The sequence below is a fragment of the Cyprinodon tularosa genome, unplaced genomic scaffold (genome assembly GCF_016077235.1).
Source record: "Cyprinodon tularosa strain WSP-4 unplaced genomic scaffold, ASM1607723v1 ctg122, whole genome shotgun sequence".
NCBI lineage: Eukaryota > Metazoa > Chordata > Actinopteri > Cyprinodontiformes > Cyprinodontidae > Cyprinodon > Cyprinodon tularosa.
In genome coordinates this window covers 1,618,765-1,690,853 of record NW_024038026.1, presented here as the reverse complement: position 1 = coordinate 1,690,853, position 72,089 = coordinate 1,618,765, and the positions used below count along the sequence as shown (strand labels likewise).

Genomic DNA, 72,089 nt, shown 5'->3' with positions numbered 1-72,089 from the left:
CTCAATGCGACCCTGACAGATGAAGCAGGAGAGGATGGATAGTATGCAAAGCTGCACTCTTCTTCATAAACACTGAGCCTTTACACAGTTGCAGTGCATCCTACAGTAAGCCCAGGAGAATTATTTAGATAACAACACTCTTCTAAAGCATTGTTTTGATTTTTATTATATACTCAGATTAGTGTGAGTTCCTTGTATTACACAGCTAGTCACTGCGCACAAGAAGAGAATATTTAAGTTGGATCATAATCATAATCCCAATGTGCTGACTGCACAGAAGACATTTTAGTGGTGAACTTTGTTGCTTAAAACATTTTGTAACTACTTTTTTACTCATTAAGGAGAATAAAGTCAAGCCACTCTCTGGACCACAAGGTAAAGAGGCAGAGCAGCTTAACCCGGAAATTGCAGAGCTTCCAGTGTGTTAAGTATCCATAGGGTTGAGTGTCCAGAGCATTGATTGTCTGACTTCATAATGCACACGTGTCCAAGGTGCTGGACATATTTTTGACACTCTGAAACCTTCTATTGACAGTAAGACTTTTCAGATAATCTTACAAAAACTATGTGACTATTAAAAAGCCAGAAAAGTGACTTATTCAGTTTTTGAAGCAATTGTATGAAACTTTTACTGACACAGACTGTTCCTGAATGTTTTAATAAGAACAGTACAGTGATATTTTTTTATTGCAATAAACCATGCCACAAAAAAATGTTTTTAGGAATTACATTGTGTGGGCTAGGACAAAAAATACTTAGTAGTTATATTAGAGGTTGTTCTGTACGTTTTCAAATTAATTTGTAGTTTTACAACATTTTTCTATTTTTTTATTTTGGTGGTTTGGTTGCCACAGAAGGACAATAAAGCTGTGATCCCTGTCATATTATTAGATGTCCTATTTAATAGTATGCTTGGAAAATGCTTTTGATTTTAAGAACTATTTTGATCTTAACCTCTTACACCCTAAGGGGGTATAAATAAATGTCTGCCTGACAAAAACACACAAAAGTAAATCACTTATAGCCTCACAGCTATTAGATTTAAGAAGAAACTTTTGGTACCTCTGTAAAGGTAAGATGTCAGAATGGTTTTCTGGTGTCAGCACCATTGTAGCTTTGACCCTGCCTGAAATATTAGGGACAAAATACAAAATATTTTGCACTTTTTGAACCTCGCCAAAATTTTCTTTGAAATAAACATTGCAAAACACTACCAAAATATTATTTATAGCACAAAAATGTAGTACAGACTTTTAAATCTAAATGTTGTGTAAAAATATACAAAATTTGGACTCAGTCAGATGAATCATATTGATTTTAGAATGGTATTAGTGAGAAATTTCTTAGGCGGAGAGGCCATTTTGGCACATTTATCCAAAAATGTCACCAAACTGTGCCAAATGTGTTTTTTACATCAATACTGGGGGTTTGTTAAAAATTAATAGCTTATTTCCATCTAATGACACTTTCTACATATAATATAACCATTGGTCATGACATTTACCCCATTTATATGCAAAATGTACCATTGTGCACAGTATAATATGTATAATAATGATGAACTGAAAGCTCTTTCTTTGACTCCAAATAGAAAACTTTTATTGAAACAAGGTAAAACAGTCAAAAATACTTTCTGAAGTACCACCACCACCACCACCACCAAAAAAAAAAAAAAAAGTTCAAAAATAAAAAAAAACTACACAACTACACTACCACAAACTACAAGTTTTTGTGGTAGTCCTCAAAGCAATTTCTGTCTGGCTGAAGACAGAGGGCAACGTTACATTTGGGACAGTACAGTTGTGTTTTTCTCTTACTGCCATTCTGCTTGCACCACACACAAATCCTTCGCTTTTCCTCTGCTGTTCCCCCAAAGTATCTGGGAACTGACCCAGGGCATTTGAATGCACCGGGTTGAGCCGAAAATGATGTGCTTGGTTGAGGACAAGCTGTTTCTCCTTTGGACTCCAGTATGAGCTCCTCCATGAGTTTCTCTCTGAATTGCCGTTGGGAAATGGCCTTTTCCTCTCTTTTTTCTGCAAGCATTTTGAACATAATGAAACTATTTACAACAGAAATGTCAACAAAATGGTAAAAAAGAGTCTTATACCACTTCATTGTCTTGTTTCTGACTGAGTAGTATTGGATCAGGGCATCAGAGAGATCAACTCCTCCCATAAATTTATTGTAGTCTTTCACAGAGTCAGGAACGGGAATGTCTTTCACTACCCAGTGCCCTGCCTCTTTGACTCTCCTCTTTACAGTTGCTCCACTGAAAGATTTGTGAAAGGTGCTGCAGACCGTCACCTCCTTGGTGTCCTTCCACTTGATAAATAGGAGTCTGTCTTTTCTGATCCACTGCATCTCTCCCCTCTGTGCAGATCTTGGAAGGTTGTTCAGTGTTGTTTTGGGGAATCCCACACGATTTTGCCGGATGGTGCCACATGCAGCAGTGCTGTTGGAAGCCAGTTTTTGAAATAGGTAAGGACTACTGTAGAAATTGTCCACATATAAATGGTAGCCCTTTCCTAAAAGTCCAAAATCCATGAGGTCCATTACTGATGTGGTGCTGAGACCTTCTTCCCGAACAACGGCAGACTTCCCCTGGTAAATGAAAAAATTCCAAGTATAACCAGTGCTGGAATCAGCCAAAACAAACAGTTTGTACCCAAACCTGGTAGGCTTGTCCCTCATAAAGTCAATTCGTGCTTTACTGGCCACCATCCCTTCATCAATGCATATTTCTCGCATTGGTTGAAAATGAGTCTTGCAGGCAACTCTGATGTCGTCATAAAGTGGTTTCAGTTTGAATAGCCGATCATAGTGAGGAGTTCCCTTTTTTTGCTCGTTTTCTTCATCTTTTTTGATGTTGGACAGGTAAAGGGACCAAAGGATGGACTCAAATCTGTCACGGGTCATGCAGCTACGTGGAAATGGAAAATTATATGGCCATTTTGTTTGCCAGAAGTCTGGCTTTGAAGGTACTTGTACCAGTCCGCTGAATATAATTATGGCTAAATATTTGTAAAAATCGTCCACTCTCAAAGGTGGCCATTTGAATTTTTTTCCAGCTGCAAGTAAACGCTGTGCATTTTCATTTGTTTTTTTGATTATTTCCCGAATGGTGTAGGCACTAAAGAAAAGCTTGAACAAGCTCAGGGGTGACCAACTTTTTGTAGAGTCAATCTGAGGTCCTGGGTCTTTCTTTGGAGTAAATAATGGACATCCGGGCTCCGCATCAAGTTCCTCTCTAGTGTGCCAACAATCCTCACCTTGTTGTTGGTGCGCTGAGGAGCTGACTTTCTGTTGTTTCCTTGCCTTTTTGTGTGTGGTTGTTGTTCTTTTTGGGGTTGGAGCTCTTCCACGCCCTGAAGACCTCAAAGAAACTGGTGGAACATAGTTATCAGCCTCTCCTGCACGATCTCCACTGTGGAAACAGAATTAAATATATTGAAGACTAAATTTGACAAAAAATGACATACTGAAAATGAAGCTTCATCACATAGTCTTATAAAATAAAGAAAAGACACCTATGTTGCACTGTGACAACACATTTCTTATTTTTTTTGGGCATAATGGACATCTTACCTCAAAGAAGATGAAGAATCATGAGAGGTGGGGGGAGGTTCAGCTCCATCTGAGCTTGATGGTTCAGCTTCCACTTGACTATAAATAAAAATAAAGTATTTGAAGAATTAGAGGTTTATTACAAAGTAATGAACCAAAGTAAACATGAAATCCTTACTAGTAAAATAAAACATATTTTAATCAAACATAAATAAACAAATAACCACATGGTTTTACTTCCTGCCGTTATTACAAGCATATAATCACAGACATAAATAAATAAATGAATAAATAAATAAATAAATAAATAAATAAATAAATAGAACCAAAACATCAAATATTTTGTGTGAAATTGCGGGGGAAAACATACACATCACCGAGATCAAGTCTGTCAGCTGTGTCCGGCTCTTCCACTTCCTCCTCGTCCGAATCCCACCAGCTATCAGAAGAGTCTTCCAGCTCAACTTCGCTCAGAAATATTTCCTCCAGCGCCTCCACATCTGACATCTTCCTCCGCTGATCGGGTGTTTTCCAGGCAGTTGCGTCATCGCCTGAGGACCTTTATATCTCATCAGCTGTTTTTTTAAATAGCTCTAAAATCTTAACATTTTGGGCAAAACCTTTTTGCAGAATAGTTTTTGAAAGATTAAAGCCTCTTTTAGCGGATAAAAAATAAAAATTAAAGGCACGTGGAGCCTTTGTTTACAGAGCGAGCCGAGGTCACGTGGCAGCTGGACCCCCCGCTGGGTCCATCAGGTTCTAGGGGTTGAGAACGCCCTCTAGGCCCCCTGCACAAAGAACACTTCAGAATAATTCACGGTATTTGTGAGAATAAATGTTATATGCTTCCCAGCATGAAAAAATTATTGAATAAGAATTATTTTTTTAGCAGGACAAGGACCCTAAAGATAAAATCTAAAGACACCACCATCATTTAAATATTTAGAACAAAGTACCTAATATCTCTATCTCAAATTACAAAAGCCTAAAATTATCACACACATTTTTGGCAAAACTAATTTTACTTCTACCTACCCATGATGATTACGTTACGATGGTAAGCTACAAAGTACAAAAGAACCCACTAAAGTTCTAGGGAGAATGAGTACATTTGTAATGATAAATGGTTGTATTTTTACTTAATTTCTTTGGCCATGCAAAACTCTTACTGTCGTTTACTAAGCATTACATTTTTTATTTTTTTTTTCCACCCTGTGTACCTTTAGGATGTCAATACGTATGTCATTTGAAAGTGATTTTTTTTTACAATCTAGCAACAAATCTTAAATTGCTTCTATACTACTTAGCGATTACAATGAAAAAGTCCAAGCTGCATCATTACAATTTATTAGAATAAAAGGCCTACTTCAATTAAGTCATAGGAATATTGGGGCTGAGCAGAGGAGTTGTTTAGCTATATCATCATCTCTCTTTTGACTAGACAAAATGACATACTCAGTTCTTTTACAATATGTTGCCTGCCATTAAAAACATGCAAACTCAAAATAAAAAACTAAAATAGCACAAAATAGAGAAAGAAGCTCTAGTTTTTTTTTTTTTTTTTTTTTTTTTTTTTTTTTTTTTTTTTTTTTTTTTTTTTTTTTTTTTTATGGTCTGAGCAGACTTAAACTCTTACATAATTCCCAAAGGAGCCAAGGGTCAAAGCTCTAGCTTTTAGCTCAGCAGTACATCTTAAAAAAAATTTAACTCAATATTTAAATTAAACATATAGCTGAATTAGATATACAAACAATATACACAGTGTGTTGGATAACAGCACATATTTGTTTTCTTCTTCAGGATTTTCCTTTACACCTGAAATTCCCTACAGTGGGACAGTATAGTATTTTTCTATCACATTCCAAAATAGTTATCATCTTTGCAAAAATATATTCATCAAATCAATGTATGGCATCAGTTGCAAGATGTTGTGCAGCATTTATGGCAAACAAGGCAAAAATTATCTTAGTGGTGAATCCAACATTTTTAAGGCCTAATCTTTATCAAAAGCCCTGACATCACTGTAGATGGTGTCTTCCTTTCTTCTTGCCTGTATTCTGCCGGCTCTGTTAGCTTTCCTTTGGGTAAAAACTGCTGTAGAATAAACTAAAGTGTCATCATTCAGCTGGGGATAAAAAAATAATTATCAGGTAATCTTAATACATCAAAATAAAAAATGAACAACAGTTCAGCTGAAAATACTTTAACCCCTTTTTCTGAATTTCTCACCTGTAGAGCTTGCTGTTGTCCAAAAACTTCATTCGCATCTCTTTCTGCACACACACACCCTACAAATACAGTAATATAACAGACTTAAAATGGTTTTCCTTTTATTTATAATACTTAAATCAATTAATGAAATGCTTATGAAACATAAAATTAATGAGTTTCCTCTCATACCTTTGCAAAACCTAAAGCATTTTGTCCTGATTGAACAAAGTAGTGCTGTAACAATCACCATCAAAGCTAAAGTGACACAACACAGCAGGAGAAGAGAATTTTTCCTCTGCAAATCAAGAATGCGAATATCTGAAACATGAAGATAAAGAGTCATTATTAATCCAATAAAATTTGGAGTATAATTGCTACTGTATTCAGGAACGTGATGAAATCACCTTCAAACTCCATTTTTGTCCCATTTCCAAAAACGACCCTACCACATGCAGCCACAGCACAATAATACGTTCCAGCATCCAAGAAGCTGATGTTGTCTTTGACGAAACTAAAGACACAACTCTGCCCGGACTGAGTATCAGGATTATGTTCACATTTACCCTCAAACTCCTTATGAGCATAAATTAAACTTGGACGTGTCTCTGCTGAGGAGAATCGTAACCAGAACACCCTGCTCTCCTCTGGACATGTTTTTGTTTCAGAGAAAAATGAACACTGCAGATTTACAGAATCCCCTTCATGAGCTGTATCAGATAGAGAGTCTTGAATAACTGTCAGATAATCAGGCTTTGGTCCTGGAGAAGAAAAATAAAACATTTAGATCATGAAAACAATTTCATTAATGTTTGATATTGTAACATATTTACATAAGAAAAAAGCTACCATTTTTAAAAAAAACTTTAAAAAATCTACAATGCTTACCTTTTATTCTTAAAAAAGTACCACTCAAGAAAAAAAAATTACGTTGCGTTGACTTTAAACAGAAATAAAATGCTGAATCATTCAGCTTTGTCTGTCCGATATGTAGAACAAAACGGCCATGGTCCTGTTTTGTTGCGATGCGAGCATTTGTATCCAAAAGATTATTATTAAAGGTAAACGTTTTGCCTAAGATTTCAGGCATATTTCCAGGGACAAGTTTTATCCAATAGAGGAATCCAATCTTCTCAGATGCATCTCGTTTGCAAGACAGAGTCACATTTTCTCCAACCTCAACAGTTGTTATGACAAAGTTTTCAGCATCTGCATATCAAGAAAACATTTACATAAATTATGATAAAAATGACAAATGCATTTAAATCCATATTTTACCATATTATCAAGATACCAAATTTCCAGATCTCTAAACATACTTACAACAAACTTGGAGCATCAACAGAATATGTAATATTGTGCACATTTTAAGGGTTCTCTTCCACTCAGTACTGAAATTGATTTGCCTTATTTCAATGACACATTCTTAATTCGTTTATATCAAATGGGAGGGAACAATTTCTGACAGTTGTGATTGGCTTATTCAAATATTGCTCTCTGACCTTCTTACCCCAGTGGAAAGAGGGTTACCAAAACTTTCCAGCTTAATCACGAGACAAGAGCAGGTGTTTAGGTTTGGCCCCCTGTGTTAGCCTGAAAAGGGGTTAACTGGATAATGAAACATGGTGGAGTAACAATTGTATTTTAAATAAATCTGTGCACAGAAACATAATATGGATGTAGAAATAAATCTACACTTAGAGGGCTTTGGCATTGAGAGTAATACTTTTGTTGACAATCTACAAACCTGGTTCTGTTTTGTAATAAGCTGAAAAAGTCATAACAGTAGATATTTGCTTCTGCATATGTTTTACTCAGATCTAGTGGTGTCTTAATGACCCAATTTTCTAATTTTGTGAATGTGCAGCAAAGTAGTTTGCAGGCTGTCAGGAAGCAGGAGGATTGAATATATGTTCCCAAGGGCAGTACAATAGATTTTGTTTTTTATATATTTCTGCATTTTTGATGACAACTGAATATTGTTTTTTATGAATCCTTGCACATATTAATGAGATACACACTGTGCTCTTTCTAAATGACCTTATGATGTTAGTTTATAATATAATATTATTTATTAATGCACCTTATCTGGTAAAAACTCTGCATCTACAGGTATTTCAAAATTAGTTTAGATCGCAGCTGAAATAGTCCTCATTCTGTCTCAGTCATTGACCACCAGACCACCAGGCAGGACACTTTACTACTGTAGCCCTGTCTGTTGTCTGTGATCAGAGGGCCAGGTAAAGTCAATTATATGGCAGACTTGTTTTTATCAGTCTGCCATAAAGAAGCTGAGGCCACAGTGCAGCTTAACACTATCAGTGTGTGAATGGATGTATAACTGAATGCAGTGTTTGATTCTCCAATCTGACTGAAGAGATATTAAAAAGAAGTGCCACTAACTTAATAACACAATTCTGTGTGGTACTAATGTGGTTTCCCTGCTTTGAAATAAGTTTTTAATACATGTAGGAGGAATTAACACATTTTGCCATATTCAGCTATGTAGACTGCCTTTTTAACTAAATAACTAATAACTAATGCTTTGTTGATCCTGCAGGGAAATATGGGCTGTTTCTCAAAATGTGTACTTTTTCATTCAGATGTGCTCGTGAAATATCATCACCTGCTCATGAAATATCATCAGCCTCAGCACCAGCACTGTTCCAGTTAAAAAGAACACAAGACCGGTCTCACCCCTCCCCTTTTACCAAGCATACATCAGAGCAGACAAGTGCGCTCTCTAGACTGACAGCTGTCCCAGCATACACCGCGGCAGCAGCAGCTTCTAATGGATCGAGCACTCACAGAGCTTTTGTTGCTCTTGTTCAACAAAAGTAAATTTTAAGATTGTTTGAGGCAAGAAAATTATACTTTTAAGCTTAAATATATGTCTCATTTACTGATTTAGTGCATAATAAAAAAAAAAAGTTCCTATATTTAGAGGGCTGTGGCAACCAGTGCAGCTCTGAGAGGCTATCTGCAGCCAGGGCTAACATTAGTTGTCTGCAGCGGCCCTCTCTCTGAACAGCTGTGCTCTGATGAGGAGTTTTTTTTTTTTTCTGTTTAATTTGGCAGAACGTTCATTTTATTTGTGTTTCTCACTTTGTTATTTATTACCCCCTCACTAAATGAAAAAGGTCAATATTTATCATCCACTCGAGACTATAAATAACAGGAGGTGAAATGCAGCTCCAGACTAGCTTTGAATGTAGTGATGTCACAAGTACGCTTCTGTTCCTATTGACCCAGGTTTATGTTGTGTGATCCTGTCCTTGAGTACATACTACTCTATGTTCTTGTTAAGAACTTGGCGAGAACATGAGTCCATAGTCCCCTGCAGGCTGTGGAAAAAAGCCTAGATGCTGACTGAGGCCTTTGTGAGAATAGAAGGTGAGAGCTTCCTCTGCAATTTGTGTTTGTATCAGTGATTTGTTAAACATGACTAGAATAAATTTAATCATGTTTCCTCCTTTGTGTATGCTATCTGAGAAACAATACCCCCATCAGATTTGGACCGGGTAATAAATGGGTTCTACAACTCTGCTGTCAGGTTGTGTGGTGGTTTTGAAGAACCAAATGCAGAGAGGAGTAGGCACTGATGAGTTTGGATGATTTAATAAAATTCCAAGGGGAATTAAAGGAAAAATACAAAAAACAAAAAATACAGAGAACCAAACAAAAACCAATAAACATCAGGGAAAATACTTGAGGGAAGCAAGAGACTAGAAAGCACTGAAACAACATCTACAACAGAAGAAACCAGCCCTGAGTGAAGGCTCTGCTGCTCTTTTAAGCCCAGCACTCTGATGAGAAAGATTATTTTCACCTGTGTAGACTACCCAGGTTCTCCACAAAGATCCTCTCTGGAAGAGATGCACAACTTGCAGTAACCCACCATCAGGAACCCTGACAACTGCCACAATATCAAATACCAATTAGTTATGATTATCATTTTAAAAAGAGGTAAGAATAAGGTTTTCACTCTATTTAGTCATTATAAATAACAATCTATAATTCTTTTTCTTTTATCCACAGTTATAGTTCTCGTTTTTCTTGCTTAATTCTGAGGTACTAATGATAAAAATAAACATAACATGTAGAAATAATGTATAGATACATTTGAAACCTAACCTAAATGTCGAAACTCAAACTAAATACAGACTACATCATGCTCATATGCAATTATACCCTGTACTCTTGATACCCAATTAGTTATGGAACAGCCCCCCTGATAACACAGAAACAGTCAATTTCTTAATTCACATGAACGCAAGTACAGACTAATGTTCTCGCAAAGAATGTTCTTGACAATTGCAGAGCAAGGACTTGTGGAGAAAAGGAGCACTCAGTACAAAGAAGAAGCGTACACATGTCATCACATCTAATTCATCAAGGCATTATAAGAGCCTAAATTTCACCTCCTTGTATTAATATACAATAAGCAGAAAATAAATACATGTTTTGACAAATAAAAAAAAGAAATAAATGAAAAAAAAAAATCGGTGGCAGTACTTCACATATGAATATGCTGTGAGAGGTCTGCTTTTCAATGCCGGAATACAAACCATTATTCAAGCACTCAAAGCAGGAGGAACAGACAGTGAGATCTGGTCAGATGCCAGGATCTCCTCTCTCCAAGGCATGCTTTGAGTGCAGAGACTGGGAATGTTTTTATGATGGTATGATAATATACTTTAAATTAACCTTTGTGACACTGTTTCATCAAACATCACATTTTAAATTGACTTAGCAGTCCCATCTAAAAAAAAGTGGTTACTTTCCCAAATAATAAACCTTTGCTGACTAAAGAACTTAAATCCGAGATTAATAAAAACAATGTATTAAGGTAATCCAATGGAGAAAAAAAAAAGGCAGTTGGAGGTTAAAATGGAAATAAGGAAAGCAAAAATGACATAAAAGAATAAAATTTAAATTCTGGATTGTTGAGTTGGATCTCAGCGTAGCTGGGAAAGGTATAAAATCCATGGCATTAATGAATCAGTTTTCTGTGAAACCACGCAGGCCATTTACTTGGATTGTGTGTAAAATATTGACTTAGCAAGGTGTTACAGCCTCATATTTTAATCGAGTGACTTGCCTCTTACTTTAATCTTCTTGATCAGATTTTATTATCATTTCTAAACTCCCTGACAGACAGACCCCATTAGGTTTTTGTCTGGACCTCAATGTGTTCAAAATTAAGGAAATAACCATGAATTTTAGGAAAAACCGTTCTAACCCAGAAGCCAGGGGGATTTATGAAAAAAACTGTTGAACTAATAGAGATTTATAAATACTTGGGAACTTTGACTGCAACATGGAGTCAAACACAGAGTCCATATTTAAGCAGAGATAACACAGAATACTGCAGAAGTTTCATTCTTTTAATTTATCTCAGAGAATTTTATGTAATTTTTATGTTTTCTTTTATTTGTTGGTTCTATGGATTGTCTTTTAAAGACAAAAATAGCCCCCAAAACATTGCTAGAATCTGCTCCAGGATCCTTGAAGAGACCTGGGCTCTCTCTGGAAAACATGGATGGATGGATGGATGGATGGATGGATGGATGGATGGATGGATGGATGGATGGATGGATGGATGGATGGATGGATGGATGGATGGATGGATGGATGGATGGATGGATGGATGGATGGATACGTTCTCCGTCTTGTGTTCTTGCTGGGGCTGATAATCTTTCACAAGCCTAAGAATGCACAAGTAATTTTATTGAGAAATGGCAACTATGTAAGATTCAGAAATTGTCACTGGAACTTGGGCAATATTAAATGTATATGCTCAACACTAAATAAACATTAAACACTAACTAGCATCTATTGAAAGAGAAAAAACATTAGAATTACACTGTGCTGAGGAGCATAGCCCTGCTGGCGTGATTTGGTATTGCTATTCAGAAGTACTAAGTGAATTCTATAACTTTTTATTTTGGTATTCTTGTTGTTATTTTATGATTAATACTTTTTATATAACTGCTATTTATGTGACAGGTCTGTCTTGTCTGTAAACCTAGTGACTAAGCCTAACAATCAGTGTGCAATAGTACGTTTTGAAATCTTTGTGGTTTAGTGACCATAGACGCCTGCTCCGAGACACAACCTTATACAACAATTAGGGTAGTGATAAGACCGCTACAACACCACAAGAAACAGCTCATGGTAATCTAATTGTCTGTGGTATCAACTAATGATAGTCCCTGCAACACAAAGATAAGTTTACATAAGAATAAATCAGGCTGTATTTACTTCCTGTTGGGGTTTTTTGCCACCAGTATTTTCTTGCCTACTTCTTATAGTTGATTTTATGGAACAAAGGTTATTTGAAACTAATATTTCCAGTAATACATTCCTTTCCAATCAGATAATTGTAACTGTAAGAAAAAATGTATAATCGAAAGATCCGTCCTCATCATAAAGACAAACTATTTTTGTAGAATTTTCTCACTCTCCTGTCAGCGTCGCCGGCAAACACTTTTGCTTCACTATCTAACAAACTCCTATATGACATGGCAGCATAGGGGAGTGTTGGCCTTGTGGTTAGAGAACTTAACTTTTGCTCTGAGAAGATTGCAAGTACCGAGCTGAATCCAAACAGCCTCCACTCTGGGTTCCTGTGCAAAACCCTTAACCTGTGATTGCTCCCCGGTTTCCACACAATGACAGCCCACTGCTCCCCAAGAGGATGGGTCATTTGCAGAGGGTGAATTTCCCAATTGTGGGACGATAAAGGGATTTACATTTACAGCAACTGGAATCTTGTGTGTCTCTATGTGTGTGGTTTGGGTGGGGTTAGATTTCAACGACTTGTTTGTATATAGGAAAAAGCTCACATATTATAACCTTTTTTTAATACAATTTCTACAACTTACAAAAAGGGGCAACACAGAAAACATTAGTAATTACCTTTAACCTACTGAGAACCTCACCATCATCACACCAAAATGATATTTTCCTGATTAGACTGCGTAACTTTAATCCTCTAGCATCTAAAGGCTTAGGTTGTACAAAATGTTTTAGGTTTAAATTTTATATGTCTGATAACAGCAAAGTCCACTTTAATTGTTCAAGTGAAGGGTGCAGGACATATCACAGAGCTTATACATCTGCCCACATTAAAGTAGTCAGTCACTGTGAAACTCTGAATGCTTGGTGCAACGTGTCTTTGTGTCTGCATCTGGAAACCACCTTTTTACCACTTCTCAATACCTTTGTCACTGGTTCTTTATAAAGTTCTTAGAACAAGAGGGAAATTAAATGCATTTGCGCAAGACACAAAGTTTATAAAATCTATTAACTATTATTGACAAAATCTTTGAGATAAAGCTTTGGCTTAAATGTTACAGTCTTGAGACAGAAAACAAAAACGAGGTGTTTTATGTTTCATTCTCTTCTTCTCACCTTGTACATCCTGTTGAGGTTGTGAGGCAGCTCTGTTTTGAGTAAACAACTTCTGTGGTTGGTCAAAGGCCTGGAAATGCCTCACCACAGTCTGTTTGTCACTGCAAATGCGGCATGTAGCTTTGACATGCAAAATGCAAATACAAAGGGCGTCAATCGGTTGTAAATAAATTTAAGAAACCTAACCTTCAACTTTAAGGTACACAATGCTCTTACTATATTTTATGAGAAAAATAAGCAGTCTTTGCACTAAAATTAATTCTTATAAATCCTAGTAATAAAATACTACCTTTTAAATGAAATGCACTTTCTAAATGTTCAGCCCACAATAGAAAGAGGTCGAAGCAACTTTTAAGATAACAATGAAGTGTTTGAGTCGAGATATGATGAGACTTTCACCTAATATTACCATCTAGTATCAAAATTGTAATCATTCTGAATATTACTCTACATTTTTGTATGGTTTGGATGGTAAATATTTGTTTGTCCTACATAATATATCTTTTATTCATATTTTTCAAGCAAAAAAAAAACCCAACAAGACCTATAACTTGGCAATGTTAAGTATGTTAAGAAGCTTGCTGATGTTTGTTTTTCAGTATTTTGTGTTGCATACTGGTTATACCTAGGAGGCACATTTAATTAGGTTGTCCTCCATGCATGGTCTTACTCATTTTCACCTCAGTCACCAGATACTTACATAAGTATGTATCAGCAAGTAGAGAGTATCTGAAGCAGGTCGGCGATGGGTTATGGGAATTAATATCAAGAATGAAAGGAGTAAGCCTTGTGAGTCCCATCAAGTCATACCTTATTTGAGTGGGGTGGATGTGGTTTGTTACTCCTAGCAAACACAGAAAGTTTCTTGTTACCACTCTCACAATGCCAAATTGAATGTGCCTCTGCCTTGATTGTAATTTGTTGTTGCTGTGTAATATGAGTTATGTTGTGCAACTGCCCTGCCCACTGTATTACCAACTAGCTGGCCATTATTCATAAATATATATGACATTTTCTTGATTAATACTGGTTGAATGTGTCCTATGGGTCTTAAACTTGACACGTCTAAAAAGACCCAACATTTATTAAACCTTTTTTTTTTTTTTTTGTTTAGTTTGCCTGCACAGGAAGAGAGGCACCTATGCAACCATAGTCATCTTCATTAGTTGCATATTACCTGCATTTTCTGTCATAATGAAATTAAACCAATCAGAAAGTTAGTTCTACAGTCACAAGGCAGTTTGTGTACTTGAGAGGGTACTTTACTTCCTAATATAAAAACCTATGCCTCAAACTAAACCACTACACAAATTCTTTGACTGTTGTTGGATCCTTTGCATAGATGATACAATTTTTATTGTAAAAGGGAACTTCACAGAAGTGGATACAGTGAAAATGACTTTCAAGAGGAACATCATTGCAAGAAAATTATGCCTCTATTTTATATATGGAAAACTTCAAATTTTTTTGTTTTTTTTCAGTACAGAGGCTGTTACCTATGTTTAGATCAGTATGTTAAAAATATACCTGCAACATCAAGATTGAAAAATCTGATTCTTCAGTTTCTATTTGAAATATGTAAAAAATGTAACACACATACTCTGCCAGCACCCAGCAATACTTCTGACATTCCTGACATGTCAGATGTATTGGGATCTCATGGTTTGCACATGAGGCTTCAGGTCTGATGTCCAGGTGACATGATGTCAATTCATTTCAGTTTGGTTTATTTATATAGCTCCAATTCACAACACACGTCATCTCAAGGCACGTTACAGAGACGATAAAACAAGATGATAGAGTCATGTTCACGCCCTTAAAGGTAGGGCACATTAAGGCAAATGCACACACAGAAGTCCCTACTTCCTCTGCACAGGAGGCTATATATAATACGATGACAGTTACTGATCTGATCAATGATAGGTTGGCTCCAGTAACTGAGCTGCTGGAGCTAGAAATTGAGAGGGGGAGTATCTACCTGTGTTAGCTTGGAAAGGCTGATGACTAGCATGCCTTGGTTTGTCACCAAGTTTAATATAGATTTATGAAGATGAAGTTGGTTTACAATAGCAGCTATTCAATCTAGGAAACGCGTAAAGGTCATCATTAGGTTGAGCCAAACGTATTCGAAATGTGCAGGGTCATCTTTCGGCAAACCATTTCACTTTTCTGTCACCAGTTCATTGCAGTTCCCCCAGCAGTCCGACCTTTCTCTTTTTCTCATCATCTCCTTCTTCCCCATCGCCTGGCTTGCCACAGGTTTGCCTGCTTGTCTAAAAGTAGCTAACAGCATCAGCCCTGACTGACAGCTCATTGGCTACTTTGTATCACATGTAGCCTGGACCTGGGCTTTCTGGAGGGCTTTACCATTCAAACAGGAGAAGCGGCAGAAGTGAAATTAAGCACTGCCATCTGACAACATGCAGTAATTTATAAATGTTTTAAATCAGGTTGGGTCCGGATTAGCCAGCAGGCGGGTCCGGATCCGGACTGTGGTCCGCTAATCCTAAACTAACAGGGGAATGGATTAAACACAATTTTGTTGTTGTTAAACCTATTTTCATTTCCTAAATTTTTAAATATAATTCCAATATATCCATATAATGCTAGAACTTTTATAGCTCAATACGAACGCTGCTATAATTGTTAATATTATTCTATAGTATTGACACTTAAAGATACGGATATAAAGAAAACTGAAAATATGCTATATACTGTTTCTTTGTTGATTATGGTTCTCTACAATGAAATACAGCCTAGTTAAAAGGAATAATAAAAAACACCCCCCTTACAAAAAACAAAGAAGGGTAATCTCTCCTCACAGATCATAGTTTTAATGCACGGAGGGGGGACATACTGTACAGTTTGTTGTTGTTACCAACTGGGATTAAAGAAACTTCCGACAGCGAGGTAAAAAGGTATTGTCTGCCCCTTTACTGAACTTTTACAAGTGAGAAAGGGTTTCCACATATCGTAAACTAGATTCAAAGACTGTACTTTTACTGTAGAATTATATAATCTATACTTGAAAAGTCTAAGTACCTAAGTTTTTAACTGGCAGGTTCGGAAGCAAAAAAAGCATTAAAATAGTACTTTACACTGATGAAATGAAGGTTTGGCAAATTACAAATTGAATTTCTCCAAGTAGTCGAAGTATTATGACCCAGGTGGTAAGTATAAGTATTGTAATTTATTAACTAGAGCACAAAAATGGTGAAATAGCCCTATGGAGACATCTGGGGAAACCAAACACGAGGAGCCAGAGAGAGACGAGGTAGGTGGACAACAGCATGGGAAGACAGCAAAGACAAGGAACCGACAAGGAGTGACAGAAGAGGGAGAGCATAAATAGCTGACTGAGATAAAGGCAGGGTTAACGAGATGACAAGGAGCAGGTCTGAGAGGAGACAACGAGGGAGCCAAGGGGAAGGAACACACACAAGAGGGCAACAAAGGAAAACAACAGAAAAACCTGAGAACATAAATCTAGAAACTACGACAAAACAGGAAATAAACCAATAAAACTAGAAAACAAGGAGCAATGTAAAGCACAACAGAACCAAGATCATGACAGGGGTTAGGGTGGAAGAGACAAGAGTTAAACACAAAAATAACAAATAATATACTTGAAGAACACAGCAATAGTTCAGAAACACATGGTATGTAAACAGAGTGAGGTACTGGCGTATAAAACTGTGCACTGTGCTCAGTGCAAATTGTAGATCAATCTATAACACACAGAGACACTTATGTCTGAAGTGTTTTCGCTTCAAGATCCAGAAATACAGACAAACCATTGGTTACAAGTCAAGCGTTTTCTCAGCTGGCTCTCTTTACACACATGATTTTTGCTACACTTCTGCCGTGTGAAATCTGCAAATGCGTAGAGAGGATTTGTATGTGTAATATCTGGATTTGCTGCCCTTAGCGCAGGTTCACAGGCAGCCTTTTCTTTCTTTTTTTTTTCTGACTATTTTACCGTTTTATGAATGGAGGGAAATGTTGTGTGTAGACTGCTATTATGATAAAAAGAGCATGTGAGCATGCTGTGCACAGAAACAACCATTCGCTTGTGGGAGCATGTATAAATGAGGAGCAGAGTGCACCACTTTTAAAGATTTTTACAAAGTGTTTTTGTAATGTTTTTTGTTGTTGGTTTTTATATGAATAAACTGGTGTGATAATTTAGTATAGATTTTTTTGGTTGTAGGTATATGTCTATTTTGAATTTATAGCCCCCCCCCCCCCCCCCCCCCCCTAAGAAAACTCCACCAGCCGCCACTGATTAGAAAAGCTCAGCAAATGGTTGTCTTTAAATCCATTCAAAAATTAATTGCATGAGTCTAACGTAGCTATCGTGCATCTTAAAATATGCACAGCTAGTAGAAATATGTACTAACAGCTTTACCACTGTTCCAATATTGGCTCTTAACAGTGTTAACCTAGAGAGGCTGCATATGCTGTAAATTATACTGTACAAATGTTCTTTTTTATTTTTGACACCTTCCACTTGGTAATTAAACATCTCCTCTATGACAATGATAAAAAAAATCCTGGGAAGTCACTGAAGTGTTTTAACAAAAAAGTAAAAAAAAAAAAAAAAGGTTCATGGTGTCTTAACAGTTTTGCGAGGAACTGTAGGCGGATTTTCATTTACCTTTCAACCAATCACCTTGTCTTCTTGTTGCAAAGCCTGATCATCTTGAGACCAAATGTTCCATTGGGTAGAAAGACTCAAGTAGTATGGAACAAGACTTGTTCACCACCAAGATAAGAGCACTGGTGGGCTCGATTCTTTTCATTACTTGGTGTAAGTACACTCTATTTCTACTGAGACAATTACTTGCAGAAATATAACATATTTGTTTAGGTTTTTGTTTTCTACTGTTAGATAATATGTTTCCTTATTTTTTAGATCTTCATAAGACTGAAGGGTTTCCTCGTTTGATCTCTACAACTGAGCGTAAACCTGGTGATAATGTCACCTTCTCTTGTCAGTCGTCGAAGGACCACAGGTTCACTCAGTGGTATAAACTTCTCCTGGAATGATGGTCCAAACAATGGCTTCAGCAGTTTATGATAGAGTCAATCCGACTGAGCCTTTTGATAACACACGTTTTCATTTTCTCAGAAAAAATGATAAGTTATCTCTAACCATCTCTGCAATTACCAAAGAAGATGAAGCCACATACTTTTGTCAAAGTGGAACCGAATTTGTACAAACGTTTATTAAAGGATTCCTCTTGGTTGTAAATGGTAAGACAAAAACTGTAAATGTTATTGTCCTTAAGAACAATCGTTCATTAAGCTATTTTTTTTCTTAAATACAGTAATAAAATGGATTGGTTTATCATAAAATATTTATTTTTCTTGCACAGACTGTAATCAACAGGAAACTGTTTATGTGGAACAAAATCCAGACAATGCATCGGCAAAACCCGGAGACACCTTGATTCTCCAGTGCTCTCTTTTTTCCATGGGTAATGAAACAAGACCCCAGTGTCCAAAAAATAACTTTGTTCACTGGTTCAAAGCTGAATCAGGAAGCTCTCATCCAAGTATCCTTTACACTGCAAGTAACAGCACTGATTATGCAGAGAAGAGAAGTTGTGTCTATCACCTCTCAAAAACACTTAAAGACTCTTTGGATTTTGGAACTTACTACTGTGCTGTGGCTCTCTGTGGAGAAATACTGTTAGGTGGTGGAAGTACACTGGAAAAAAGTATGTATTCACAGTCTACCCTTAAATCTTTACTCATTTTAAAGCACACAGAATGGTTTTCATTCACAGAAATTACTTTGTCAGCATCAACTACTATATATATATATATATATATATATATATATATATATATATATATATATATATATATATATATATATATATATATATATATATATATATATATATATATATATATATATATATATATACTTACTTATAAAGGATGCTGATTTGATCCGAATTTTTTTTAACAGAGCCAGACTTGCCTGTGCTTTTACTTGGAGGACTGTTGCTTTGCTGTGTTACAGTGATGGTCTGCCTTATCATCTACATACTTTGGAGGAGAGTTTCTGAAAAGTCAACAGGTTGGCAATTTGTTTTTTTTGTAAATACCAAAGCTAGTGAATAACACATAATTATGGAACCCAGATCTCAACAGAGAGCCTTAAAGATTTCTGTCATATAAATAGTAATATTTATTCACTGAACTAGTAGGCAGGCATTTTTTTAAATAAAAAAAACATAGTTTTTTTGGGAAGGGGTAAAGAAAGGCTATAACTTTTAACTACAAGCCACACACAAACTGTAATTTTCAAGTTTAGCCCCTTTTAAGGCCATATGTAATACTACTCTTTCATAAAATTCAACAGTTTCCCTCCCATTTTTGGAATGCAGACCACCAGCATAAAGTCATGAATTTACTTTTACAGATAAGGCCACATTCTGTTCAGGTGTGTAACATCTTTTTTGCTGGATAACAACAGTTACTAGCTATGTTAGGTACCTGTTGGATAAGTTCAAACTGCTTTAAAGCCATGCTGTGGGTTACATGACTTATTCAGCAGTGGTTCTGACCCTCTCAGATTAAAAGCCAAGTTTTTGAGTATGGTAGTCTGCGCGGAGCATCAATACATCCTGCATCAGTAAGGATGTATATTGACCCGAAAAATAATTTTATACATTTTTAAAAATCTAGCACTTAGGTCAAAATGTACACAATCTCGCTTCAAATATTCAAATTCAATTCGATATTGAAGAATGACATCAAACTCCTTTTATTTACATTTTCATCAAGTGATTAACACTAATAAACCAGTGAGATTGTTGAAACCAAGCTATATATAAATAATTTTTAATAAATGATCAGAGATGGGAAGTAACGAAGTACAAATACTTTGTTACTGTACTCAAGTAGATTTTTCTGATATTTTTACTTTACTTTACTACTTATTTTTATGGCGACTTTTTACTTCTACTCCTTACATTTTTAAAAATTGGCTCGTTACTTTAGTTTTGAATCATTTCAATGGAGTTACCGTTGTTATTATTTTTCACGTCATCAATACCAAATTCAATCTAATTGGATGGGAATCTACGTTGCATTTGACGCACCACTACAAGATGAATCGACAGATTCAGCGGTATTTATTCGCAGCAAATCATTGCAGCTTGGTGGCGGTGGCGTTAGCATAGTAGTATGGACGACGAGATGATTGAAAATGAACACAACGGAGATCTAGTCCTATTGGCAGACATCCATTTAAAATGTAGGCAACGACATGAAAAAAGTGGTTTCTACTTTTACTTTTATACTTTAAGTAAATTTACAAGCCTGTACTTTGTTACTTTTATTTGAGTAAGGAAGTTTAATCAGTACTTCCACTTTTACCAGAGTGTTTTTTAACACAAGTATCTGTACTTTTACTCAAGTACGGAAAGTGAGTACTTTTGCCATCTCTGTAAATGATATATACATCATGTCAGAAAACTATTTATTTATATAAACATGCTCCTTGAGAATCAAAGATAGACGACAGTAAGATAGACCTTATGTAGAGGTTAAATGCTCCAACTTTAGTCCAGTTCAGTTTAAATATCCAAATATTGTTTAAAAATTATCCTCTCATGTTGCCTAACATGATCTCTCTCTTGTGTGCAGTATATTTATGTATATCCCTGTCTGTTTATTTGAACAGCTGTTTGTTGTATATATTAGTTTTGTTTTAAGTTTTCAGAAACAAGAAATATTTATTGTATATCCTTTTCATCAACAGGGAAAAATGCCTCACCTAATGCCAGTAATGGCGGCTCAACTCCGGATAATTCAAAAGACTTGGTAAATATGATTTAAAAATAAATTTAACATGGTTTCTCTTTGTATCCCTAAGCAATTTTTTTAATATTTAAATGCTTTTTAGTGTCTTATTTCCAAGAATTCAATTGTCAACTTAAAATGTGATGAGCTGCTCACTACACTCAAATGCAAGAGGTTGGACAGTTTATTATAAATGTGGATGCTTCAATGAGTTTTTGATGATTTATGTTCTCCAGGAAAGATGTAAGAATGTGATTTTTATATCTGAGAGTAAAATCTATTGATTGTTGATTAGCCACACAACACATTACCTGACAAATTGAGCCAGTAAATATCTTCCTAAAATCTAAGAGTAAAAGTGGATGTAAAAAAGTCAGTTCAAAAATTAATATTAATGTCAAGGAGATTCATCATGAAAATGCTCAGTGGACAAGCACTTTGAAATATTGCTGTACCTTCAAAAAGTTACTTAACTGATTTCGACTATGCAGCCCTTATCAGTCATTAATAATTATAATGTTTTCTTTATAGGATAAAGAAGATGCAAACTATGCAGCAGTACTGGAATTCTCTGCAACAAACAAGAGACAGAGGAAGACAAAGAAAGAGTACACAGAATGTGTGTATTCTATTGTTAGAGCAGATTCTTGAAAAGAGCAGCAGCTCTAGTTACATTCTCAGTGTTTTAATGATACAGAAATTTCAGGGCCAGGAGATGTTCAGAAGTTCTACTCTTCCTGGTTAATGTTAAATTCTACACGAATTATGGTACAGTTCTTTACTGTTTTAATTGTGTTTATCTACATTAGCTGAAGGTGACCTTTCTGCAAAAATTGTAAAGCTTTTAATCACTTTTTAATCATTTGTTCTATGTTAAAGAACAAAACAGTTGAAAAAAATCTTAAATAAGGAGTTCAGGCCTCTGAGGAAAAAAAAAAGTAATTGGAGGACTGTTGCTTTGACTGTTGTTTTTAAAGTTAATAAATGCCTTGATATGCCAACATCTTTTATGTATTAATTTCTGTATTTTTTTTTTTTTCAATTATTATTTGAAGCTAAAAATCCAACTTCCTCATCATCCTATTAAGGGGTTGTCATATGAGGGAAGCTTGATAGATTTATCAAATTTATGATTGTTGCGCAGGGAATAAAAAAAAAAAAGACATAATCACAGTGATATATTTAATTTAATCTTTCTAAATCTAACTTGACATTATCAATAATGATGTGCAAATAAAAGTTTCATTATCCAGTACACTACAAATGCTGCTTGTAGTGCAGTCAACTATGCTTAGAAAAACAAGGTACTATTTTAAAATAGTGCTTGAATGGACGATCCAAACTGAAAGAATGAAAAAAAATATATATATATATATATATATATATATATATATATGTCACTTTATATTCTTTATACTTTTTCCTCATCTCTCTCTTTTACCTGATGCTTTTCCACTCTCCTTTTTTCGCTGAGGGAGCAGCACTGTTGTAAAATGTAAAAAGTACAAAAAAAGAGGAGGAAGAAATGCAAAGGGTAAAAGAATGAGAGGAGACAAGGAAATGTTAAATAACTAAGGCATGTATATGGAAAAGGAGACCTTGATGAAAAACACTGGTATAAGGGAAAGGAAAAACCAAATATATTCATTAAATATATTTCTGCTTTTATTTTTTATTATGTCAATTTCAGTCCTCCAAATTAATGAAGATAAAGAGAAAAAAATGAAAACTCAGGCACAACGGGAAAATGTGTATCTTTACTTTTGCTAGGTTGTTAAAATATCTGGTGTTTAATTAGGTTATATGTTAATAATAAATAATTATATATAATAGCTACGTTTGGGAGTAATCTGCCAATTGCCAGATTATAGCATGAATATACCGAAAGTATTTTTGTTATTATCAAAACAGTTACTCAGTTAACATGCAATGTATATAATGGTCTTTACCACAGGTAAAGAAACAGCATGTTATCTCAGCACCATCTTGAGATGTAAAGTAGACATGTGCCTGTATATTAAAAGGATATTTTATCTGTTGGTAAATGGTCAATTCCTAATAAACATTTACATAATACGTGAAAACTTGAAGTACACACATTAGAACAATGGTGAAAAACAAATGCAAAAAGATTACCCAACACCGAATGAAAACTGCCTCTTTGCTCAGGAAACAAAATAAATAGATTCAAGGAGCACCTTTTTGAGGATGTAAAACCCACAAAACCTTTCTGAGATTTGGGTAATGTAACTCTGACACCATCTATCTTAAAAAGAACAAGATGAGGTGGTCAGTTCTTACACAAAAGACCAAAGCACACAAATCCCTCTATTAAGTAAGAATAAACACACACGCACACAAAAAAAAAAAAAAAATATATATATATATATATATATATATATATATATATATAGTGTTTATAGCAGCAATACGATTTTCGAAAAAATGGACCTGAGAAAAGTGTAAAACAATAACATAATAGTGGAGATTTAAAAAAATACACAGATAAAATACTGTACTGTAATGTAAACTATAAAACTTCTTACTGACCCACCGTTGGCAGTCTCTCTCGGATCTTGAGGGTCCTGCACAGTATCTTTGCTGCTGTTAGAGCTGCACTTTTCTGGACCAAGATGTCCTATGTATTTCCAGGGATCTGCTGTAGCCACTCCTCCAGTTTGGGGGTCACTGTCCTGAGTGCCCTAACGATCACGGGTACCAATGATGACTTGACCCTCCAGGTCTTCTCTAGCTCTTCTCTGAATCCCTGGTATTTCTCTAGTTTCTCATGTCCATTTTCCTGATGTTGCAGTCAATTGGTATTACTACAGTATGTCTACCAAAACGGCTTTTCTCTGGTCTTTGTATACCACCACAATGTCCAGTTGTTTCGTCATTTGGTCCGTCAGTATCTAGACATCCCACAGGATCTTGCCTCGGTCATTCTATACTACCTTTGGAGGAGTTTTCCACTTAGACCTTGGGGTTTTCAGCCCATAGTCTGCACAGATGTTGCTGTACTATATGCCAGCGACTTGGTTATGGCGCTCCTTGTAAGTGTCCCCTGCAAGCATCTTACACCTTGCAGTTATGTGCTAGATTGTCTCTGGGGCCTCTTTGCACAGTCTACACCTGGGGTCTTGTCTGGTGTTGTAGATCTGGGCCTCTATAGCTCTGGTGCTCATGGCCTGCTCCTATGCAGCCATGATGCCTCTGGGCTTTCCTTCAATGGCTCTGTCTAGCCTTTAGTAGTATTTCCTGATATCTGCCACTTCAGTTTTGTTTCGGTGGTACCTGCCATGTAAGGGCTTGTCCTCCAATGACGGAACCGCCAGCACCTCATCTTCTGTTCCCTGTTGTCGGAGATATTCACTGAGTACGTCATCTGGTGAAGCCTTGTCCTTAATGTACTTATAGATCTTGGATGTTTCATCCTAGAAAGAGGCTCTCACACTCACTAGTCCTCTGCCTCCTTCCTTATGGCTAGCATATACACTGCAAAAACTTTCTGAAAATTTGTAAAAATGTCTTTAAACAAGTGTATTTACCTTAAATTTGAGTAGGAAAATAAGATGATCTGCCAATGGTATGAGCATTTTTACCCTTAAAATAAGATAAATTTGATATTATGCACTTGAAGTAAGAGACTATAGTCTTTTTTTCTTATTTTAAATGTAAATTGTCTTATTCCACTGGCAAAGAGTCTTAATTACCTGCTCAATTCAAGAAGAAATGCACTTGTTTTAAGAAAAATGTACTTACTTAGATTTACATTTTTTGCAGTGCAGCCCCAGGGTACTGGATTTGGGTTGGAACCCTCCAAGCATGGTTTGGAGCCCTCATGTCTTAACATCTGTGGTGTGTGTCTCATCCTTTGGCCAGCTTATTATTCCTGCAGGGTTTATGAATACTGGTAGAGCATAGCTATTTATTGCTAAGGACTTCTTCTTGCCATTAAGCTGCCTTCTTAGAACCTGACTTACTCGTTGGAGGTATCTGGCTTTAGCTGCTTTCCTTGTCATCTCATTGAGGTTTTCTTCTGGGATTTTGAGAAACGTGTAACTCTCCTCAATGTCTGCTGTTGGTACTTCTGGGAGAGAGACCCTTTGTGTGTGGATTAACTTCCCTCTCTTAGTCACCATCTGACCACACTTCTCTAGTCTGAATGACATCCCGATTTCTGTGCTATGGTGGTATGGATCAGTGAGTCGATGTCTCGCTCCTTATTAGCATACAGCTCAGTGATAAGGTGCAACCAGCCGGTTAACCCATCTGGCTTAATTATCTCTCATGTACTCCCTTGTGGCTGGCCTAAAGGAGTACACGGCACAAGCAATTTGGCAGTTTCCAATGCTTCAGGCATGGGCATATGAGAAGTGCTTGAAGTCGTAGCCTTAAATGGAATTCATGGGCCAACAATTATGTGTCATTTCAGAAGGTTAATGATTCTAAAAAGGAGGACAACCACAGACATGAGAAATCAATAAAACCCGTTTTTATTTGGAAAAATGTGAATGGACTGGAGTTGGAAGTCAGCGGACTGGATCGCCCCTGTTCTGCAGAAAAAACGAGGATTCAAGTCAAAATCAAATAGGAGCCAATCAGTAAAGGTGAGAAGCAGGTGACTTACACAGTATTTGTTTGTTTGTTTTACATCAGGAAAGGTGACACACAGGGTTTTCAGAAAGAAGCAGGCGCTGTAAGTTCACACAGATCATTCCTTGCTTGGTTCGAACAATGTTGGAGGGTTGACAGGCAGGTGTGGCTCAGGCACGAGAGCAGAGAATGCCTGGCAACTGAGGATTTCCTTGTTCCAGGAGTCTTTGGCTTGGAGATTCTTGAATCTGGACCTTGACTACTAGGAGAGAGAGAAAGATAAACAGAGTAAGAAATATGCTCAGAAAATAACTGGTAAATTCAGCTAGGAATGAGTCAGGTACCACACTGGGAGCTATAAAGAACTGACGCTCTCCTCCTTGTTGCTCCTTATGAAGACCCCATAATTAGTGGAAATGAAGAACACCTGCCCGCCACACCCTGCAGAGAGTAAGAGAGAAGGACCCATGCTAACAGAACCTGCACTTAAAACCATAAGTATGACATTATGTAGATATTATTATATGAATTATCAGATTAATGAGATTCATTTGCGCAGCTATCTGGTGTTCGGAACATTTGCTTAATCTAATGTGGCATAATCACATTAGCCCATGGTAGGATGATTAAGATAAAGTTACAAAAGTATGAAAATGTTGAATGAGGCCCATTGTTTCTAGAGTATGTGTACAAGAAAATTTCTCAGTGAAAAAAAAAAAGCGTTAAAATATCAAAATTTTTTTGAATTCTTTTTCTGCATTTTGTAGTATTTCTCCCATAGAGCATTAAAAGTACATTTAATGCAGAGGTTGTAATTAGTATAAATCTCTAGATTTTTTGAGGAGTTTTAAATAAGTTGTATATTAACAATAACTTTAAAATTATCTAAATGTTGTGCACATTCTGCAGTTTCTGAGACCATTTTATTTTAGGGTTCTGCAAAACTGGTTCCCAGCAATCAATCCGATCTATATCTTGTGAGATGATGAGATAGGCATGGTCGAGTGCTTGCCCAGTAAACATTTCATTAACCTGAAGACTAGTGTTAAGACTTTTAACTTGAGGTGGCATAGAAAGTGCTGCATGTATGAGACTTTCTGGTATTACAAAACCAAAGCAATCTCTGTGTCCACACTCTGTTTCCACAATGTTTGGTTGTTTCAAGCATGAGTTAGTCTCTGTCAAAGCCTTGTAATGTCACTCATACTATTTATGGTATAAAATATCTAGTTTGTAAAATTTTGCAATGCACCATTGCTTTTTGAAGATATTGAGGTTCATTTGGAGTCCTCAGGCCATGACATCATTTGCATTGTAGTAGTCTGCCAGCAAGGTTAAAGGCTAAAGAAGACAGTCAGCATATGTTTAATCTAAAAAAGAAAAAAAATATCCAGTTCAAATTGGAGTTTTTGACCACTGGTTGACATTAATTTAATGGAAACTAGAAACAGGGTGATTCATATAATAGACTGATGACCTAAGTAGTGCTTGGTTTTTGGAGCAAAAATCTTACCTTATATTAATACTGTACTAATCTCCAGTGGCTATTAGAGAGAGATTTTTAACACTCTTATTGAAATCTAGCTGTTAGAAGTAATAATGTTGTAACTCAAGTATTATAATTATAATATCATCTGATAATGCTGTAAAAAATCTCAGATCTACAGATTAAAGTAATAAAAAATGTAAGCAGACACAGGGAAAGAAAAAAAACAAAAAAACATTTAAACTTCTCAATAAGTTTACACCACTACCGATTATGACTCACATCTGACGGATTAGACATAGAAAAAAGAAATTCAAATTACAGATGTAGAATCTGTGTTTTTTTCAGTCAGCATTTTTTTTTTTCGAAAACTAGAGCACTATCTTGAGAGGAAATCTACTGCACAAGCAAAGTTAAGCTCCATTTTCAATCATAATGCTCCGTGGACAGTTTTCCTTGGTTCTTCTAAGTGCAATGTGTAAGTGCATATATTTCTTCTTATTCAGTTTTTTTTTTTTCAAAACCAGGAATGTTTAAAATTCCACTGTTTGATTGTTCTCTGAGGATATTTTGTCAGTTGATTCAAAATTTCTTTATTTTCTTTCTCCTTTAGTGGTGATTCCAACTCTTGTGTTATCTCAGACAATTCCTGTAACTGAGGTCAAACAAGGTGAAAATGTGACTCTGACTTGTAATGTCACCGGGCAAGAGAGCGGACTGTTTTACTGGTACAAGATGAAGTGTGGATATTTGATCCAAACGGTTGTCACAGGGTATTTTGAAAGTGTAAACCTTAAAGAACCATTTAAGGTCTTTAGTTTCAAATTCGAGGTCATAAAAGTGGGTAATGTGTATTCGCTCATCATACGAAACATCCAAAAGGAGGACGAAGCAATATACTTCTGTCAGGCAGGAGCAGCATACAAGATGTCATTAATTAATGCCATGAAACTGGAAGTGAGTTCGTCTCATGTGAATCAAACTCAGAAAACTTTGTTTGGCATCAAAACTACGGCCGAAACAAGTACGTATTTACATTTGTGTTAAACCATTTATTTGGAGAAACACATATTTGCATTTGTTTTCATCTAATCAATGATATAACATTATTAGACAAAGCTAAATAACATTTTTAATAATGTCTTGGAAGGAGGACAGAAGAAATATGACAATTTTTAATGTTTAGAAATTAATCTAATATGACCAAATAAAATGTTAATTCTACTTAATTTAAATAAAAGTAAGCATTAAGTTGGCAATGATCTAGGCTGAAATCTGTTATTGTAGGAAGAATAATGTCTTTTGCTAATTGACCTTATTTTTTTTACTTTCAGAAAGCAACTTGGATTCAGTTGTCATCGGACTTGGTGTGCTTTGTGCTCTATGTGTGATTGTCATCGCTATCCTTGTGTTTTTGAGAGACTGATGATAAAAATGATCTGCAATATTGTGACATTTCATTAATGTCAAATAAATTCACTTATGCACCAGATCCCTACAGAACACCTTGGATATTTCTACAACTTAATGCTCTGTTATATATGCAGTTTTTCCTCAAGTGGTAAATAAAAATGGTTTAAAACATTTTTAACTTGTCGCCTCAGTGAAACACTGCAGTTCAACCCTGAAAAAAATATTTGTAGCTCTCATCCTCGTTATTTTCATGAACACAAATTATTAAGTTTTTATTAATTATAAAATATTTACAAATATCACCAATAAGTCAATGAGAATAACTTATTCTTTTTGCTAGGTGGCACTGATGGATGGAAGGTGATTCGATCCAATTCAGTTTATTTATACAGTGCCAATTCAAAACACATAACATTTCAGGATACTTTACAGAGACAAGATTTGTATCTTACCGATTCCCAAAAGTATTTGATCACCCATCTAAATTATTAGAATCACCACTTAGGCATGCATATTCCTATTTTCAATAATCTGTGAAAGAACTGGTTGCTTTCAAAAGCTCAGGGAGTTCAAGCGTGGGACTGTGATTGGGTGCCACCTGTGCAACAATAATTAAAAATAATGACATAGGTTGAAGTGCACTATATTGTTTGTAAAATTTTGCATTGCACCATTGCTTTTTGAAGATACTGAGGTTAATTTGGAGTCCTCAGGCCATGACATAATTTGCATTGGAGTACTTTGCCAGCAAGGTTAAAGTAGACATGATAACAGTCAGCATATGTTTCATCTAAAAAGGAATATATTGTAAAGTTCCAATTTGAGTTTTTGACTCTTTGGTTGACATTATTTTAATAGAAACTAGGAACAGGACAGTGCATATAATAGATTCATGACCTAAGACAGTAATGCTTGGTTTTTGGAGCTAAAATCTTACCCTATATATTCATAATGTATTAATCTCCAATGGCTATGAAAGAGAGATTTTTAACACTCTTATTGAAATCTAGCTGTTACAGGTAAAATTGTTGTAACTCAAGTATTATAATTACAATATCATCTGATAATGCTGTAAAAGATCTCAGATCTACAGATTAATGTAATAAAAAATGTAAGCAGACACAGGGAAAGAAATAATAAAAAACTCGCATCTGACTGATTAGACATAGAAAAAAGAAATTCAAAATACAGATGTAGAATCTGTGTTGTTTTCAGTCAGCATTTTTTTTTTTTTGAAAACTAGAGCACTATCTTGAGAGGAAATCTACTGCGCAAGCAAAGTTAAGCTCCATTTTCAATCATAATGCTCTGTGGACAGTTTTCCTTGGTTCTTCTAAGTGCAATGTGTAAGTGCATATATTTTTTCTTATTCAGTTTTTAATATTTTTTATTGATCTGTGTGCCAAGCCTAAACAAAAAAAGGCTGTTTTTTTTCTTTTTCCAAGCCAAAAATGTTTGAATTCCACTGTTTGATTGTTCTCTGAGGATATCTTGTCAGTTGATTCAAAATTTCTCTATTTTTTTTCTCCTTTAGTGGTGATTCCAACTCTTGTGTTTTCTCAGACAATTCCTGTAACTGAAGTCAAAGTTGGTGAAAATGTGACTCTGACTTGTAATGTCACCGGGAAAGAGAGCGGACTGTTTTACTGGTACAAGATGAAGTGTGGATATTCGATCCAAACGGTTGTAACAGGGTATTTTGAAAGTGTAAACCTTAAAGAACCATTTAAGGTCTTTAGTTTCAAATTCAAGGTCATAAAAGTGGGTAATGTGTATTCGCTCATCATACGAAACATCCAAAAGGAGGACGAAGCAATATACTTCTGTCAGGCAGGAATAGCATACAAGATGCCGTTCTTTAATGTCATAAAACTGGAAGTGAGTCAGTCTGATGTGAAACAAACTCAGAAAACTCTGTTTGGCGTCAAAACTACGACCGAAACAAGTATGTATTTACATTTATGTTAAAGCATTTATCTGAAGAACACATATTTGCACTTGTTTTCATCTAATCAATGATATAACATTATTAGACAAAGCTAAATAACTTTTTTAATAATGTCTTGGAAGGAGGACAGACGAAAAATGATAGAATTTTCAATGTTTCGAAGTTAATCTAACATGACTAAATTAAATTGAAATACTTCTTAATTTAAATAAAAGTAAGCATTAAGTTGGCAATGATGTAAATTGAAATATGTTATTGTAGGAAGAATAATGTCTTTTGCTAATTGAACTTTTTTACTTTCAGAAAACAACTTGGATTCAGTTGTCATCGGACTTGGTGTGCTTTGTGCTCTATGTGTGATTGTCATCGCTATCCTTGTGTTTTTGAGAGACTGATGATAAACATGATCTGCAATATTGTGACATTTCATTAATGTCAAATAAATTCACTTATGCACCAGATCCCTACAGACCACCTTGGATATTTCTACGACTTAATGCTCTGTTATATATGCAGTTTTTCCTCAAGTTGTAAATAAAAATTGTTTAAAACATATTTAACTTGTCACCTCAGTGAAACACTGCAGTTCAGCTCAGATAAAAATATTTGGGGCTCTCATCCTCGTTATTTTATTTTATGAACACAAATTATTACGTTTTGATTAATTATAAAATATTTACAAATATCACCAATAAGTCAATGAGAATAACCTATTCTCTGTGCTAGGTGGCACTGAGGATACTTTACAGAGACAAGATTGGTATGTTACCTATTTCCAAAAGTATATGATCACCCATCTAAATTATTGGAATTACCAGTTAGGCATGCAGATTCTTTTTTTCGTTTATCCATGAAAGAACTGGTTGCTCTTAAGACTTAAGGGAATTCAGGCGTGGCACTGTGATTGGATGCCACATGTGAGACAAATCTGAAATATGAGTCATGAAATTTTCTTGCTCCTAAATATTCCACAGTCAACTATCAGTTTTATCATAAGAAAATTGAAGTCCATGACAGCAACTTACTCATGAAGTGGTAGACCACATTAACTGAAAGGGATCAGCGGATACAGTGCAGAGACGTTCTTTGGAGAGTCAAAAAATGCTAGTCCATCTAGAAATCTGATGGACAAGTCTGAGTTTGGCGGTTGCCTGGACTACGGTATTTATCTGTATTGTGTAAAGTTGATTATGGTGTGGGGTTGTTTTTTTTTCAAGAGTTTGCTTTGCCCCTTAGTTCCTATTAGAGGAACATTAAATGCATAAAACATACTAAAACCTTTTGGACAATTCCATTTTCCAAACATTGGGCCCTTCCAATTCCAACATGACTGTAAACCAGTGAATAAAGTAAGGTCCATACATTAATGGCAAACTCTGGTGTGGATGAATTTGAATAGCCAGCACAAGGTCCTGATCTCGACCTGATAGAACCCTTTTGGGATGAATTAGAGAAGACACTGAGAGACAGGTGTCATAGAGTCTATTGTTAAAATTAACCAAAGACTTGACATGCCATGTCTTTGACTTGCCATTTCTGACCTGCAAATTGACTTGCCTTCAGTCATGTAATTGCCAAGTCACTGCAATTGTGTTCATTATAATATTATTATGAGTAAATAAATTATTTTATAATCCTTGCTTTATTTTGCATGAGTGCTCCTGACCTGCAGCATATCAGTAAACCTGGTAACCAATCTTCCATGCAAAGTACGGAGAGGAATACCTGCAACAAAGAAAACTTGAAGCTGTTTTAACTGATAAGTATGGACTGACGTCATACGGCACCCCTATGGATTGAAAATGGGATGTAACTTAAATTCATATGTGAAGTGAGGGAGGTGAACAAATACTTTTGGCAATATAGTGCACTTCAACCTATGTCATTATTTTTTTATATTTATACATAGTGATGTTATCTTTCAAATTAAAAAGATCTATTAGATGATAAGAAACAGAGGCCTTAGTAAAACATTCCAGATTATTACTATGTTGATAGCTAATTTGAATTTGAAGTGGGTTTTTTTCAAATCTTGAAAAAAAATGGACTTTTAATTTAACTGAATACTTTTGTGAAATATTCTTGTGCATTGTGTTGTGAAATTATGTGTTTCTTGTTAAATTTACATTTTTAATCACATCTCTGTATTATTGTCTCTGTGGAGAATCTGTATACAGTTAAATGTACAATTTTCTCACTGATGTTTTGACAGTTTTATATGTAATTGTGCGCTCCAAGACTTTGAAAGGGGAATGTCATGTTATCAACATATCTTGATGTGGGGTTTTGCTTTTCAAAATGTTTTACCTTACAAAGATCCAAGGAGGATTAAAGTATTTTTATTAAAATAAGTATTTGGGATTCTTTTCATCTATATATTGCAAACAACTTGTGGCTTTTTTATTTATGTGTAAGTTATGTTGTTTGCGTTTTAGGTATTCATATGAATCAATCATGTGCAAGAAATAAAAACTTTGATGTTCGGTTTGCAAATGAGCATAGAACTTAGAACTTCTCAATGCCTCTGATTTGATCTTTGATTTTTGTGGAATATGCTTTAATTGACATAAACCACTGAAAAAATGGCAATAAACTGTGCTACCAAACATCTGTTAACTACTGAACATCTGTTACCTTTCAGTGAGTTACAGAACAACTCAAATATTAACTCAAATATGCAGTTAACTTACATTAATAGCCGCTGTCAAAAGTCTTCACTTTGCAGTACATTTTTGCATTGAAAAAACTATTGAAAACAGAATCCTGAGGACACCAGGTCTAAACTGGTAGTTTTTGCTCACACACAAATGCTCTTCCTGCTCCCTGCTGCCTCTTCCCAGAGGTCAGCAGGGAGAACAGTCCATGGTGGGGGTGTGAGGGGTCACTGATGATGTTATGGGATCGGGACACACAGCGGTGGGATGAAATGTCCATAAGGGAGGGAAGAGGAGCCCCAATGATCGCTTCTGCGCCCTCTTGACCAATGAGGTGGTGTTTAGAGCCCAGGTGAGATTGTCTGTGTTGTGCACCCAGGAATTTGTAGTTGCTGACCACCTCTACAGCTGAGCTGTTGATAAGCAGTGGACCGTCGTGTCCACCTGAAGTCCATGATGATTTCTTTCGTCTTCTCAACATTCAGGTTGCGGCTGTTGTCTCTGCACCAGCCCACCAGCTGCTCCACTTCCTCTCTGTTTTCCTGGTCATTGTCGTTTCTGACGAGGCCCACAACAGAAGTGTCGTCTGCAATCTTCATGATGTGATAGGTGGTGAACCTGGCGCCGCAGTTGTGTTTCATCAGAGTTAACACCAGGGGGCCTGGGACACAGCCCTGAGGGGAGCCTGTGTTCAAGGTGATGACATCAGAGGTGTTCTGTCTGACCCGCAGTGACTGAGGTCTGTTGGTGAGGAAGTCTAGCATCCAGTTGCAAATGGGTCTGCTAAAGCCCCTTATGTTCCAGTTTTCCTATCAGATGCTGTGGGATGCTGGTGTTGAAAGCTGAACCTAAGTCCAGGAACTGCATCCGCACTTGGGTTTTCCCCTCCAGGTGTGATTTGTGTCAGGTTCAGGTTTAGGGCAGAGGACATGGTGTCCTCAGTGGAGCGGTTCTGTTGGTAGGCAAACTGGAATAGATCGAATGTTCGTTTTGCTAGAAGCTCGAATAATCTGCCAACAAGGAGGAAAAAACCCACCCTAAAGGTGCCAAGATCATGAAACCCTAGGCAGATTGATAGGTCTGCAATTAACAGTCAAAAGCTCAATGTCTGGAGAGTAGAAGCTGGTGACCGATCTAGCATTTTTACACCAGTTGTGTTGATGTAAACCCACAGCCCACAGCTGGTTTTATCTTTCATTTTGTATATAAAGTGTAAAGGTAAGTATATAAATTTTAAAATCATCATGATAATACATTTTGGAAATTATGTTACAAACATTACAATTTAATACCCTTTTTCCAAAACTGAGTTTGTTTCATTGTTTTGCTGCTTTTTAATGGTAACAGTTTATCTCTATCTTTTCCTATTTACCTTTACTTTAAAACATTCTTTATTAAAATATTGGTCCAATAATATACTTACATTTTGACTCTGTGACTTTGACATGCAGCTTGACTGCTTTTTAAAATGCAATCTTTTACTTTTACAAGGTGAATTACGGAGATATAATCATGCTGCAAGCAGCTGTTTATTTTTAGAGTGACTCTGGAAGCAGGGTTCTGCAGCTCAAGATTCAGTAATATAAAAGAGGGCTTTTTTATTGGCTCAGTATCAGAAAAAAAGCAGCAAAAAGGAAGTTCAATATGTATGTCATTTCAGTAGAATTCACATACTATCACTTGTTGATGGCACCAATGTTGCTGTGAATAGCAAAAACATCCTATTTTCCTTTCCATTTCAATTTATTTAAATAAAAAATTAATAAAATGTTCTTTTCTGTAACCACTTAAGTTGCAAGAGTAAAATGTTTGTTCACATTAAAGCAACACTTCGAACCAGGTATTACCATAATTTCAGATATATTAAACTTTTTTTTTTTTAAGGTTGATATACAGCACTTGTTGCATATTGCTACTATGTGCAGGCTTCTTCTCTCAGATCTAACCTAAGAAGGTCAGCTCTGTCACTGAAAGGTCATGTGACCCAGAGAACTGCTTTACCGCAGCCTGAGCTTCCCTTACACATAAGACAGCAGACAGCATGACACTTACCAGTTCAAGCATACAGTCCTTCTTACCTTTACTGTCACAGATGAAGTTTAAGTATATAAAAAGGAGTATCTACTGAATGGTATTCATGAAGTAAATTAACATTTTATCACATATAGCTTTTGTGCAATACAAAACAGCAAATATTAAATGACACTGTAAAAAAAAACAAAAAAAAAAAAACATAATGTTTACTATGTTGATGGCATTGGCACCATTTGCACAGTCAGTATGGAAACCCAATTTGGCTCACCTGTTGCATATCACAAATAAGGATCACCTGTAAGGAATTGCCTCCACCCATATGTTATGAATTATCAAATAAATTATCACTGTGGTGTTTTAAAAAGCCACCTGCTATTATCTCTTTATGTGTGATGTGGCAAAGATAAAGGAGCTTGCTGATGACACCACAAATTCTATTATTTGCAAGCAAAAGACCTCAATATACATCTTCAAAGACCCTGATTCAATGGTGCATTATGTTATTTAGATGTTTTTTCAAGGCATGGAACTATCAATTGGAGACTGCATATGCTATACACCAACATTTTCCAGTCTTTTTGACACCTTCCACTTGGAAATTAAGCATCTGTTTATGACAATGATAAAAAATAAAAAAAAATCATGGGAAGAAAGAACACTGAAGTGTTTTAACAAAAATGTTTTTTTTAAAAGTTCATGGGGTCTGAACAGTTTTGTGAGGAACTGTAGGCGGATTTTCATTTACCCTTTCAACCAATCACCTTGTCTTCTTGTTGCAAAGCCTGATAATCTTGAGAGCAAATGTTCCATTGGTTAGAAAGACTTAAGTAGTACAGAACAAGACTTTTTCACAACCAAGATGCAAGCACATATGGGTTTGATTCTTTTCATTATTTTGTGTAAGTACTCTTTATTTATATTGAGACAATTACTTGCAGAAATATAACATTTTTGTTTAGCTTTTTGTTTTCAACTGTATGAGAATATTTTGTCTTTTTCTTAAGATCTTCATAAGACTGAAGGTTTTCCTCCTTTGATCTCTACAACTGACCGTAAAGCTGGTGATAATGTCACCTTCTCTTGTCAATCACCGAAGGACCACAGGTTCACTCAGTGGTATAAACAGTCTCCTGGAATGATGGTCCAAACGATGGCTGCAGGAGTTTTTGATAGTGTTACTCAGGCTGAGCCTTTTGATAACACACGTTTTTATTTTCTCCGAGAAAATGATAAGTTATCTCTAACCATTTCTGCAATTACCAAAGAAGATGAAGCCACATACTTCTGTCAAAGTGGAACCGAATTTGTACAAACATTTATTAAAGGATTCCTCTTAGTTGTAAATGGTAAGACAAACCCTCTCAATGTTATTGTCCTTAATAATAATCGTTCATCATGCTAAGTTTTTTTTTATCACAGTAATTAAATGGATTGGTTCGTCATAACACATTTATTCTTCTTTCACAGACTATAAATATCAGAAAACTGTTTATGTGGAGCAAAATCCAGACACTGCATCAACCAAACCCAGAGACACCTTGATTCTCCAGTGCTCTCTTTTTTCCACGAGTAATGAAACAAGACCTCAGTATCCAAAAAATAACTTGGTTCACTGGTTCAAAGCTGAATCAGGAAGCTCTCATCCAAGTATTATTTACACTGCAAGTAAAAGCACTGATTATGCAGGGAAGAGAAGTTGCGTCTATCACCTCTCAAAAACATTGGAGGACTCTTTGGATTTCGGAACTTACTACTGTGCTGTGGTTCTTTGTGGAGAAATACTGTTAGGTGGTGGAAGTACACTGGAAAAAAGTATGTATTCACAGTCTACCCTTTAATCTTTACTCATTTTATTCTTGGATATGTTCACTTTGGAAAGCACACAGGATGGTTATTATTCCCAGAAATTACTTTGTCAACATAACCATAAAAACAAAATGACAAAAATGTGATTAATTTAAAAAATGTATTAGCTTGTGTCATATTTCTTTTTTTTTTTTTTTTTTTGTACAAATAATGCTGATTAGGTCTGAATTGTCATTTATTGTTTCAAACAGAGCCAGACTTGCCTGTTCTTTTCCTTGGAGGACTGTTGCTTTGCTGTGTTACAGTGATGGTCTGCCTTATTATCTACATACTTTGGAGGAGAGTTTCTGAAAAATCATCAGGTTAGCAATTTATTTTTTGTAAATACCAAAGCTAGTGTGTGCTTTGCTGGCGGACAACAGCTACTTGCTTTGTTAGGTACCGCTTGTTAGAGGAGTTCAGACTGCCGTAAAGCAGCGCTCTGAGTCACATGACTCATTCAGTGATGGCTCTGACCATCTCAAATTAAAAGGCACGTTTTCTGAGTATGGTAATCTGCACGGTGCATTGATACACACCAAGCACTGTATAATGACCCAAAAAATCTTTTTGTAATTTCAAATGTATCTAGCATTTAAATCAAAATATAAAAAGTGTTGCTTCAAATATTCAATATTCATCATTGAAGAATGAAACCTTCCGGTGGGATTGTTGTAAACAAACTATACATATATCATATTGATAGATTCACATCATGTAACAATTTATTTATTAGAACACACTCTTCGAGAATTAAAGATAGAACACACTAAGATAGACCTTAGCTAAAGGTCAAATGCTTCAGATTTAATCCAGTTGAGTTTCAATATGGAATTTCAGTAAAAAAAAAAAATCATCTCATGGTGCTTAAATGGCTAACATTATCCCTTCCATGTGTGTATATGTATGCATATCCCTGTCTGTATATTTGGAAAGCTTTTTTTTTTTTTTTATATATATTGGCTTTGCTTTGAGTTTTTAGAAACAATAAATGTTTACATCTTTTGTATCAACAGGGAAAAATGCCTCACTTGCTAATGCTGCTAATGGTGGTTCAACTCCTGTTCATCCAAAAGACTTGGTAAATATGAATAATTTAATTTAGTTTTAGTTTTAATGTAAATGTTCAAATTCAAAACTAGAATGTGAGGAGCTGTACAGTACATTCAATTGCAAGAGTTTGGACAGTTTAATAAAAATTGGGATTCTTCTATGATTTTTTCTTAATCTATGGTCTCCAAAAAAGATGCAGGAATGCGGTTTTTAGACAGTAAAAGTTGTAAATTGTTGATTAGCTACACAACAACTAATCTGACAAACTGAGCCAGTAAGTATGTTCCTAAAACTTAGCAGTAAAAGTTTATTTTAAAAGTCAGTTCTAAACATAATATTTATGTCAAGGAGATTCATCATCAAAATGCTTAGTGGACAAGCACTGTAAAACGTTGCAGTACCTTCACCATGTTACTTATCTGATCTTGATTATACAGACCTTCTCAGTAATTATTAATTTTTTTTTTTTTGCAGGCCAGAGAAGATGCGAATTATGCAGCAGTACTGGAATTATGTGCAACAAACAGGAGACAGTGGAAGAAAATGAAAGAGAACACAGAATGTGTGTATTCTATAGTTAGAGCCGATTCACGAAAACACAGCAGCTCTAATTAGATTCTCAGAATTTTAATGATTCAGGAAAATCGGGACCAGGAAAAGTCCAGAAGTTCTACTCTTCCTGCCTCATGCTAAATTCTACAATAATTATGGTAGTTGTTTATAGTTTTAGTGGTGTTTATCTGCATTAACCAAATACCTTTTACATGGGAATATGACATTTTTCTTTCTTCATGTTGGCCGCGTTTACAAAAGGGGCTTCAAATTGGACTCCCTCTTCAGATGCCAGATAAGCTTCCGTTTTTTTCTTTTTTTGTAATTATGTCAACAACAGCAGCAGTAATAAAACTTGGTCTAAATTTATCCTACACTTGGTTGTGTATATTATTTTAAGTGAATTTAACCTTCAAAGTTTACCAAAATGTAAAGAAATGTCATTCAAACTGCACTTACTATTTACTTATACTTTTCACGACATTACTTGAGTACATCTATTTTTACAGTAATTCTTAAACTTAAGTGCAAGCCATTTCAGATACTTTAAGACTTTTACTCAAGTAACATTTCAGTCAGCGACTCAGACTTTTACCAAAGTCATATTTTGGAAAGGTACTTATACTTTTACTTGACTCCAAGATTTCAGTACTTTATACAACACTGGAAATGCAAAGGGCAAAGGAATAAGAGGAGACAAGGGAATGTATCAAAGGCTTGTATAAGGAAAAGAAAACATAAATTACATACCCTTTATTGTCCTACAATAGGGAAATTCTGATCTTTACAGCAGCAAAAAGATCATAGAAAAAAATGTTCAGACAGATGTGTACCTTAGAAAAGTGTATAAGAACAACATAATAAGGAAGAGTTAAATAACGAACAAATGAAATACTGTACTGTAAAGTGTTTTAAACAATATAAATACTGTACACCTGGAGAATAAATAACCAAAATACAACTATGGACACAGAATAAATAACCGATTGGTGGTTTAAACCTGTTTCCTGCTTTACCGAATCCTGTGTGCGCTGGAGTCTTTGAGGGAATTGAGTGGAACCATCAAGCAGTGGTTTCTCAGCTCTTCAACAGGCCACCTCCACCCAGAACACCACTCACCTGATTGTCCACCTCATCTGTCACACCTGCTGTACCTGCTGCTCCCACTTCCTCATTGGCCACAACAGTCTCCTCTGTGCCAACAAACCATTCTGCGTGCAAATGCCGTGCTCGCCGGCAAAAGAAACCCTCGGTTGTTCCTCCCGAGGATCAGCCAGATGCCACCATGGCCCTTCTGGTGTATCGGACCAACGTCACCACTGTCTCACCAGTGTGTCAGCATGACATCACCTCGGCTGCTCTGGCAAGCCAGGCTAGATGCCCACCAATGGGCTCTATGCACAGCTCCACTACTTCCTGAATTTAAGGCAGCTCCTTTGTTTCCTGTCTTTCATTACTGGACGAACTGATTAATCCAGGTGTGTCTGGCCAGTTACTTAGGTCATACACACCTGGATTAATCAGTGCATCCAATCATGAAAGACAGGAAACAAAGGAGCTGCATTAAATTCAGGAAGTAGTGGAGCTGTGCATAGAGCCTGTTCCCTGTCGTCTGTGCTACCACCTCCACCACCCTCAGCTGTCCCCATGTGTAGGATCTTCTGCCGTTATTTTGAGGACCATGTCTCCTCCAGGCAGAGCTCCTCATATCAAGGATGTGCTGCAGTGGAATTTTTTTTTTGGGGACCAGGAAGACTTATTCCCCTTTTTGTGTCATCAGTACGCCTTCCCTCCCTCTGTTGTGACCAGCGCTGGTGTCCCAATTCAATTCAATTCAGTTTATTTATATAGCCCCAAATTCACAACACATGTCATCTCAAGGCACTTTACAGTTCAACCAGATCATACAATCAAATTGATACAAAGTTTTCTATCTAAGGAAAACCAGTTGATTGCATTGACTCATTGACTCAAATACAATCCCTCACACTAAGCATGCTTGTAGCGACAGTGGAGAGGAAAACTCCCTTTTAACAGGAAGAAACCTCCAGCAGAACCAGGCTCAGTGTGAGCGGCCATCTGCCGAGGCCGACTGGGGTTCAAGGAGACAGAAGCAGAGACACAAAAAGCAACTGTAAAAGGCGGCCCCGTCCAGGAAACACACAGCCAGGCAGACGAGCTCCGAGCCAGCTCCCATGCCAGAGGACGAAGAGAGCACATCCACTTAGTCACGGTCAGAGAAACAGGACCACACTGGAAATCAGCCCGATCTCCAGCATCTATAAACAAGGGTGTTGATGGAAGCAGCACAGCTGATGTTTCTCTCCAGGATGGCGTCACAGCCAAACAGGAACAGACGAGGCAAAGCTACTCTGAGGAAAAGCAGAGAGAGCATAACGTTAGAGATTGAACTAACAGATTCTGCAGAGCAGGAGAATAGAGAGAGAATGAAGCAGAATGATGAAATGGGGGTCCCTATGTCCTCCAAAAGTCTAAACCTATAGCAGCATAACTATAGAGAAAGCTCAGGCTGCGAGGGTGTGACAGTTGCTTGTCCTCAGCCTTTGAGGTGGCTGTCCAGAAAGACCAACCACCCATCTAATCTCCAGTGTTCTATGAGGTGGTGTTCCAGGTGGTACCGCCTCCCATGTGTCCTTCAGTGTCCTGTTAGGTGACGGTGAAGATGGATCCACCGCCCATCTGTTTTCCAGTGTCAAAGCCTGCTCTGTGCCATCCATAGACCTCAGAGCCCGCTCTATGCCGTCCAGAGACCCCCATGCACGCTTTGTGCTGTTCAGAAACTCCCAAGCCTGCTCTGTGCTTTCTTGAGACCCCTGAGCAGGCTCTGTGCTGTCCAGAGACCCCTGAGCATGCCCTGTGCCATTCAGAGACTCCTGAGCCCCATTAAGTTGTGAAACAGAGCTCTGTCAGAGTTTCCCTCCGAGGCCCTTTAGTGGCCACTCCTTATCTCCAAGGCCACTCAGTGGCTGCGGTTTGTCTCGTAGGATCCTCCAGAGGTAAACATTACCATCTGTAGTGTCTCATGGTGAATCTGCTGTGCCACTTCTCCGTAGGCTTTTGTGCCACAGTTGGTGGTCCCAAAGGTTCTTGTGCCACAGTCGGCCTCCAAGGCAGCCTGTTTTCTACTCTGCCGGATCCTGTATGCCCTGCCAGCTGAGATATCCTAGTTAAGGTTGCCTAGGTCTCCATGCTTCAGTGCAACCTGTTCCTCCGTTAGCCTCAGCTGCTCGCTTGCCCTACTGGTAGTTCTCCAGTCCGCACAGCCAGTTGGTTCTGACACCGCCTACATCTCCTGGTTTTCTGCTCATCCCTGCAAACCAGCACTTTCAACCAGAATATTTCTGCCAAGACTGTGACTGTTTGGCTGCTTTATCTGCTATTATTCACCCCTTCAATAAACCGTTTAAATGTTACTCTGTGTCTGGCTGAATATTGGGCTCAAATGCAGCTCAGTGTGATATTATGACTTGCATCTGACTGATTAGACTTAGAAAAAAAGAAATCCCAACTACAGGTGTAGAATCTGTTTTTTTTTTTTTTCCTGTCAGCATTTGTTTTGAAAACTAGAGCATCTTGTCTGCACTATCTTGAAAGGAAATCTACTGTGCAAGCAAAGTTATGCTCCATTTTCAACCATGACGCTCTGTGGACAGTTTTCCTTGGTTCTTCTAAGTACAATGTGTAAGTGCAGTTATTTGTTCTCATTCTATTTTGAATAAATTGTATTGATCTGTGTGCCAAAGCTAAAAAAAAAAAAAAATACAGTATTTTTTTTTTTTTCAAAGCATTAATATTTGAATTTCACTGTTTAATTGTTATCTGATGATATCTTATCTGTTGATTAAAAATTTCTCTATTTTCTTTCTCCTTTAGGCGTGATTCAGACTCTTGTGTTTTCTCAGACAATTCATGTAACTGAAGTCAATCTTGGGGAAAATGTGACTCTGACTTGCAACGTTACTGGGCAAGAGAGCGGACTGTTTTACTGGTACAAGATGAAGTGTGGATATTCCATCCAAATGGTTGTAACAGGGTCTTTTGACAGGGTAAACCTTGAAGCAGCGTTTAAGATCTTCAGATTCAAATTCGAGGTCATAAAAGTGGGTAATGTGTATTCGCTCATCATACGAAACATCCAAAAGGAGGATGAAGCAACATACTTCTGTCAGGCAGGAGCAGCATACAAGATGTCATTAATTAATGCCATGCAGCTGGCAGTGAATCAGTCTGATGTGAAAAAATCTCAGAAGACTCTGTTTGGCAGCAAAACTACGATTCAAACAAGTACGTATGTACATTTGTGTAAAAGCATTTCTTTGAAGAAATAGATATTTGCATTTGTTTTCATCAAATCCATGATATAAAATTATTAGACAGACCTAAATACCATTTTTAATAATGTCTTGAAAGGAGGACAGAAGAAAACTGACAGAATGTTCATTGTTCTAAGTTAATCTAATATAACTAAATCAAATTTAAATTCTACCTGATATAAATACAAGGTAGCATGAAGTTGGCCACGATGTAAGTTGAAATATTTACGTTATTGGGGGTAAAAAAAATGTATTTTGCTAAATGGACTTATATTTTTTTCATCCAGGAAAAAATTTGGATTCGGTGATCATCGGACTTGGTGTGCTTTGTGCTGTATGTGTGATTGTCATCGCTTTCCTTGTATTATTGAGAGACTGAAGGTAAAAATCATGAGATTTACAATATTCTGACATTTCTTAAAAGTCAAGTAATTCCACTTATGGACTTAGATTACTACAGGACCCTTTGGACATTTCTAAAAACTTAATGCTCTGTTATATGTAACAGATATAATATAAATGTATAATAATAATATATAAATCTAAAATAATATACTGCTGTTATTTTTTTTTTTCCTTTTTGCACATTTCTGGTGTTGCTGCTATTTTTCACATATCCATGACTGTAAAAATGTCCACAGCTGTTATTGATTTTTTTTATTCTCCAGATACAGATTATTATATTTTAAAAACACTGTACAGTACAATATTCTATTTGTTTTATTTTTATTTTCCTATCTGTTATTTTTATAGTTTTCTAAGGTGCACATTGTGTCACCACTTTTATTATAACCTTTTCTGCTGTAAACACCAAAAATTCCCCAGTTTTTCCCCAAGTAGTAAATAAAAATGGTTTAAATCATTTTTAAATTGTTACCTCCATAAAACACTGCAGTTCAGCCCTAATAAAAATATTTTATCACTGAGTCTCTTTAAGTTCATAGACACAGATTATAAAGTTTTTGTCAAGGTATAAAATATTTATAAATATCACCAAAATATTAATGAGAATAATCTATTCTCTCTAGGTGGCACTGATGAACTGAAAGTGAATTCTATCCAATTCAGTTTATTTATTTAATGCCAATTCAAAACACATGTTATTTCAGGGAACTTTACGGAGACAAGATTGGTGTGTTACCCATTCCCAAAAGTATTTGATCACCCATCCAAATTATTGGAGGATAGTCCTGAGAGGCTGCAAACTTTCTACAGAGCCAGTCACTACATACCTACGAGCTACATGTAGCATTCAGATTAGCTAAAAAACAATTCTCAGATCTTAATGGAATGGGTTTCCATTGTCCAGCAGCTGTATCCAAACCATACATTACCAACTGCAAAGCAAAGAATTGGATGCAGTGGTGTAAAGCATGCTGCTAAAGGACTCCAGAGCAGTGGGGAGAAGTTTGCTGGAGAGTCAAAAGATGCTTATTTATCTGGAAATCTGATGGACAAGTCCGGGTTTGGCAGTTTCATGGAGAAAGGTACTTGTCTGTATAGTGTTAAGTAGTTCCTTTGAAAGGAATGATTCAACATACCAAAACATTTTCAACAGTTCCATGCTCCAAACTGTGCGCCCTCTTCCAACATGACTGTGCACAAAGTAAGGTCCGTACAGTAATGGAAGACTCTGGTGTGGATGAACTTGACTAGCCAGCACTGAGTCCTGGCCTCAACCTGATAGAACCCCTTAGGGATGAAATAGAGCAGAGACTGAGAGCCAGATCTTCTCATCTAACATCAGTGTCTGATCTCACAAATGCACAGGAATGGTAAAAAAATTCCCATTAAGACACTGCTTAACCCTGTTGGCAGCCTTCAGAGAAGACTTGAAGCTGTCTAACTGCAAAGGGTGGACAGACGTCATATGGAACCCCTAAGGATTGAAAATGTATCTGGATGTAACCGGAACTGCTCCCGCATATCCCTCCGGTGGAATTTTTAACTGAGCCAGACCACCTTTCCTAAGATTCAGAAGGAGCTGACTGTTTTTTTTTCCTGCGATTCAAACCAAGTTTAACCGTTTCCTAAAACCACTTGCTGCTGAGAGAGAGCTAATCAGGCCCTGGCAACCCAAATCTAACAGCAGAAGGGGCAACAGCAGGACCAAATTGCTATTTGTGGAAGGAGCCATTAGTGGCTGCTGACCCGTGACTTGCCCTGCCTTAGAGGAGCTACGATATGTGGGCTGCGGCTGCCAGCAAAAGGGAGTCATCCTGGTTACTTTGAGTTGTAAAATACCCAAAATTCCTAAATTGTTGAAGAGCTGATGTTTCAAAAGCTATAGCTAACAATTTTAATTTGTTGCATTAGTTTAACACAAAAATATTAGAAACAGACCGCATAAACTACAGAAACACACTTTATTGTCAAACAATATATTTTTTAAGAGATCTACCAAAAAGTGGCCCAATTTACCTGATGTCACCCTGCAACAATAGTTATCACATCTCTGTATTCTGTGGAGAGAATACAGTTAAGCTGTACATTTTTCTCAGTGATATTTTTACAGTTTTATATGTGATGATGAGCTCTAAATCTTCTGAATGGGAAATGTCATGTTATCAATAAATCTGGATGTGTGGTGTACTCTTCACAATGTTTTACCTGACAAAGATCTAAGTAGGAATAAACAGTTTTTATTGAAATCAAACACAGTTGTGACCAATCTATTTAAACATATCCACAAGTGTATTACATGAGGCTAGCACTTACATACAGACATGGAAAAGAATAAATTAACCTTGTTGAGCTTGAAAGATAGTTATAGAGGAACCAGTTAAGAAGAAGGAAAAACAAAAACACAGTCTGTACATAGGGGTGCTAGGTGTAATTTTCTGGACCAGTGGTTAAAATTTAAAATGGATCACTGGAAAAATCCAATAAATCCTGGACCTGAATCTCAACAACAGGTATCCGGAAAATACCATCAGCAAACAGAGTTTCATCATCTGACGATGAAATTCATAATTATAAGCCAGTAAATATGAATCCATCATCTTCACACAGACATGTTCACAAGTCATTTTTCGCAAGTCCAAGTCAAGTCTCAAGTCTTGAGAGCTCAAGTCCAAGTCAAGTCTCAAGTCTTGAGAGCTCAAGTCCAAGTCAAGTCTCAAGTCTTGAGAAGGCCTGTCGCAATAATCAATTAATCGCACAAAAAATTCTAATCACTTGATTAATTTAAAAAAGTGCAATAATTTTGTGCTTGCTTGTTTCTCTTTGTGTTTTCATCTCCGTCACTGAGACGGTATAGCTTAAAGGTCGCTATTATATCTATGGAATTATCATTATCTTGAACTGCTAAATGAAAAATACAATTAAAAAAAGCACACGCAAAAAATTTTTCCAGATAAATTTTGCATTTTCTTACAGTATTTCCTGACATTTGTGGTTACAACTTTTTCTAGTTTTAGCAGTAAATGTCTGCTCTTTTATTGAAAATGAGGACTGTGGAAAAAAAAAAACAATCACAATCCTGCCGTCCACGTACTGTTGCGTCAGTGACGTCAGTGTGTTGCACAGGGAAAAATATGATTTATGGTTTTCTTTCATTTTAATGTTAGTTTAATGCTTTGCATGTTTGGAGAGGAAGATATGATTTGTTTTTCTTTGTATTTTCTTCTTGAGCTTTGCATGTTTTGATGTTTCTTTTTTATATGATTGTTTTCCTTTATTTTAGACTTTTGAATTTTTCCTGCATGATGGGTTGTTTTGGTTTGTTTTTCCCTTGTGACAATCCATGCGCACTGGACTGAAGTAGTTGTCTGAGGAGGCGGAGTGCATTAATTGCGCTGCGTAATTGCTGCGCTCAGGTGTGAGCAAGGGCTGATTAAAGCCGACATAAAAGGAGTCTGAAGGAAAGGAGAAGGAGAACGGAATCTGCAGGAGACAGAGACGGACGCGCTGCTGGGGGAGATGCAGGCGGGATCCGTGTGCACTGATGGCCCAGTAAGGATTATTAGGGCAGAGGAGGAACCTCGCCTGTAAGTAGCGCTCCCCCTCGCTTAAAGCATAAACAGGAATATATCTTCCGACGGGGTTTTGACGCGTGGATGCTGGTGTTCTCCTTTCTTCTCTTTTTAGCTGGATCGGCCTGGAAAGGGGTGAAGCACGCCAGGGAGTGGAACAGTGCCGGAGCGCCGCAGAGTCTGTGGATCAGCCAGTGGGTGCTGCAGGCTGATCACTCGCGCACCAGAAGCAGCATAACAAGCGGAGCCCAACTTCCAGCCTCTGATTTTTAAGGAAAAACTCTTGAATTTTAGGTTTTATCAGGAGAAGAAAAGGACTGTTTTATTATGCCACTTTTGCTGTGGCTTTTTGTATAAATAAAACACTTGAACTTCAGTGCTTCACGGTTTGGGTCTTTGAGTTTTCTTCTGTGTGCGGGTAAGGCGAGCGGCGATCAGTCAAGTTAGTAAAACAAAAAACACTTGAATAAGTGTTTTTACACTGGAATAAAATATTGTTCACAAGTCGGAAATCACGAGTCTCAGTCGAGTCTGAAGTCCTTTAAATGCAAGTCTAAGTCGAGTCTGAAGTCATTAAATATGCGACTTAAGTGCGACTCGAGTACGAGTCACAAACTCGAGTCCCCATCTCTGTCTTCACATGATGATTATATTGTCCTAATGTCATGAAGCCTAATCTGCTTGCAAGCAAATTACTTGTCTAATTCAACTTAAGTATTCCGTAAAAATTCAAAAAATATCCACTGGACTTGGTTTCCAAGATTTGAAGACGTTTCGCCACCTCTCCAGGAAGCTTTCTCAATTCAAACTTAAGTATGAACATCTTAGATGGGGAACTGCATTATATATGCAGGTTGAAGATAAATAAAGCAGAACATCTGGCCAAGGTGGTAACCAAAGCACATTAGGCAAAAAACCTTTTATTGAATTGTATGCCAGTGAATTGGGTGGACACAGCGGGTGGGAAAGAACCCATGGTGCCATCGCCAACCAATATTACTCGTGTGGAGGTCTGTTGAACACCTGTGATATAGAACACCTCTGATGTCATCACCCTGAGCACAGGCTCCCCTCAGGGCTGCGTCCTGAGCCCCCTGCTGTTCACTCTGATCACACACAACGCTTCCAGATGACACTACTGTGGTGGGCCTCATTAGAGACTGCAAAAACTGCATCTAAAGAGAAGAGGTGGAGCAGCTGATGGGCTGGTGTAGAGACAACAGCTTGGTCCTGAATGCGGGGAAGACGAAGGAGATCATTGTCCATTTTAGGAAAAAATGGCCAAACCAGGCTCCACTGCTCATCAACAGCTCAGCTGTAGAAGTGGTCAGCAAAAAATAAATTCCTGGGGGAGCACATCACTGGACTGGACTGTGAACATCACCTCACTGATCAAAAAGTCACAGAAGCGCATGTACTTCCTGCAGAGGCTGAAGAGAGCCCACCTACCCTGGCCCATCCTCACGACTTCCGACAGAAGCACCATAGAGAGCATTCTGAGCAGCTATCTCACTGTGTGGTGTGGAGGCTGCAGCAACTCAGACTGGAAGAACATGAGAAGAGTGGCGAGGACTACAAAGAGGATCATCCTCTTCCCTTTATTAAAGACATTTCATCCCAGTGCTGCGTGGCACAAGCTGGTAACATTAACAACAACCCCTCAGACCCCCACCAAGGACTGTTCTCCCTGCTGCCCTCTGAGAAGAAGCTTTAAATAGCTGTAAAGAGTTAAAATGATAACCTGGTATTTTTTTTTCTGCCAGGTATCCACCATAAAGTCTCCCTATTTCACTCATTGAAGGTATGGGAATGGTCAGCCTGGAGGCTCTATGTTGATTTTTTTCTACCTGAGCACAGCAGGTTCTGCATTTGTTCATTCACCCTACCCAAAATATCACATATAATCATACAATATATTGACTTAATCCCGAATCAAGATTTCACTCTTCCCTGTAGCATTTTTTTTATTGTTGTTTTGCTTTGTTCCTGCGACACACTGGAACAAAGCAACACAACTTTAAAGACACTTCTAACTCCTCTTAAAATGAGTTGGACATAAGCTATTCATAAGTTATTTGTTTATTTTGCAAAGATATAAAGAGCGCTAAACTCGGCTCTTTCACTCATCACTGAGGCTCTGAAACAAGATAAAAAAACAGCCGAAAAAGTTCTGCAGAAATCACTAAAACATGCTATATACATTTTTAATGCAATTAAATACCTTTGTGATGGTGACTTCTAAAGATCTTAACGTATTTCGTATCGATCACATCAATCATTTGTAGTTCTTGTAGGGAAACGGGGGTCCTGAAAAGCCACACCCACAGAGACATATAGGGTCCGTTTAATAGAGCTGTTTCAGTCACCGTAGTAACATTCTCCCCCTTCGCCATCTTCCTCTCCTTTGTATCTATAGCGCTGTTTCTCTGTCTTTAAAAAACATTCTCCTTTTTTACTTTATTTTCTCTCTTCTTCCAGTGGGGTGAAATAGGCACTTCCTGTTGCCTGTTGTCATGGTGACTCATCAAATCGGTGCTCCACTGATAATGGCTTTTCATACTTGTTGCGTACGCGTTTAACTCTGAGTGGACATACTTAAAATTGATTGAACTAATTGACAGCAGCCGTTGTAAAACCGAGCACTGAGAGTTCCTGACTTTAGGCTAGATCAATTTAGAGTTGCAGATTTGATTCTGAATTTGTTTGTCATAAAACGTGTTTGTCATAAAACGTACCCCTGCAAAAATCAGCAGTTTTCCTGCTGCTGCCACCAGTAGATCCTGTCACCAGTTAATCTATCACACCAACGACCCAGTAGAAATTAGAATGATAAACAAGAAACAACCAGCAAACAAACATGTTCTTCCTTCACTGCCCACTCAGCTCCATTCACCGAGCATAAAACTATTTGATGGCTGAGGAATTTGCAATCACTCTCAGATTTTAACCGAAAAATCAACAAGTAATTTTACTCAATGTACAAATATAAAATTCTGATATTTGTGCATCTTCTTTTTTTCCTAATAAACATAAAAATCTATCTGGCCTCATTTCAGTGATTACTGTGCTTAAATCACGTAGTCCAACCATACAAATTGGAGGAAAAAGCCTATCAAATCAATCCCCCCCAAAAAAAATCTGGCAAAAAGCTAAGCAAATAATAATCTTGTTCTTTTAATTCTGCCCAAGCCTAAGACTCAAATATTACAATTTTTGATCAAATTCCAGCTATCTGAACACTAACACATGTTGAAAGTAATCATTTATAATATCCTGTGTAGTATTTAGATAAATATATTCACCCTTTTTTTAATTTGATAGAGGAACATATGTCATAAAATGAACACGTATAACAATTAATCCTGTATATAAAAACATTTTCATCCACTACAGCTCTTCAACAACACAACCAAATCGTGTTCTAGGAAAGGCCTTGTAAAACTAAATGTTAAAGAGAATTTTGACCACTAATGTAGGCTGCAACAAATTTTTACCATCTATTAGAGAGTGTTTAGAGGAAGTGCACTTTACACTGTTCAACCAATCAGGACAATTTTCCCCTTATAGACTTTGAAGGTTTTTGTGAGCGAACCGTCACTTGGCTTGGAGGGTGTCAGCTCTGCAAGACAAATACATTTTGCCACAATGTTTAGAAGACTGTTTGCTTTGTTTCTTCTTACTACAACATGTAAGTATATATTATTGAATAGAATAATTAACATATGAAAGGATTTCCATGTTTTGTGTATTAGGACATGTAGTTAATGCTTTACTTATATTTAGTGTTCTACCTGTTTCAGATTTAACTCAAGCTAATGAGGTCCCTCATCAGGTCCCTTTGAAAGTGGTTGAAGTTGGTGAGAATGTTACTCTTCATTGTCCAGTTTCGACAAAGGAAGGCAAATTCTTCTACTGGTACAAGCAGACACCTGGATATATGCTCCAGACAGTTGCTACAGCAGCTTTATCAGATCCCAAACTAAGTGAGCAATTTGACAACAGTCGCTTTAAATTAACAAAGGGGAATTCTCAGTTTTCTCTTACTATCAGAAATATCAGTAAAGAGGATGAAGCGACTTATTTATGTCAAAATGGGACCGCCTATTTTCAGACTTTTTCGACAGGGATATATTTGGCTTCAGGCTGTTGAACATCTAGGAGTTAAAGTAGGACCCCCACGTAGTTGTCCTCCAAAAGTCCCAGAGCAGCCAGGCGAATGGGTAACAGTACGCAGAAAGCATAGTGGTGGATCTCTGCCCACTGGTCACCACCAACCCATCCACGTTTCTTACAGATTCTCCACACTCAGTGATGGACCCACCGAAAAGCCCACTCTGGAAATTGGCAGCTCCATAGTCAGAAACGTGGCATTACGGCAGTGTTTTTCAATCCTGGTCCTTAAGGCACCCTGCTCTGCATGTTTTGGATGTTTCTGAGGTTCAACAAACCTGATTCAGGTGATTGCAGTTCAGCAAAGCCTGATAATCTGCTATCAATTGATAACAGGTGTGTGAAAGCTGAGAAACATCTAAAAACATGCAGGGCAGTGTGCCTTGAGGACCAGGATTGAAAAACACTGCATTAGAGACACCAGGGATCATAGTCAAGAATTTGCTAGGGGCCGGAACAGGCAACATCAAATCCTACCTGAAACTGCTGTCTAAGGATAAGGTTACATACAGTAAGATTGTTATTCACGCTGGCAATAATGACCCTCGGTTACACCGATTGGAGGTAAATAAAATTAGTGTTGCTTTGGTGTGTAAGTTTGCCCCCAAAAAAAGTCTGGTCCCCTCCCTGATCTGACCAGTGATTACATGTTTGGCCGCATGCCGTTATTTAACCACTGGCTGTCTAGGTGGCGTCCTGAAAATGACGTGGGCTACATTAATAATTGGCAATCCTTTTGGGCAACGCCTTGTCTGATTCAGAGAGCCGGCATCCATCCCACTTTGGATGGTGCAGCTCTTCTTTCCAGGAATCTGGCCAAATGTATTAGTCCTCCAAAACCCTGACTGCCCAGGGAGTCAGACCAGGAAACATAGTCGTACTTTAACACACATCTCTGCAGCTTCTCTACTTTTACCCACTCTTTACTCCATCCAGACAGTGTCTTGCCCACGACCAAAATCTAATAAATTAGCAAAGATTCCCAAAGGAGTAAATCATGATAATCGAATTAAAATTATAGTAACCCCAGGTGGGGAAAAAGTTAAAACAATTAAATGTGTATTATTCAACATAAGATCTCTTTCCTTAAAAAAACGATGTTAGTTAATGACTTGATTTGTGATAACCACATTGATTTATATTGCCTTAAAGAAACTTTGCTGCAGCAAGAGGATTATGTAAGCATGAGGCAAATCCTTCTAGTTATTTAAATGTTCACATACCCACAAATTCTGTGCGAGGAGGCTTAGCAACAATCTTTCAGTCTGACTTACTGATTACCATAAAGGAAGTTAATAATTACAACTCTTTTGAACATTTAATCCTTAGTTTCCCTCATCCAAGTTAAAAAGCAAGAAAACCTGTTCTTCTTGTAACTTTTTATTATCAACCAGGTCCTTACTCTGAATTTTTAGATGAGTTTTCAGAGTTCCTATCTGATTTGGTGTTAAATACTGATAGGGTCATCATAGAGGGGGATTTTAACACCCATACTGACATTGAAGGTGATAGCTTAAGTGCAGCCTTTAATGCTATCTTAGACGCTGAATAGTCCCACACATTCTTATCTTCATACTTTGGAACTTGTGTTGACATATGGCATTGTTTTGATTTTATGTTCTTTTCGATTCCCAGCCAGCTGGGAATTTATATTTCTGATACTTTAAGATGTTTATTTCCCTCCCCGGTAGCGGTGGTGAAATATCTTCTTTAATCAGATATTATTTCGGCTGTTATATATTGTTTATGACACACAGTCCTACTAACTGTGTGTTAGAACAATAGATGAAAGAGTGATTCAAGCACTAATCATTGTCAAACAGTAAATTCACATACATGGAATAAATTCACCACAATTTCTGTTCAAAATTTAAGAGTTTATTAACAAAAATCATTCAGCTCCAAGTCAAACATATTCCAGTTCAACACTCTCAACTAAGACTAGTAAAACTCGACTAAACTAAACTACTATGTACAAAGAGGAAGGGAAGCATGGTTAAAAACCATATTAGAGTTTAACATGGATCTTGTGTTTGAAACCAAAGTTTATCTGGAAGAATTTGGGATATGATTAAATTAGGTTTTCACTAATTTAAAAGAAATTGGAATGTTTTCAGACCAATTCCCAATGCAAATCCATGAGGTGAATAAAACATTATTTGGCCAAAAAATGTTTTAGTGAATGATTTGCTTAATCAAGAAGCAAAAACCTTTAGTCAAATGGGAGAGATAGTAGCTGATTAAAAAAGAGGTATGTGTTCATGCGAGATGCAAGGATACCTAACATTAAAAATGGCTCACTGTGACTGCCCGCCACACTGCTGATTGTTTGGAAGAGACTACTTGTTGAGATCTGTGGATCTGTAATTCTGCCTGTGTCTGTTTCTGTCAGTGTCTGCGCCTGAGTTGTTTGTACAGTGTTTACTTTTCTTTTTTGTAGTTATAACAGTAGTTATTCTTAATGCCCCCCAGATTGTAAAAGAAAAACACAGATTCTTGTCAAACAAACTCCAGAGTCAACATCAGTCCAGGAGGGTGACACAGTTAATCTACACTGTTCTCTTCTTACCAAGACTTCTATAAACTCATTGCAATGTCCATCTAACTACAGTGTTTACTTGTTCAAAGCTGGATCAGGAGAATCCTACCCAAGCTTAATTTACACTCCCAACAACAGCAGTGATGTTCAGCAAAGGAGCTGTGTCTACAAACTGTCCAAAACTATACAGAACTCCTCAGATACTGGGATATACTACTGCGCTGTGATCACATGTGAGAAGATCCTGTTTGGAGAAGGAACTAAAGTACAAAAAAGTATGTATAATGAATAATATATAGTTAATTTTTTCCCTAAAGGTGTAGAAAATTCATACATTTGGTTAATAAACAGCAAATTTTGAGAAAAATGTATTTCTTTGAAAAAAATACATAAAATAGGAAACATTTTTGGGTTAAATTTATAGATCCAGAAAGATTATGTGGAAATGTATCTTTTATTGTAAAACTTTGCTTAAAGTGATATCCCTGCCCGTGCTACTACTGTTTAGCTATATTGAAATGTTTTATTTAGTTTTAACTAAAAAACTAATAAACTAATGCAATGTTTACTATTTAGCAGTTCATTAATTCACACCTTGCCTGTTTTATTTAAAATGCTGAAATTTAACATTTCTCTAAACATTTTTTCAACACTTGATCTGGAAACATTTGCTATAAATCACAATAATTAATATCAATACAAAGAACAGCAAACTTTTCTTATTTGACATCTTTATTCTTTCAGAGTCACAAGTCGGTCCTGTTGTCCTTGCACTGGCTGTGCTGTTGACTTGTTGTGTGACTGCAATTGTTGCTCTTATTGTCTACATCAACTGCACAGTTTTTGTAAATTTCAAAGGTAGGTTTGCTGTAATTAAAACTATTCAAAAGATTAAGGTACATGACAAAAAATTATGTATTCCAGGCTATTTTATTTTTTTACAGACACTATTCTAAATCTTTACTCACTGTGACATACAGTAGTCTGTAGTTTTTTTGTTGTTTTTTTTACTAGTTAGTTGAGTTCGGTTAATATAATGCATAGATGCAACAATGCATCTATCTATAAGGATGGACGGATGGAAAGACAGACAGTATATAGAAAGTTTCAATAAAAATAATCCTAACAATGTATGCAGGAGTTTGTGTGTGTATATGTTTGTTCCGATTATACATACATTTATCTTCTCTTTCACATTATAATATAGAACAAGATTTTAAAGGTTGCAGGTATTTGAGCAATTTGACTTTTGTTTTGTACTACATTTACATAAGGAAAGACATATGTTAAGATTGCAAAAATGTATGACTGTTTTGTTTTTGTTAATGGTGTGTCACATTTGTAATAAATTCCAAAAGACCAGCTTATTGATGAAATGATGAGTTTGCACATATTTGGGGTATTTTAGCTTGTTGTGACAGCCTAATTTTTTTGTTTACAGGGAAAAACAAAGGCCGATCTGGACAAAAAGAGTCATCAGTGAACCAGACAAGAGACCCAGTAAGTCTCTGATTACCACTTACCACTAAATATCGGAGAAAATAATCATCCTAATCATCCTTAACTGAGAGAATTAAGGCTTAATATTAAAATATTAAGGTTTTTAAATACATTTGACTTCATGTGGATTACCACATGGTTTTACGTTTTATCATTTTCCATCTAATACATGGTAGAATAATTTTGTATAGCAGGACTAATATTTGCATTTCTGATCAATACTGATTCATTTTCATGAATCTATGATAGACTGCTTTAATGGAAATGTATTGATTATTTAAAGTGCACAGCACTTTTTATTTGTAACTTTCCTTTCTTATACCAATAAGTTATATTCATATTGTACCTGACATCCTAGGTATAGAGAGTGTCTGGATGTTTGCACCTGTTTTAACAGGTGCCAGAATAAAAATGTATTTAATCACAGAGCAAAAAAAAATTCATAAAATTGCAAGTCATGTAGCAGCACTTTTATATTTTATAAACATAAATAAATAGAACTTATAGTCTCAAAAAATTATATTTTGCTCTATAAGTTGCCCACATAAATGTGAAATGGTTTTGTTTGCAGTAGCAAACGGAGGAAATGGCTTTACCCAAAGTAAAGTATATGAATATGGGATATGGCATAAAATGACCGGACCCAAATTTGTTTGATGATAATAAATAATGCAAAATAATTATCATTTGCAGGGTGAAGATGCAGACGAAGCGAGTTACGTAGCTCTAAATTTCTCCGCAAGTAAGACAAAAGGCAAGAAGAGAAGAATGGAAACGCAACCAGAGTGCCTGTATTCAGCTGTAAGAACAGGTCAGCCCACACGACAGGGAGTGTCTTAGAAGAGAACCTGTTTGTGTAAAACTGAAACACCATGTTTCCATGACCAACAATAAATTTATGTTGTAAAAGGTGTTGCTGTTCTAAGGATTATCTAATTTAAGGCAAACATTTCTTAAAGGATTTGATGGTGGTAAAGAAAAAGTATGTTTACAATAAAGATTTAGCATCAAAGCTGATGCATTTACACAAAGTATATGCTGGCATACTTTTGGATGAGTTGCTTTATATTGCACTATGAAGTGACAGGGTATGCGTCCTTCCGTCCATCCATCCAACCATCCATCTGTCGTCTGTGCCCACCTGTCCTTGCAGGGTCATGAGGGGGCTGATATCCATCCCCAGCATTGTGTGGGATATCATTTTGAGCAGTATCATTTTTTGGCATGATAATATTTTCAATGTAAATGTGTGCGAGTAACTGTTTTATATATAAAATAATCCTTTGTGTATTGTGTGTGTATCTGTTCAGTTGCCACTTTGATGTGTTTAAAAAAAAAACTCTTTTTGTCAAAGCGCATCCTGCTAATCATGCACTAAATAAAACACATTTTAAATGTAATTGTTTCTCAATATTATAGTTTGTTTTGTATTAAATAAAATAGATCAAATATAATCAAAATTATGAATTACTTGTCTTTATATCATATATATATATATATATATATATATATATAAAAAGCTGGAAAATGAACTTGATGTGTTTGAGGGTGTTATACTGCCCTCTGCAGATCCTGTGGCTTCACATACTCTACCCAACAAAAAATGAGAAATGAATTGGTAACACTTTTTAAAAATGTTTTGTTGTGTACCAGATAAAATATTTGTCAGAGATGTTCACACATTGTAAATATCTGTTCAAATGTTTATTGAAATACAATCTGTAAATGTTAGAATAAACACAATTTTAGAGATGATTGACAAAATGGAAAAAGAGACATGAATACTTCATATTTCATTTTAACACCTTTTATAAACGACTAAGTGCAGAAGTTGCCTACCTCAGCATTTCATTTCTCAGAGTAGCAGGAAGTCAGTTAGATAGGTTTATACAACTTTGCTCAGTTATTACTTTCACAATTGTTCATTGCGAAATGTTACAGCCCAATTTCATCTTGTCTACTGACTTCCAATCTTTGAGGGAATCTGTTAATTTTTTGATTTTCAACTTTAAGCATTTAAGTTTATTTGAGTATGTAGTTTATGTATTGTTTCCTGCTCGATAATTTTGTTATGTCCCAAATGGTCGATTTAATTATGGCTTTGAAGTTACAGTAGCAGTCCCACAACTATCAGCTATCAACTATCGGAACCTGAAAAGAAAGAAAGATACATTTCTAGTTGATTTTACTTACATTATAAAGGTAGTAGGTAAACTTTTGTTTTTCTAGTTGAACAACCTTGAACTGTTTAACACTGGAAAACTTCACTGAGCTCTTTTAAATTCTGCCTTTTAAAAGAGCCCAGTTTTAGACTACATTGTTTACAAAAGCTGCCACTGCTGAATTTTACTGATCTGTATTGTGATAAGAGTAGAAGTGTGCTAACACAGAAAATAAAAATACATTACTCAGAGCCATAGACCTTGCACAGCACTGAATGTTATTGGCACTGATGCCCACGAGGGACAGAGTTCCCTTTATAGTTTTTCAGTCTTGTCCAAAAACAGTCACTTCTAGAAGTAAAAACATAAAACCCTCATGGTGTTGTATAAGGCCTCTTGCTGCAGTTACGTGCTTCATGGTGATATAAAAAAGTCCCAGCTTTGACTCTTTATTTCTCTCCAAAAGGTTTGAGAGCAACATAAATCTTCTCCCTCTTTGCTGCTTCCGCATCTCTTCCACTTATATTTTTTAACACAGTAAAGACAGCTGTAGAGTAAATCCGTCTATCCTCTTCTTCCTGAACAAATTTTAAAACAAATATTGAATATCAGCGACACTTTCAATGAAGTAAATTAATTATCCATTGTTAACAGAACATTTTTATACAACCAATCATTGTCAAAGAGGTTTAAAACAGACAGACATTAAAACAAAATTACTGGAGACACAAACATTGGTTAACCAAATGATCATGTAATAATACCAATAACATGGCTGTAAAGATAGAGACATATCAGAGAGTTATTGGGAAACTCAATCTGAGCATGTCAGTAAATAGCAATGCTTTTTTTTAAATTTACCTGTAAATTATACTTTTTACTGTTTCCATGTAGAGAATCATTAGCTGCAAAATGGAAGAGGAAAATCCACATACAAAATTAATATTTTTATTATAAAATACTAACGCTTTCTGACAACAAAATCTGTAGTGACACTATATGTTGTAAAAAATATTGCATTACCTGTGTAAAAATCTCCCTTTGTCCAGAAGGTGGTCATAACAAACGCAAAAACACATATAGCCACAAGAGTAAACATCAGAGGCCTCTCATAATCTTTCCATCTGCTGCCTTGTGAATCTTAAAAAAACAAAGACATAAAGACATCATGTAAAACACAAATAGCATATAAAGTTAGACCCAAATATATTCACACTTCAGAATTGTTTAGAGTAATCTTGATGTTTTACCAACATATTTATGCTAACCAAATGATAAAATAATAATTTTTAGTAATTAACCTAGAAGAGACTGGAATCTGACAGAGAACGAAGAGTTGATTATTAGAGCAATTGAAAGGAAGTCTTCAGATCTAAAAGACTTGGAACTCAAACATAAGCAATCATTATAAAACATCATATATTTGACATTTCTTTATTTAATGACATGTAAATAAATCAAGGTTCAAAAAATGCGTTGGTCGATTATCTTCCAAGAGGTGCTTTTCTCATTTCTAATCAGAAACAATGTTTTCGCTTGGAATCATATCATTATATATAAAAATTTTCCAGGTATTCCAGTATGTATCTGGATTCATTTAAATTCCAAATTGCCCATCAAAAATATTTTACACCATTACACCTGTTAGCTAATTGCCTACTTGCTTCTGTTGTCATTCAAAAACCCAAAATTTTAGTCAACAGAAGTTTGTTTTAGACACAGATAGGCTAGATTGGAGGCAGCTGGACTTTCTCTCAGTTTTTTTATATTCTAGCCAACATAATTGAAAAAGATTCCTCAGTGTGTCTTGAAATATCTTAAGAGGCAACTGAAAAATCCAGTTAGTCTTTTAGCCCTTTTTGAAGTGGAAACACTTACCTTCAACTGTACTTTGAATTTGGGTTCCGTTTCCAAATATAATCTCCCCACAGAGGGCCAGTGCACAGTAGTACATCCCACTATCAGAGAAGTTGACCTTCTTTGAAAAGTGATACACGCAGCTTTTTGAATGGGATGATATGTCAGGCTGCCTGTCACACTTGTAAGGAGTGTTTGTATCTGTGTAGATGATGCTTTCAAGGAATGTGTCTTTTTTGACTCCAAACCACAACACTGTTTGGTCACCTGGACAGGTCCCCATCTGGTAACGAGAGAAGACTGAACACTGGAGGGTAACAGAGTCCCCAGGGTGCACTGGATCAGATATATCTGGCTGCTGAACAATAGTATTGTCTATTGCTCTTGTATTGCTGTCTATTAAATGCAAGAGAGAAAATAACATCAAAAATCAAAGGAGAAATTTCCACGTTCTGACATATAAATTCTTTGAAAAAGTTAATTACCTCTTAAAGACAAATAGGTTCCAGTCCACTCATCTGTCCTCCAGGTCATGACTGCACAATGATATACTGCTTCATCCTCTTTAATAGTTTTCAGAATGGTCAATGTGCTCTTGTTCTGCGTTAAGCTTAAAGCAAATCGTGAGGAAGGAAACCCTTGCTCCAAACCAGGATTAAGGGTAGCCTTTAACTGTTTTGTTATTAATTTAAGACTGTCTCCAAGACTCTGTTTGTACCACATGACTCGGGTGCTGCTGTAGTCCGAATCATAGAACAAGCAAGTTAAGTTGACAGGTTCACCCAATTCTCCTTTGATTACGGAAATCACCGAGTCTGAAAGTATTAAAAGTATCAAAAATTGTTATTAATGAAGGATACCTATGGCATTCAACTTAAATTTACCCGTGCACATGTAATTAGGATTAATATTTATAGACTGCCTGATAGATGGTACATTGCCTTAAAAACGCCATACTTTAAAAATCAAACTGTCAAAAAAAAAAAATGAACAGAGAAATGAAAAAATACTTACATCCTTGATGGAGAAAAATCAGAACAATCCATATATGTATCATCTTGATGGTGTTATATTTCGTTTGTGGGTGGATGTAATATGTCCCACTGTCTCATGCAGCCTTACAATAGCACATTTTATACCTTGATTTCCTGTCTTGCTGGGGCTTTCTTGAGGTCAGTTTTTGAGGTGTGGTGCGCTGTTTTTAAAATGGGTGAAACTACACATTTTGAAAGACCATGTAACCGCAGGATGTAACACTAGTTTCAACAGAAAACTGAAAACACTTTTTTCCCTAAAATTCTCAGATTCTCATTAGGTGTTTTACATTACATTAAGTGGTTCTTTTGAACTCTAACACCTTTTAAAACTTGTTTTAAATAGTTACCGCTGATCCCAAGACCAAAAAACCTCAGTAGATGAAATGCCTATGGAATTATTGAGGGAGGATTGTCGTCAAAATATGTTGCGTAGTAGTCTGAATATGTACTATTTTTTTAACATTGAAATCTTGATTTCGGCACCTATTAACTAGTTACTACAAAAATGCAGGTAGACATGTATTATTTTATATTGTTAAAAACAAATCAACACTAAACCCACATAGACTAAAGACATAATACAAAATGCATTTTACTAGTATAATCAAACCTCATAATTTTTACATCATGTTATCCAGACATTTCACCTATCTCAGGATGCTGGATGTATTCAAGTAGCAATAAGCCAAGTTGCACTACTAGGTGGACTATTGAGCACTTTCTGTAGACCAAAAAAAAAGAAATGTGACCAGCTGCTCCTTCTACAATTTGTAAGCATATATTAGAAGAAGTAAGTAAACTGTACAATGTTGTTAGCAAGATAACTTTCTTTTCACAAATGGTTGTCTTTCATGTAAAATTTTGATCATTGCACTTAATCCCTCCACCTGTTACTAACCTATATAAGCTACTTCCTGACTAGTTGACTGGGCTAGATTGTTGAAAGCTTCTTTCCAGGTAAATGACCAGCGTTACTCGTGTCTGCCTGCCTGATTCTGACCTATTTCTGGCTCCTGATTTTCTAAGCTTCCCTGAACCCTATTGGACCTGTCATTGTGAGTTTTTTGGATCTCTGACCAGTTTTCTGTGCCCTGTCCCTGCTTTTTGATTCTTCTCCAGGGAATCTTGGCATCTCTAACCACCTGGCTCTGACACTGGACTCGTCCTTGGACCTCAAACATTGGTTTGCTCCTGCCTGTCTCTGCTGTAATGGATCAGACTGGTTCTACCCCTCAAGCTCCAAAATTAGCCTAGTCCTTGTGAGTCTGTGAAAGCTCAAGCCACCTATGACATCACTGTCCCTTCTATCACATGCTTGGAGGATTCCTGGAACCTGCAATCCCTTATTCCTTTCCTTAAAAGGTTAGGGGCTTTCTCCTTTTGGTCACATTAAGACATAGAATTATTGCAGCCACTATCTCCTTCTCTGCATTCCAAAGGTTTGTTTCTACTACTGATCTGTCCCCAGGGTGTTTGAACCTATTCTGTGAATAAATCTGTTAGCTCTTTTTTGTGTCTGGCTGATGACTAAGTCTCAAAATCTCTCACAATGTTCCATTCAGTCATCATTAGGTGGAGATCCATTATAGCAGACAGGTGGCAGATACAAGCAGCAGGTGATGAGTTTTAGCTCAATGATTCTTGACGTAAAAATGGTGGGATGCAGCCACTTCACCAGCAAATCTGACCCGAGCTCCGGATCTTCTACCTCATGGAATATGATGGCGAGATGGACTGTTGGGGTCTATCCTTTCCATGCTAAAGGACCAAAGGAAGAGGGCATACTTCCTGCTGTCTGGGTTTAAAATCCCACTGTCCCAGAATGTAACGTCAGAGCAATGGGCTATGTTAGTTGTAATTGATCCCATGACACTAGTTTTATGAATGACACGCCACCTAAATCAATGAATCACAACCACAGTTTTTCAGATACAAAACAAAGCCACCATCAAACAACTCATGCAACAGTCCATATAAACAAGAGTGTAACATAAAAACAAAAATTACAAGGCTGGAGATGAGGCTTAAACATCAGCAAGGATATACATGCTAGTCTTATTTGGTAGGAGAATATTGCTGACTGAGGAAAAGTGGACTTCCAGCCACCTAAGACTATAGCAACATAACTATAGAGGCTCAAGATAGTCTATCCCACTCATCTTAGAAATAAAGGTTTAATTCTAGTCTTAAAAGTAGGCAGGATGTCTGGCTCTCTATGCAAATTTGATAGCTGGTTCCACGGCAGAGGAGTTTGAAAACTAAAAGATCTGCCTCCATTCTGTTTAAAGGCTCTCTAGGAACCAGCCACTAACCCACAGCCAGGAAGCAGAGTGCTCTCTTTGGAAAATTATAGAAAAACTACATCTTTGGTATAAGATAGAGCTTGATAATTAACTGCTTTGTACATGGGAAGGAGAACATGAAAACTTCTCTGGATTTAACATTGAATCTAGAGGTGCCAATAAAAAAAGATCTAGAATAGGATGAATATGAAATGTTTTTATTTTTTTTTTATCAGAACTCTAGCTCTGTGGCTTTATAAACACTGTAGGCCTGCAAATTAGTTTTGCAGTTTTCCAGATAGTAAAGAATTATTCAGTGTTCTCATAATCAAGCGGCACTTAAAAAATGCTGATAGAGGTTCTCAGTCATCCAGATCATAGTCATTCCGTGAAAATTAAAAAAATATCCACTGGACTTGATTTCCAAGATTTGAAGACGTTTCGCCACCTCTCCAGGAAGTTACAATCCCCACTTAACGGCAATCCCCCCCCTTTAACGACCGACCCTCAGAATCATAGACAGGTTTTAGATATTACAGGCTAACGATGGAACCAAACAACCCATTCATCGGTTACCATTTGCATGTTTCCAAGCGATGGATCCAGACATTTGAATTGAGAAAGCTTCCTGGAGAGGTGGCGAAACTTCTTCAAATCTTGGAAACCAAGTCCAGTGGATATTTTTTGAATTTTTACGGAATCACTTAAAAAATGTTTGTTTTTTTATGAAAAGTCCGATCATATTCAGAAAACAAACTTCTGAAAGTACTTCAAATATGAAATAATTACGTACTGTTCAATAAATGATAAATGTTTTTAATTAAGAGTAATTTTATTTGAAGGTGCTTTGCCGTAGACATCAATGTTTGTTGAAGACAAACTGCCAACTACCTTTTGATGTCACGGTGGGGTATCGGCTGTTGAGCAAGTCCCAATGCTGTATCTGGTGTTCGTCACAACGCTCTATTATTCGTGTCGTCTTGAAAACATTCTTCTTCAAAATGTTAGAGATATTACGCATTTTTTTTCTGCCAAGAAGTTTAAATGCAAATCCTCCCTCTTCAAGTAGGCAATGCAACACCCATCCATGATGCATCATGAATCGAAAAGGTGAAATGCCTAATTTTTTTCACTTTTACCCGTCATATCAAACTGCCATGCAGGTGGGCAGTCAATTTAACTATAGCTCTCACGAATTTCAATGGTGAAGTCCTCTTGAAATCTTAAATAATTGTTGTTGATTGCAGGGGTGTCTAGTAGTTCCCATTGATTTTGCTTGTAAAGCGGGAAGAATGGTGCTAGGCCTACCGCACTGTGACGTCACTGCAAGAAGATGTCAGAAGAGAGGTGTTAATATATTTTAGCAAAAATGGCAGTGATCACAACAAAAATTATTATTTTCATTCTTTTAATGATTAATGCTAAATTCATTAATTCACCCTCAAGCCTATAAATTTTTGGTAAAAATAATGATCCATTGATCATTCCTTGCTGACCGGACTTTTCCTTTAAGAACTGCTTGATAGTGAGTAGCACTATTAAGTAGCTTTGTTGTATTTCTGTCTCAAATAAAACTAAGTTTAAGTTTATCTTAATGTGTAGTTTTTGCAAGTCTATCTCATAATTAGCAGGGTTTTCATGGATTCTAGAAATATTTTAATAATATTTAAAAGTTTTGTCAAGTATAAATCCAATTCTTACACTCTGAATAAAGTCCTTCATGGTGAGAAGCTTGTAGAACCTGAATTTGATTTTGATTACTGAGTATGTAATGATATAATTTGAAACGAATTAAATTTAAAAAATTTTTGTTTAAAAATGTATCTCACTCAATAGAAACTGGATTCCTTTGCTTTCAAAAAGTTTTTTGTCACATTGAAAATTTTATTAATTTAATTTCTTTTATAAACTTTCAGATGTGTAAGTCAAATTTTGGTCATTATGAGAATGTCATGTTAATAAGTTCTTTAGAAAATAATATTGACAAAGATACTGGATTGTCATGAAATAGCTTTCAGTTTAAAAAAAAACACATTTCCTCCAAACCACAATTGTGAAGCTGTCTTTTGTTGCTACCAGTCAGTTCATTTCTTCTCACTATTTATAAGTTGTTTATTAACCAGCTGTTTTTTATTGTAAAAGGTAATAACAGACCTTGCAGCTCTTTAAGTTTATCTCTTATTTTTTAATGCTGACCCAGCAAAGATAAACTTTTATTAAAATTTTGCTCCTTAAACTACACTTTATCAGTCTATCAGGCTACATTTTTATCTGTAGTTTTTGTTTGAAACAAATTCAGCTAAAAAAAACAGTACAAAACATTATATACTGCAACGCTATTTATTTGGAAATATTAAAAAATACAACTGAATATCTAGCATCCACTCATAAAAATATAAAGCACACACGATTTTTATGAAACAAGGAAATTACAAGAATTAGAAATAATTTTTGATAGTTGTGCTAAACAGTTTCCACAAAGCAAGACAATACAGGAATAAACTTTCAGAAGCAGAACTGAAACTTCTTTCTTTCTTTCTTTCTTTCTTTCTTTCTTTCTTTCTTTCTTTCTTTCTTTCTTTCTTTCTTTCTTTCTTTCTTTCTTTCTTTCTTTCTTTCTTTCTTTCTTTCACCTCTGTTCTCATTAAATAAGCAAAAAGTACATATGCTAACCCTGATTTTGATTCTAGTTCAAATACAAATATAGAATTTCACCAGAAACATACACTCAGTAGTGAAAGCAGAAAAAGTTAACGATACCTTATTGACATCTATATATTTATTTATACTTAGCAAGACATTTCAGTTAAATAATACTTTATTAATCAAAAAGGCAAATCAGTATGACCAAAATGAATGAAGTCAAACTATCAAACTACTTGTGTATTTAAAAAGATTTTTGCTTTATATTGATATCAATTACATGTTTTTTAAATCATGCCTTATTAAACGTCTTAAAGGATCGGATCAGCTTCAGTTTTTCACTTACAGCGTGCTTCTATTCATAACCCCGAGTCCGAACATCAGCATAGATACTTTGTCCCTCGGCTGCCTTCGCACCTCTCTTCACTTTTAGCTCGGTCTTCTTCTTAGTAAATTTTGGTTCAGAATAAACCAAAAGATCTTCATTTGTCTGCAGGAAGAAATCATTAATAATGGAGAAAAGTCACAAGTTCCAATTACTGACTGATGTCACCAACTTACCAATTGACTTTGCTGGCCAGCAGTTATTTCAGAACGCGAGGTGGCCCCTAAATTACAGCATGAAACAAAATTATTCAGGAGAAATATTTGAAAATAAAAGAAAGTAATGTTACATAGAATAACAAGGTTTTCATACCAATAACACCATTCTTTACTTTCTGGATGGTGTGGATTAGATAGACAATAACAGTCAAGCTGATTACCAAAGCAGAACACAGAACAATGACCATAGTTGTCCCCAGAGAAAGAGAAGAAGATAATCCTGGAATTTAAAGAACAAAAAAATTTGTATAGTGCACAGAATAAAAATAAGTATGACTTAGCATTGAGGATTCTGATTCTTTGTAAACTAGTAACTAAAAAGGAAAGTTTAGCAAATATATGTCAGTTATACCTTTTATTTCCAGTTTTGTTCTGTTTCCAAATAGCATCTGTCCACATTTGGCCACAGCACAGTAATACGTTCCAGCATCAGAGGACCTGATATTGCTCCATGAGAAGCTGTAGACACATTTCATTGCAGATGGAGCTCCAGGAAGCTGCTCACACTGCTCACCAGTTTTTCCATGAACATAAATCACATTGGGTTGAGATTCATTAGATGAAGTTTTAAACCAGTGAACCCTTGGATGATCTGAACATGAGAGGCTGTCAGCATCAGAGATAACTGAACACCAAAGGGTCACAGAGTCTCCTGGAAGCACTGGATGGGATGGGAGCTCTTCATCAATCGGAGTCATTTTAGCTTCTGGTTCTGTTCAATAGAGAAACAAAAGTTTAGTTTATTTTTAAAAATCAACATAAATGCTTTGAATATCTACATCATCTATTTAAAGTGAGAAATCAACCAGATTACATCAACAGCATTTTGCTGCGTCAGGAAGATATTAGATACTAAAAACTGAGCTTCAGTATGGGAATAATTATTTTAATTACCTTCAACACTCAAAAAAATTGTAGTTAAAATGTTTTTTCGTAGCTCAATAACTTGTTCGCAGTAGTAGAAAGCGGCATCGCTCATTCTTGTTTGCTGTATTTGGAGAAGAAAAGTTCCTGGTTCTTGTTTGGTTATAATATGTGGAGTTCTATTAATAATGATGTGGTTAAAAGTGTAAGTTGCTCCTAAAACCTTGGGTGAGTTTCCAACATCAGATTTCATCCAGTAGAGAAAACCTGTCAAATTAGCACTTCGGGGGCATGTTAGAGTGACATCTTCTCCTGCGGTCACAGTTTTTGCTGTATATTTTAGTGTACATCCTGAAATACAAATTAAATGCATTTAAAATTTAATATCAAACACCAAAATAATGTAAGATTGACAACAATACTCACCTCCAACAGGAAAGAGGAGAACTGTACATATTATGATAATCATTGTTCTGGTATTTCAGCTGAGGCGTCTAATTAACATTTTTATAAGCTTATTTAATGGGAGGAGCACATATGGGTGGCCGCTTCTGAAAACAACAAAGTTCTGTCCAACCCTCTTCTATTGAAATATACCACAACTGTGGAAATAATCATACTTCACACATTGTGGGGTCCAGTAACTTTACTGGTGTAGCAGTAATAATGGTTTCATGTTAATATGTGTCACTGCTAAATATAGTAAATTAAATATAGTAACATGGAGTAGAAATTGAAGAAATACTTTATGATTATAATATTGGTTATGTTAATTCAAGTTTTTGTCAGATATTAAATATGGTTTCAATATAAGAACACAAAAATATAATGTTTTCTCTAACCTTTGAAGATATTGTCAATTTCAATGCAATTTATGAATCTTAAAATTTTGGCTCAGTGTAGTTATGTCAAATAAAAAAAATTGCAGTGGCCTTCTAAATAGAGTAATATGGAGATATTTTACATAATCCTTGAACCAAGCAAGTTTTGGTGAAAACGCCCTGAAAATTTTCTTCCTTAACCTCTTATTTATTGATTTTAATTATAAAAAAAAAAAATTATTCCAGAATATAAAAAATCTCTAAAATGTATTAATCAGGTCTTGTTTAGAATCTATGTACATTTTGCTCTGTGACACCGCATTTTATGCTGTTAGCCTGTATTCCTCTTTTACTTTGATTTGCTGCCACCGTTTGGTGAAAATGTTACACAGGCGATGAGAGACTCATTCAGTCGTGTGTAACAGAGGGCCTTTATTATGTGAAAACAGAATAAGATTACAGTATAATGGCTGCCCTGTGCTGACTTAACTGTACAGGTTCGGCAATAACTAAACTGAGCTGCTTCTGCACTTATGCTACATAAACTAATATCTCAGTAATTACACAGTTTTATTCAGTTTCTGTTATACATTTGCAAAATAAAACATGTTTATCTTAATAAACACCCTGGAGTGTAGTTTACAAAATTTGACAATTAATAAAGGTAAATCTGTAGTCTTAGGAAGCCTAGTTGGAAGTCCCCCTAAATAAATTGAATTACTTACCCACATTCAATCAGGGGCCAATCAGCGTTGGACCTCACCTCCTTGAATTTCAATCAGCATTTAGAGTCCAACTTAAAAGACTATCAAATCCACACCTGTCTGCGACCCAACCGAGCTCCTGCACAGCTGGATTGGATGTCAGGTTTGTACTATGGTGACCCTGATTCAACATAATTTCTCCATCATCGCCTCCAATCTTTGATGGATTTCATTTTGGGCTATTATCTCAGCCTGTCGAACGCCCGATGTACAAGCCAGCTTTAATAAATTAACATAATCTAGCTGTTCTGGCTCATGATCTAGCTACTCTTCAATGCCAGTTTAAAATTTCCCTATCAAATCAGTTTTCATAATGAAAATTAATACATTTAAAAATTGTATTTGGATGAATATGTTTAATGAATTGTCAGTGTCCTTTAAAAAGAGTTTAGCAAAGATTGCAGATATTTATGCTACATTTCAAGCACTCAGAAAGATCTTTATGTAGCATATTTGGACATCTATTGGTGAAGTGAGAAGGACAGATATGAAAAATAGATACAATTTAAGTCAGATTAGTCTTCTATTGACATTTATTAAGAGTCTTTTTATTTATGAGTATTAATCATAAAATTTGTAACTATTAGATCTAAATTAGTACGTATGCACAAACTGTGTAATTAAAGACTTACAGGAAGAGACAAAGAGTTAAAGGAATGTATACTGTATAACAAGCTTCAGCACACATTTCATTGTGGAAAATGTAATTGTTTTAATTTGAACAAAAATGTATGTCTGAAAAGTGTGACGTCTCATTTCTGCCAGCGCAGGACCCTCACCATGGCCAAAGCTCATACATATAGCATACTAAACGTCTCATGAATAAAACGTTTTTTTTTGTTTTGTTTTTTTTCGTTTTAAGTGAGAAACATCACTTGAATTAGAAATAAACTGATAATTAAAGACTTACAGGATAATTAAAGACTTACAGGAAGAGACAAAGAGTTAAAAGAATGTATACTGTATAACAAGCTTCAGCACACATTTCATTGTGGAAAATGTAATTGTTTTAATTTGAACAAAAATGTATGTCTGAAAAGTGTGACGTCTCATTTCTGCCAGCGCAGGACCGTCACCATGGCCAAAGCTCATACATATAGCATACTAAACGTCTCATGAATAAAAAGTTTTTTTTTGTTTTTTGTTTTTTCATTTTAAGTGAGAAAAATCACTTGAATTAGAAATAAACTGGGCTTGCTTTGGTGTTGCAGTGTATAGCGCACACAACCCATGAACTGTATGGAGGACCAACTGTCCAAAAACGAGCCACTATTGACGTTAAAACACCCCCTCAAAAAAAAAAAGTTAACTAATGGAAATTGCCTCTGTAATAGCTTTTTCTTTTAATAAGCCATGTTGCTTGCTATGATCATGGGTTTGTTACACACACATATATATATATATATATATATATATATATGCATTTATTTATTTTTTTTGCTGTTCTATCTACCATTACTCAAAGAAAATGGATGCACACATATTTTATGGGTGTAAGGAACAAGATCAAATAATTAGACTAATTCACTCTGACAGTGGCAACAATGAGCTTGAGGAGAGACAATGAGGCAAAGTGGCTCTCAGAATCAGGATTGAGGGAGAGTTTGGAGATAAGCGTTTTGTTAAGTAAAGTGGAATACTATATGAAATGCCCATGTGTTTGTGTGTGTGTATATTTATGTTTTTTTAATACACTAAGGGGCCCATTTTACCCATGAGGTGAATTGCTGTTTTAAGGTCAGGGGTCACATTTAGGACAAAGGTGTGAAGTAAGTTTAGGTTGGTGTTAGGGTTAGGTATACACCTCTAATGGTTAGGCGTTAGACACTCTCTCGATGACCCCCCACCCACCCAGTCCGACGACTCAGGCAGTTGGTTAGAGGATCAAAGGCATTGCACAGGCCGGCGCACGTTTGTTGGTATCTCTCAGATCCACAGCCAAACCAGTTTGCAGAACTTGGAGAATTAGGGTTAGGTTTAGGGCTAGGGTCGGGGCTAGGTTTAGGGTCAGGGCTAGGTTTAGGTGCAGGGCTAGGGTCAGGGCTAGATTTAGGGTCGGGGCTATGGTCAGGGCTAGGTTTAGGTTCAGGGCTAGGGTCAGGGTTAGGTTTAGGGCAATGGTCAGAGTTAGGTTTAGGGCAACGGTCACAGTTAGGTTTAGGACAACGGTTTAGGTTAGGGTTAGCAGCTAATTGTCCTGGTAAGGTGATATGTGCTATAGGTGTAGTGTAAGGGTAGGATAAGGTATGGGTTTTATAGAGGTTATGATTAATTGAAGACAAACATATTAATTTAAATTTTTAGATCAATGGAGGAAGCAGAGTCAGGGTAGACCGCCCTGGAATGGGCTAAGTCGACCCCCGCCGGTCTGGCATGTAAACTCCGCCTCCTCCACTCCCTGCAGTTGTAGACTGAGGGAAGAGAGGTAGGTAGAGGGAAATGTTTTAGAAATCTACACTTTTGAAGACTAATATTGGTAGGAATTATTGTATTATTTAAGGGAAAGGTTTTGGGTTAGGGTTAGGTTAAATCATGGTGAGATGGTCATGTTAAGACTTCGTCTCAAAAGATATCCATGTTTAATACCGAGCATATCATGGTGGAATGGTCATGTTCATCTCAAAATATATCAGAGTAGTATTAGGTTAATCAATCTTGGAGTTTTATAGAAGATCTATTATGGTTAGTTGTCATGTTAGGACCTCATTTGAAAAATATTAAATTTTATTATTACTTTGTCAAACTTAGGTTTTTATTAAAAGGCAAGATATGAACTAGAGGAGAAACTGTAAATAATTTAATTTAAGATAAACATAAATTTTAATTAGAATTTAATGTAAGTCAAAGTAAAGGCCACACAAAGATGGGAGACAAGTTTGTGTGTTGTGGGGTTTATTTATATTATGGTGGGGACCCTTTTCCATAAATCTTATTCCCAAGTTCATTCATTCATATATATATATATATATAGACAGAATTTCTAGGCTCAGCCAGGGATGGGAGGGTGTCTGATTTGGGAACTTTAGGATATCATCTCTGCTGCTTGCAGATGAGGTTGTCCTGTTGGCCTCATCAAACCAGGACCTCTGACATGCAGTGGGGCAGTTTGCAGCCAAGTGTGAAGCGGCCGGCATGAGGATCAGCACCTTCAAATCCGAGGCCATGGTTAGGTGTAGGGTTAGGGGTTAAGGTTAACCAACGGTCAGTTTGTTTCTTCTCATTATTTATAAGTTGCCTATTAACCAGCTGTTTTTATTGTAAAAGGCAATAACAGACCTCACAGATCTTTAAAGATATTAAGTTTATGTTTTATTTGATTTTATATGCTAACCCAGCAAAGATAAACTTTTATTCAAATTTTGCTCCTTAAACTAAACTTTATCAGTCTATCAGGCATCATAAAATTACATTGTAGTTTTTGTTTGAAACAAATTCAGCTAAAAAGCAGCACAGAGGCAAAATATGTTTATACTGCAGCACTATTTATTTGTAAATATTAGGAAAATACAACTGAATATCTAGCATCCACTCATAAAAATATAAAGCACACAAGATTTTTATGAAACAAAGAACTTACAAGAATTAGAAATAATTTTTGATAGCTATGCTAAACAGTTTCCACAAAGCAAAACAATATTGATGGTTATAAAATGAATAAATTTTCAGAAGCAGAACTGAAACCTCTCTCTCTCTCTTCTACCAGAATCAGTTGTTCTCATTAAAAGGTATCAATACCTTATCGACATCTATATATTTATTTATACTTAGCAAGTCATTTCAGTTCAATAATACTTAATTAATCCACAAGGCAAATCAGCAAGGAGCAAAATAGGACCAAAATGAATGAAGTCAAAACTATACAATTACTTGTGTATTTAAAAAGATTTTTGCTAAATATTGATATCACTTACATGCTTTTTAAATCATGCCCTATGAAACATTGTAA

General features: G+C 36.3%; 4 protein-coding genes and 2 gene segments (V, D, J or C); 4 read left to right on the top strand and 2 right to left on the bottom strand.

Annotated features, from left to right (window-relative positions):
- Window positions 1–17,918: 17,918 nt before the first annotated feature.
- On the top strand, window positions 17,919–21,856 carry LOC119777204. Its single transcript, XM_038276013.1, has 6 exons — window positions 17,919–18,001; window positions 18,107–18,447; window positions 18,570–18,914; window positions 19,172–19,282; window positions 20,972–21,033; window positions 21,544–21,856. Exons 2-6 carry the CDS (start codon window positions 18,237–18,239, stop codon window positions 21,661–21,663), a joined length of 849 nt encoding a protein of 282 aa, XP_038131941.1. The 5' UTR covers window positions 17,919–18,001; window positions 18,107–18,236; the 3' UTR covers window positions 21,664–21,856.
- Window positions 21,857–27,564: 5,708 nt separating this feature from the next.
- On the top strand, window positions 27,565–32,442 carry LOC119777314. The segment is given in 3 exon segments: window positions 27,565–27,572; window positions 30,042–30,452; window positions 30,759–32,442. Coding segments are annotated over 3 exon segments (507 nt in total).
- Window positions 32,443–36,014: 3,572 nt separating this feature from the next.
- On the top strand, window positions 36,015–38,949 carry LOC119777285. Its single transcript, XM_038276106.1, has 6 exons — window positions 36,015–36,018; window positions 36,148–36,489; window positions 36,611–36,955; window positions 37,201–37,311; window positions 38,005–38,069; window positions 38,516–38,949. Exons 1-6 carry the CDS (start codon window positions 36,015–36,017, stop codon window positions 38,654–38,656), a joined length of 1,008 nt encoding a protein of 335 aa, XP_038132034.1. The 3' UTR covers window positions 38,657–38,949.
- Window positions 38,950–42,242: 3,293 nt separating this feature from the next.
- On the top strand, window positions 42,243–43,341 carry LOC119777305. The segment is given in 3 exon segments: window positions 42,243–42,295; window positions 42,488–42,898; window positions 43,215–43,341. Coding segments are annotated over 3 exon segments (549 nt in total).
- A 13,469-nt stretch (window positions 43,342–56,810) lies between these two features.
- LOC119777313 lies at window positions 56,811–60,274 on the bottom strand. Its single transcript, XM_038276140.1, has 6 exons — window positions 60,144–60,274; window positions 59,615–59,944; window positions 59,151–59,525; window positions 58,296–58,412; window positions 58,134–58,177; window positions 56,811–57,850 (listed from the first exon to the last, which is right to left on the bottom strand). Exons 1-6 carry the CDS (start codon window positions 60,184–60,186, stop codon window positions 57,722–57,724), a joined length of 1,038 nt encoding a protein of 345 aa, XP_038132068.1. The 5' UTR covers window positions 60,187–60,274; the 3' UTR covers window positions 56,811–57,721.
- Window positions 60,275–72,083: 11,809 nt separating this feature from the next.
- Window positions 72,084–72,089, bottom strand: part of LOC119777278 — a 1,509-nt gene continuing 1,503 nt past the window's right edge. The window contains exon 6 of the mRNA XM_038276092.1: window positions 72,084–72,089. This exon is cut by the window's right edge and continues 175 nt beyond it. The gene's annotated coding sequence lies outside the window, so the exon portion shown is untranslated.

Excerpts from the sequence above, each read along its gene's own strand:
- LOC119777204 (XM_038276013.1), top strand. The coding sequence starts at position 18,237 with ATGATGGTCCAAACAATGGCTTCAGCAGTTTATGATAGAGTCAATCCG. Across the intron at positions 18,915-19,171 it reads TGGAAGTACACTGGAAAAAA|AGCCAGACTTGCCTGTGCTT; the intron begins GTATGTATTCAC and ends TTTTTTTAACAG. Across the intron at positions 21,034-21,543 it reads CGGATAATTCAAAAGACTTG|GATAAAGAAGATGCAAACTA; the intron begins GTAAATATGATT and ends TTTTCTTTATAG.
- LOC119777285 (XM_038276106.1), top strand. Across the intron at positions 37,312-38,004 it reads AGTTTCTGAAAAATCATCAG|GGAAAAATGCCTCACTTGCT; the intron begins GTTAGCAATTTA and ends TTGTATCAACAG. Across the intron at positions 38,070-38,515 it reads CTGTTCATCCAAAAGACTTG|GCCAGAGAAGATGCGAATTA; the intron begins GTAAATATGAAT and ends TTTTTTTTGCAG.
- LOC119777313 (XM_038276140.1), bottom strand. The coding sequence starts at position 60,186 with ATGATACATATATGGATTGTTCTGATTTTTCTCCATCAAGGAT. Across the intron at positions 59,526-59,614 it reads AACCTATTTGTCTTTAAGAG|ACAGCAATACAAGAGCAATA; the intron begins GTAATTAACTTT and ends TGCATTTAATAG. Across the intron at positions 58,413-59,150 it reads AATTCAAAGTACAGTTGAAG|ATTCACAAGGCAGCAGATGG; the intron begins GTAAGTGTTTCC and ends TGTTTTTTTAAG.